The sequence below is a fragment of the Erigeron canadensis genome, chromosome 9 (assembly GCF_010389155.1).
Source record: "Erigeron canadensis isolate Cc75 chromosome 9, C_canadensis_v1, whole genome shotgun sequence".
In the NCBI taxonomy this organism is placed as follows: domain Eukaryota; kingdom Viridiplantae; phylum Streptophyta; class Magnoliopsida; order Asterales; family Asteraceae; genus Erigeron; species Erigeron canadensis.
In genome coordinates, this window is record NC_057769.1 from 3,031,576 (window position 1) to 3,103,664 (window position 72,089).

Consider the following 72,089-nt stretch of genomic DNA (forward strand, 5'->3'; position numbering starts at 1 on the left):
TATAACCAAATTTTAATTTTGCAAAAAAACTTTCGAAACATCTTAATGGACCAAATTGTTATTGTTTAAACCTATTCGTGTTTTAATCTATTTTTTTCATCTACTCTTCCAAACGACCCATGTCACTACACATATATAATTAGCATCTATTAATATTAATACATACATACATACATACATACAAATGTACAAAATTTTCCTCATTTTGGCCACGTCTAAATGTGATGAACATGGGCGTGTCTGAACTGCAACTAAAAAGCAAAATTGGAAGGGACATACTTTGCTAAAAAGCCAGAAATCCCGTGAATATTATTTGATTGCAAACAAACAAGTTAATATTTATACTAATTGTTACGAGTGTAAATTGTAATTAACTAATTAATAATAATTTTGAGTACTTGAAATAATAATATCACGTGATTAGGAAGGTCTGCATATATACGATTGATTGAATGCTTCACCAATTTAATTAATCTCAATTTTATTTTAATCAGTACTCCTGTAAATATTTGCACACATTTTGGCTTTTCTTTTGTCAATTTCACTCATACAGTCATACCATTCAATTTTGGAACTTAATTTTTTTTTTTAAAGATCCAAGCAACAATTTTCAAACATTAATGTACCTAAGATTATGGGTTCGAATCTCACATAAAAATTTTCTCATATTTAATGAGTTTCTTTCTGAATTAGTATTTTTTTTAGGGTTTTGTTAGTGACAGCCCTTAGGGTTGTCAGTAAAAACTAATTGGGTGCATTAAAATTTGTACGTTGCTGTTAGAAAAATCAGGGGACGGTTTTTAATATATAATATACAAGTTTTTAAGCATGTAATATGTTGTTAGTGACAGTCCTTAGGGCTGTCATTATCATTTTCCTTTTTTTTTTAACAATGAGTTAGCAGTTAGCATTCAAGATATCATCCAATTTGACAGTATGCGGAGCTCGAATCACGCATGCCTGAGTTGAAACTCAGGACTATCAAAAACCTCCCCTAATAATTAACACTTACAAATGTAGTATATATATATATATTATTACCTAATAAGGATATGATCTGGTGTAGCACGATGATGTTCTAGTGGCCCATCAGTGATTCTGCTATTTAAAAAAATCTATTACTTCTGAATTGCCAAATTTAGAAGTGAATTTAATCCAACAAACATGTCAAATCATTTTAAATTTGACTCTAAACCCTATAAAGTGCACGTATATTTTGAAGCTTTTTCTTGTTTGTTGATGCAGCTATTTGTTCTTTTGTATTAAACTGATGAACAACAAATTGTTGTTTATGAAACACAACGTGGTTGTCGGTCTTAAATTCTGCTAATTTTTTTGTCTTGTATTTTAAGTTAACAGTTTGGTAATAATAATAATAATAACAGTTTTTTGTCTTGTAAATCTTTTTAAATTTTTTTGTCATTCAAAGTTTACATAAGATGGATACGAGTTGCGAGTTTCACCATACCAAACTAAAAAACCGATAGTACTTATGAAGATGATGAATTAAAAAATATATACGTACGTGTGTGAATTATTGTATATTGTAGTAATAAACCGTAATATGTTATACTAAACGTGGTAGGGTAACATTCCGGTAAGAATACTCTTAATTTAAGACTGATAAGAACACTTAAAAACATAATTTTGATGCATTAAAAGTCCATAAAACTAATATAATGCATAACTAATTATCATTATTTAAGTGTTTAACAACACAATCAAAAAAATCACGTTTTTTGCTGCATGCATCATTTTGATGAATATGCATCCAAGATGGATGCACAAAACAAAAAACAAGATTTTTTCGATTTTGAGAGACCAATGTGTTGTTAAACACTTAAATAATAATAATTAGTTATCTATTATGTTAGTTTTATAGACTTTTAATGCATCAAAATGTAGTTTTTAAGTGTTCTCGCCGTGTTCTTATTTTAAGATTGTTCTTATATTATTGTCCTAATACATGGTATATATATACATCTAGGTATATGCTTTATTTGAACGACATTGTCTTTAATTATGATGTGATGAAAAATGACCCACTTCAAAAGTATCGCATACGGTATATGTCCATTGTATCAAAAAGAAAGTAAAAATTATGTAAAAAAAAATAAGACTCGTGATCGTATCTCTTTCATTGAAGGAATATATATCAGGTAAAAGGTGATTTTGGAAAAAACTGACTGCTCTTTGCCTCTTTGGTATTATTTTGTTACCTGCCAATCTCACTTGCAAGAGATGGATGCCTATAAATTAAATCGCCTAACCACAATATATACCCGAACAAGACCGGTGATCATTTGATCAATCCAATTGGTATATGATCAATTGGTTTTACTACAATACAATTGATGTGTCTATATTTAGCTTGACTCAAATTACTTTCTCCTTTTTTTTATAATATATAATATCAAATATGAGATTAATTATCTTTTTCAATATATTACCGTTCAGAAAAAATATATTATCTTTTTCAATATAGTTAGTCATAAAGCAAGATAAAGAAACGGAAGCACATGCAAGAAAGTTTGTATGAATCTGTAATTACCATAGAAGTTGCCTCATTGATTCACAATTAAAGCTAAGTAAACGTATAGCCTTTTTGTGGTGAAGGGGTAATCAATGATATTGCAATTATGATCACATAAAGCCTTAAGCTTTGGGAGAATGGTCTCAAATGTGGATGGTGGCAACCAAAGCTAATCTTCTCAAAAGACTATAAACCAATAATTTACTACCTTCTAGACCTAGAAAGGCCACTCGATTCTTGCTAAAGTATCGTTACCTTGATTTATCTTTAGACAAATGCTAAATCATGAACAATTTACAAATGACATGTTTACATACATATTTTTAACAAACAAAACATATGTTTAATTTGTAAACATGTATTTGCTAAACTATTTGTTGAACATATGTAAAACCTTTTGTTGGTCGTTAAAAAAATTAAAAACATATGTCTAACCAATGAAATAAAGTCTATGTTTTCTTTTTCTTCCCTTTTCTATGTAATACATTTATTTGTAATTTATTTGTAAGACAAACATTCTTCTTGTATTTAATATTACTTAATAAATATATATCTTCTTTTTTTTTTTTTCTATTTGCCTAGACACTTATAGTAACCTTGATCTAGCTTAGTAACTTAGCATATGGAAGCAACACGTACAAAACTCTGATTATCACGGAGATCAAAACAAGTCAACCATCTTAAGGACCACCGCAAACAACATTCAATAGTAACTTCCAACCATAAGTCCCCCAAAAAATCCTAGTCGTTATGGAAAGCTAGATCTCGATAGCATGCATATGGCCGCGTAATCCATATATGCAAATCAATCCTTATACGAATGGGAAGGAAAAACCCAAATTTAATCAAGAATTGAAATTAGTGATGCTCGTTTTTTTTTACTCATTAAGTGTATTAAGTGACTCAATATATAAATAATTTATTTATGCATTGAGTAAAAGATAGGTAATTAACGATTATTTGTGTTTATTATTAATTCTATTAAGTGAAAAAAGAATGGGGCATTTAAAGCACGTAGGGGATGGTTTATGGGGTATAAGACGGTTAAAACTTAGAAGGATGAGAGTTGAAAATTATGTTACCAACCACTTTTTAGTAATAGTTTGAAGAAATATATATTGGTACAACTTAACCCAATTAAACTAAATTCAATTTGATCCACTTTCACAATCCATTAAAATTCAAACAATTTTGTGTTGAATTGTTGTTGAAATGGATAAACAATCATGAAACACGTAGTCCAAAAATAAACATATTGCCTTTTATTTCCTTTCCTTTTGGCTTTGTTTTTCGGACCATGAAAATATATCATCACATCTAGTCTTGAGGTGTCCATCTATCATCTCCTATTACTATTTACACCACCTTTTTCTACATTCTTTTTAGTTATATAATCCTTTCCATTTTTCAAAATTCCATCTCACACTTTATAACCACATCAACCACACTCTACATTCTCACACAAAAAACCATACTTCCAAAAAAAAAAAAAAAACACCAACAATATGAAAATCAAAACAACAGAATTTTTTTGTGCATCACCAGCTTCAACAGCCATATGCACAACCATGAACCAACACGCCATGGTCCGACGTGGCGGTGGGTCGTCGACCACCCCACGGCCGATAAACCACCGTCACTATAACTATTACAACAACCATTATCAATTTGATTTTGGAGATAAACCAAAGTTTAAAGCACCAACAATCCCTTGTACTTCACAACAACATATTGACCCTAAACCTTACACTGCTTACTTACAAAAAAACCGAAAAAGCACATCGTCCGCCACCACTACAACAACAACGTTAAAAAACATTCATGTTACTAGAAATGTCGATGACGGTGTTATGTTGGCTAGAAGAAAAAGTAGTGCTGATTTGATTGATAGAAATAATATAACAACTCGTGGTTCATCTTCTAGATATCTTTTAAATAACAATCCTATATTTTTCGACGAATTAAAGGATAACAAAGGTGCAATAGTAGTTAGTGAACCGGTTTGGCCAGATTATGATTCACCTTCAGTGACCAAGAAGTCTTGTTTGTCATCGTCTAGGCCGTCAAATGCTAGAGGTGATGAGTCTCCTGCATTGGTTAAGTCTAGATCATCGTCCATTCGATTAGGTGCAACCGTGGAGTCCCCACGCCATTTGATATCTTCGAGGTCGTCGGCTCGTTCTCGTGACCAGGTTTGCACTTTTCTCACATAAGTAGTGTAGTGTAGCTAGTCGTGTTTTGTAATTTTCTGATATGGTAAATGCTATAAGGTTATATGTATATTAGTATATATATTCTTAATTTTATCAAATTATCTCTAATCATCGATCATTGATGATATATTTGTCATCTTTGATCATTAACGTATCGATAATATATTTAGCAACTGCATTAGTCCAACTGGTTGATACATGTTACGTTTTTTCTGATCATATGTTTTGATTAGATTCTTTAAAATGACGAGTCTGTCAATTTTTTTAAAAAATATTTGTTCTATCTCTTGAATACCGTAGAAACAAAGTGAAATTTAAAACGCCTAATCCTTGTATGATAGAATGATATTCATTAAATGGACTTAAAACTATTTCAATGAAAATACGTATTTTAAAGGGAATATTTGACTGTGTTAAACACATCTCAAACATATATATATACATTGAAATCGAATATACTTCATCACCATTTTATGTTTTCTTGTGTCTTGATTTTGTTGTTATATAGCTTAAAGAAAGGATTTAAGTTAAAAATATAAAATTTTACAAAACTATTTTCTAATATTTCAATATGGTAAAAGAAATTAAAGTAAATTTTGAAATGGAAAATAATTTTTTATTAGGGAGATAATGGTTTTAATTTTTACAGGTATTACCTGAATTTGGCTTTTTGTTAAATTAATATAAACTAAAAAAGAGGCCAAAACTTGGCTTTTTATACAGAATTACAGTATTAAAAAATTCAACTTAAAGTAGCACTCTTTGATTGTGGATCTATTTATTTTTATAAAATAATTAAAAAGTTATATATAGTTTTATTGAACTATGTAAACTACAGAATGGATGACAGATTAATATTGTCCGTACTTTCTCAAACTCAAAGATTCGACAATTCGAATCTTATCTTTAAATGTGACTAAAACAAAAACATAAAATATATATATTTTTCAAAGATTATACAATATTAACAAAACCTCATCGTAATATAGTGCGACATTGCACGTACACTAGATAACAAGATGGGTTGATATAAGTATTTGAAGACAAAAATGTGCTCCAAGCCTTGTGACTAACTGATCTGGTCATCATTATATAAAAAAAAACTATACTAAAACAAAATATATTACTCATGCTTATTATAGACAGGAAATTAAACTATTTTATATTATGAAATTGGTTTTTTAATAAATTAAAATTGATGATAATTAAAAGTACATTTAATATATATTTCGTGCAGGTTGTGGAATTGAGGGTGTCGATTCATTGCAAGGGATGCGAAGGGAAAGTAAGAAAACATATTTCAAGAATGGAAGGTATATTTATTTCTGCAGGATATAATTAATATCCAAATTTTGGAGATCAGAAGTAATTTAGGATATGATAAAAGTAAAATAGATACGCATAAAACCAGTTGGGAAATGCTAAATACAACATTTAGATAATTTATGCATCTTAAACACAACCTTAAGGGCTGTATTTAGCAAATTCCAAACCAGTTTTATATATAATCCTCATTGAATGCATTATTTTGAGCAAATTCGATTTGCGTTCTTCAACTTTTTGACAAATTGGTAATCTATAGTTAAACATTATCTTGTTCCAATTTATGCAGGAGTGAAATCATTTCATATAGACTTAGAATCAAAGAAGGTTACAGTCATTGGAGATGTTACTCCGTTGAGTGTTCTTTCAAGCATTTCAAAGGTCAAAAATGCACAATTATGGCCATCTCCTTCCTCCTCTTCTTCTTCACCTTTTATTGCAATTGGATTCTAACATTACATTTCTACATCTTTTTTTTTATTTGTAATGAATATTTTGTATTTTATATTAGCTTCGACATGTATTTCTTTACGTGTATTTGTTGTAAAAGCACCATAAATCTCAAGATAGTCGAGCCTTACGTACACACAAATCACCAGAAATATTAGTGTGTTGAAGGCTCTCAAGTTAACTTACACATGATTTTCTGGTGAGCCCGTCGCCGGAAAGTCTTAGTGTTTTTACAAAAAAAAATTGTATATCGTAGTAGATGATGATGGTGTACAAAAATCAATGGTCCTAGTTGGTCCTAAAATAAGAGGTGGTCTCAAAATATCATATAGACATTTTTATCAATTGATACGCCAATTAATGATTGTATATATATTTTTGAAAGGGTTTGAAAATTTGTTATAAAATATTTTATTTTTTATCATCAAGTTTTGGATATAGATGACTTTTTATATACAAGATACCATCTTTTTATGCATATTATTAACAAAAATTTAAGGTTGTTATTAGCAAAATTGTTTTTGAAACGGTCTGTATTTTAAAATAATCATAAGATCGATTGGATCATATATCTCTTGTTTTTTTCACTCTACCTTACAAAGCCAAAAATCTTCGAAAACAAAAGAACAATATATGTTGTATTGATGTACGTTGGGGCAAATTAGCTAATGATCGATTTCAACTTTTGGGCAGAAAGTAAAATAAATAGAAAGTATTAACCATAATGCATGGCATATAAATATCGGGATGCGTAACCCCACCAGGGGAAAATGTGTAACCCCACCACAGAGGGTATTGGCGGCGACGTCACCGCTAATACTGCGGGCCCTCATGTCTGTAATGGTCCCCTGTTAATGTCAAAGTATTAGCGGCGACGTCGCCGCTAATACCTTAGTCGGGTTGACTTGTCTGGTGGTGTTACCCTCTGCCATAAATATATAATCAACTAACAAAAGGAGTATGTAGTTCGGTCTACTACGAAAATACAAGACCTATCTTTTTCTCATTCAAAGTTATAGTTTGGTCAGGCTTTTCAAAAAGGAATAAATATAATCCAAAGCATTAGTGGGTTTGGTCTACGGTCTATCACATAGGAATTGTAATCTTAATCTAAAGTCTACTTGTGTTCAAATATCATAAGTTTCACTATCAATTTTGTTGGTGAATGGTGACACATAAAAAGGATTTTGATTTCTAAAGATCGGTAAAAAAAAAAAAAAGTTAAGAGAATGTTGTAAAACAACGACCTAATAGCATAACACAATAAGATATAGAGAGAATAAGAAAATGAAAGGATATTTTCCATTGATCTTGAATATTCTTGATTACAATGAGATGATTATATATAGAGCTATAGTTGATTATATGCATCCATAAAATTAACATAGTGAAATTATCATTATTTAAGTGTTTAACAATTGATCTGTCAAAATCGAAAAAATCACGTTTTTTGTTGGATGCATCATTTTGATGAATATGCATCCAAGATGGATGCACAACACAAAAAACATGATTTTCTCGATTTTGACAGACCAATGTATTGTTAAACACTTAAATTAAGATAATTGGATTGAGTTTCCCTAAAGTTAATATCAACTTTATAGGTAAAGTTGATGGATGTGGACCATTGGATTAAAATCAATGGTTAAGATTAAAAAATCATTTTTGAATCTTAACCTTTAATTTGAATTGAATGGCCGAGATGATCCTAACTTTACCTATAAAGTTACAATAACTTTAGGGAATCTCAATCCAAGATAATTTCACTATATTAGTTTTATGGACTATTAATACATCAAAATGTAGTTTTTAAATGTTCTCACCGTGTTCTTATTTTAAGACTGTTCAAGTGTTCAATGAATCAATTACAGAAATAAAAGTTTTGTTAAAATAAGAGGTTTTAATTCATATATATATATATATATATATATATATATATATAGAGAGAGAGAGAGAGAGAGAGAAAGAGAAAAAGCGCGCACTATGTAGTCTCTTGTGCTTAGCTCAAGTGGACATCCTAGTGATGTAAAGCCTCTGTGACGAGAAATTCTTTGGTTCAATCATCGTTTTCCCATGTTTATGGGTTTCTTCCTAATGAGCAATTGGCAAGTGCAATTGGCTCTTTTGACAAGTAGTATCGGTTATATTTGGTCGATTGTAGTTACCCTTGAGTGGTTTAATTGGCATGTAATTTGACACTTTTTTTTTTTAGTTCTATTGGCTCTTTTGACAATAAATGACTCTACACCCTCCATTTTAGTTAGTTTTTTGCAAAAAAATGACAAGGAATTGACTTGCACACATGGCAAGACATTATTGGCTTAAAAAGAGCAAAGAGCTAAAAATTAGCTCTGCACCCTTGTCCCTAATGTGTTTACTTATTGGAATATGATCAAGTGGGTTGCTAGTGACACGATAATACTCAAGCTTATGATCCTCTAGTGTTTCCAAAAAGACCATTCCATAAAAATTCGCGTATCTAAATTATTTAACAACTTAAACAATATTGACAAGTGGTTTCAATTATTACATAAATATGTTGACTTATTAACACACGAACTGAACAACGCCATGACCTTTGTACTTGTATTTGACCTAACTTGGGAGCATGCTAATGTAACATCTTTAGGCCACAATCGTAACAGAATACTTTTTGGATACGCATAGAATATAAAACACATGTTCTACAATTCTCGTAAACAATCGTTTCATGACTAAATCAATTTACCCCTTTTTAAGTCATGTCAAATCGAACTTAAATATCAAATTAATAATAGACATAACAAATGAAAAAAAAACTTATTTAATTTATGTTTGTGTTGTGTATCATATGGAAGTTAACAAGAATCATAATTTAGGCGCATACGGTAGCCGATAATGGAAGTGAATAGAGACATAACATTAACCGTGTTGAGAAAATTGGTGTCATCTTTTTGGTGAGTGGTTATAGTGGGTAGGTTTTGCAGGTACATTTTTACCTTTTAGTCTTTTACAAGATTTTAACTTGGGATGTGTACTCTACAAACCATAAAGCGTCACCAACTTATTCAAAAAATAATCATTGTTTTATTCAAAGTCCAAACATGATATCTCTTATGGAAACTTATTTTGATATAGATCATGTGATTTGATAATTAAGAGTCTTCTAAGAAGATTAATTATCTACCAATGATCTTCACTCTTCAGTCCAAGTAAGTTAGGGAGATATCCTATCACTTCAAGAATGAGAAGGTTTGGGTTTAACAACTAATTATGGTTTTAAATTGAGTTAGAAAGTTTGTTTAATTTCATCAATGATGGGTTTCGTGTCTTAAATCGAAATCAACAAGAAATATATATGTATGTATTTATCTCAAGTAATGACATATGTGTGTTGTGATTAACCAAATCATGATGGCATGCATTTATGTTGGTAGTGTCTAACAAGTTATGCGGGTGCCCTTTCCACGCTCACACAAATAAAACCTAATGATGAAAGCAAGAAATTAAACACTTTTGTGATAATATATTTTCCATATAATGTTGCAGTTTTTCAATGGTGGGTTCTACCTCTTGTCTCCCGAATTCCCCTTGTTTTCTTCTTTATGGAACTTTCTCAAATCTTAACAAACTAATTAAAGGAGCTTAAACGTAAAATTGTACCATTTTCAACCTATCAAACAAACAAGCCAACAAAATATATTGTTTGTGTAAGATCAACAAATGGTTTGTCCTTTTTTTACTTAATAGACTTAATAATTAATAACTTCATGCATTCAGTCAAATTTCATGTTCTTTTTTACTTAATAAACAAAAATAACCGTCAATTACTTATTTCTTACTTAATACATTAAGACATTAATAACTTAATGCATTCAGTTATTTAATACATTCAGCAATTAATGACTAAAAAAATGATGGCCCTAAATTGAAAATAATGAGTAGCTAAATATACTCAAAAAGTCAAAATGAAATTTATAGCTTGTTCGGTTGAACTTATAAATTATGTACATTTTAGATTGTTGAAAATTTAGTGCAATTTTGGAGGGTTCCGTTTGTATTTTGTAACTTTCTGCATAATATATGTAGTTTGAAGCCACGTTTGAAATTGTTACTATATAACAACTTATTTAAGGTATAGCTAGTCATCTTGCTTTACACAAAATGACACTAAGTAGAATATATGTGAAGGTCCTACAAGTCGGTCTATCATTATTAAGACATGGTGCAATGGCCATGCATTTTGGATGGCTATTAACAAGCCCACCAACAACGACTTATGAGAAATTAATGCCACATCTAATTAACGACAAATTTTGGTAGACTCTTGTCACAACTTTGTTGTACTTAAATTTTAAAAGCTCATCTGGCTTTACATGAACCTATATATGTATCCAGGTACATATGGTAAGGTATAAATTAACGAGAACCTCAAAAAATTCAAGAATTACACAATAATGAGTTAATCACATTTGATTAATCGTTTGTGAAAAGTGATGAAAGTTCAAAGGAAACGGAAATCCATTAGAATTATGTATAAGTTATGTTTACATGTGAATGGTTGTCATTGTTCAAACTGATCCAATCACATGAGATTGAAAAGATAGTTTAATCTTTTTTTATTATTTTCAGGGGTGGGGAAAAGTTACCCCGGTAAGCAATTTTATTCCACAAAACAGTCTAGAGTAATATAGTTGATTCTCATATTACTTCATATGTACCATATGACATTATGACCATATAGATATGCATTTATGTTGAGAAGTTTAAAAGAACAAGTTATGTGTGAGTGTGACGAGTGACAACCGACGAGTTCTATGAACATGTGAATATATGTGATACAAAAGGAATAAAACACCGACCATGCTTAATTTATCCTTAAAAAACAAAATGTCATTATTCATTAAACACAGTTGCCTTTTCATATATTGATAATAACGATTTTTGCACCAACAGAAAATTGATTATCATCTAATTGTAACTTTATTATTATTCTTTATTAATGTTGCGTTCTATTTTTGACTTCTATGGTTATTATATGACTTTATGCTATTGACAAATCCGTTGGTCGGCTGAAATATATAAGGCGAGGAAAAGGTTGAATTTTGTGGGGTAATAATGTCATATGGTTGGTTTAGTTAAATTAAAGTACAACTATAATGCAAAATAGTAATATAATTGAATTTTAATAGATGTATGCACATCAAAATTCTATATGTAATTTACCAGTCAATTAGCAATTTGTTTGTAAGATACTTCATACGCTAAAAAAAACTCTACTTAGATTAATAATTTCATTTCTTTTCAATAAACACTATAAATTGGGACGATTCTTGATTTTTAATATAGAAAGCGTTAGTTCTATTCATTTTTTTTTTCTTTTGAAAAGGTCAGTTTTTTTAAACAATAATATACGACCTAACTGGTTATCTCCATAATCATTTCCAAACTTTTTCTTGATCATTCATAAAATGTTATAATGAGATGTTAACTTGACAATTGATATCTATCAAGTCTTATGAGCACTACCTACCTTGATGGTTAATTAATCTTATTCTTCCTAAAGATTTTATGTCTCTTTGAGCAGTCCAAATAGATTAAGATTTAAAGAACAATATAAAGACACACTTATGTCACATAGAGATGTCACACACCAAGACCACCAACCATTAAAGTTTGTCAGTTACTAACCATAGCTTTTTTTAAATCAATACACTAATATAAAAGATAACTAACCGTTACATATATTTTTGTTTCATAATGCCAAAAACTTTCGTCTTGTTTCACTCATTAGCTTTACTAAAGACCAGGTAAATTATGTGTAGGTATTAGATAAAAGCTTGTAAACTTCAAAAAAATTGAACATATGATAATATATACGCCAAAAGTCTTTTATACTCGTCATCATATCTCGATCTTTAGATCATCTTCGGTTACATCACAAATTTTGTTGACTGGCAAGGAAACGATGGATGGGGCAACATTGCAATTTGCAAAAAACCATCACTAAGCAATTACTTATTGCATGAATCATGAATGTACATTTGAATATCACTAGCTTTAACATTGATAAAAATATTCTGTTAAGTCAAATATGTACTGCTGCAAAAGTTAAACCAAATGTCATGGAATCATGAAGGTCACACTTCCTCCGGATGCCTGAGGATGAAGAAATAACAGTTAAAAAAGGAACCAACTCGCTAACACGAAGTAGAATGCATTTATGCAAAGTAAAATGGTTTACACCTGTTCTCTAATATCCCAGTAATTATGGAAACAAACGGAATAAAAAAGTAGGTCAAAAGGACGTGAGCAACGTTTGAACAAGTATACCATGTATGGGTGCTTCAGTATGTACACCCCATAGGTGTTGCTTGCATGGTCCTGGGAAACTTGTAGTCGCACATGTGGAATGTTTTTCCAACTCTCTCCAAGAGCCGGCTTTGGAATACCTCCTTCTCCGCTCACCATATGATTTGTAACCTGAAACACAGAGCAAATGTTCCATACTTGCAAAAATAATTTAATTGACATGACAACAGGCGGGTTGGGTAACAGCTCAAAATAAGTCGTATCTTGTGTGGGTCAGTATGTGGTTGGGTCGGACCCGTCAACACTGTTTATCCATTTTTAACAAATTTATAACTGATCAAATTTGGTTATGAATTCTTTTTACAGATTTACTCACAACAACTGCGATGTTATGTCTGTCTGCTAACTCCTTCAGCAAGTATCCAACAGAAACCATCAAAGCATGTCCTGCATTTTACCCAATTAAGAAACCATAGTCAACATCTATGTGTTTCGCAAGCTTCACTAAAATTTAATAAATTAAAATATCAAGGACCTTCATATAGAAATCTAGTTATATGATTTATATCACATACACAAAGATGTATACCTTGCGCATTGCTTCCCCCAAGAACTGGGGCAATAAGTGATGATATCGAATCAACGATTATCAACCGTAGTCGGTATCTTGTCTGCATTAGGGTACGGTTTTGATCACAAAACAAGAATGACCAATAGTGAAGATATAAAGGAGAGACTAAAAGGGATGTGTATTCTATTCAGCAAACCTGAGATTTTAAATTTAACTTTAACTGATGAAGAATCTTTAACAAGGCATAAATGTCAAAAACAGCATGATGTTCTATGTTTCTCATTGCAGGTTGAAGAAATCCATCGACCTACAAAACAAGACACATGAAAGTATATAACTATACAAAGATTGCCACATTGGCACAACTGATTAATTATGCTCAGTCCAATTACATTTATATCAATTGCCTGAACCTTTCTACGGACTACAAATATAACTTTGAATCTACATATCTAATAATAATCGATAATAAGAAAGTATTCCCTCCAGTTCAAAATATAAGAGCACATTGTCCTGGATTGTTAAATTCAACTAAGCATGTAGCAGGTCATTTATGGGCAGAAAAGTAACCAAGTTTGATTAATCTGTTTAATACTCTAATTTGAGAAATCACGAGGTCTATAACTAATTTCATAGTTCAACTATATGAAAAAAGCTTCTACAGTTGTACAACTGTTTTGATACCACAAGAATATATTCATTGGCCCCAAAAATCAGTAGTGTAGAAACAAAATAATTGGTTTCAGTAAAGAGGCACCAAATATCCGTAACAAGGTCAGACTAGACAGTTTTTTCAGGACGAAGGGGGTATTTAAGATAACAAAGCAAAATAAACATACCTTATTCCCAGCTGAACCAGATATACGAGTAACCATTTGCATAATGCGTGTAGGTGAAAATGAGTTTCCCGAATCAAGAAAAACAACACTACCCAGCTTCATAGCCACATTTGATGCCACTTGAAAGCAAACCTGACCCATATTATGAAATTAGAATACTTCACAACCTTAATAAATCATATGCATGTGATGCCATGTATACATATTCTTACTTGTGTTTTCCCAGAAGAAGACGGGCCCACTAATTCCGTTACATGTCCCTCATGCAATCCACCATGTAGTAACACATCGAAGCTGGTGCACTGTATGCAGTCATTAAAAATTATTTCTAGAATAAAAAAAAAATTAACAAACAGATATACCGTTCACACCCAGTAGACAGATGATGTTTATTTTGTTTCCTATCTTCCAAAATCTCCAGACCATTCATCCACGGTTGATGGCATGTTTCTATTATAGAGAGGAGTTGGTTGATACCCTGATTCGAAGCAGGGCACATGTAACATTAAATATAAAATTAAAGAAACATATGTATATATATTTATAAAAAAAAAAAGAAAAAAAAAGAGATGAGCTAATCAATTAACCTGTTTTAATCTATCGAAATTAGCAAGTTTCTCCGCCGAAGCCACTAACAAGTACACATCATGAACTAAGACATCTTCAACTGTGGACAGGAAAGCAATCAGTACGTCAAACAAGATGTAAGAGACAAATTTGAATAACCAAAAACTAATGCGAGTAGTGTATGAAGAATATTAAGGGAGACGAGACAGCAAAATAAGTATCCACCTATGAACTGGAGGTATTTAATAAAACATGTTTCTTTAAGATCACGAATAAAGCATTATGCATATGCATATGCCTTGCGTATAAAAGAGACAATCAATGAAAAGACAGAAGTGTAAATGATTTTTAAACTAGAAAACCATATCTCATATCTTCAAATGTTTGTCACCTTTACCACATCATGTGTCCAGTCGTACCAAACAGATTTCTATCCAAGTTATAACCAGCACAAGAACTGAAGGTATTTAAGAAAAAATGTTTCTTTAAGATCACGAATAAAGCATTATGCATATATCTTGCATAAAAAAGAGACAATTAACGAAATAAGAGCAGTGTAAATGATTTTTAAACTAGAAAACCATATGTCATATCTTCTAATGTTTGTCGCCTTTACCACATCATGTGTCCAGTCGTACCAACCAAATTTCTATCCAAGTTATAACCAACACAAGAAGTTGCCGAGTAAACAAAGCTAACCCGATACTTTTTAATCAATGTTACCACTATCCCAACTCATCATAACTATTCAAGAACAGGGACTTCCAGAAATATTTTGAAAGAAAACAACTAAATTGCTTTTAGATATCACAGAAGAACCATTAGATATCTTTTCGGTTATCACACTAGTCTCACACACTAGAGGTCCCCTGTTTGAACCCGGACTCAGCTATTTATTTTTATAATTCTTACCAGGTAAAAATATTAAAGAGCTAAAAAGAAAAGATATCACAGCAAACTCATTAAAGAATAATAAAAAATATATGTTTGGCACCTAATGTTGAGTTTGGTAGTTATCAAGCAAGATGTAGAAAAAGAGGGAGACGAAGATCACTTTAGGATAGAGCCACCTTAGAATTTTCATTCGTTCCCTACAGAAATTGTTACAATGACTGTATTTCAGGTTATAGGATAAGTTATGACTTCTTAATCTTATTAGAATTTGCTCAAGTCCGTGACTCCTTAGAACTTAGAAGCATATGATGAATGTAACTCGCGCTGTGCAAGTGCTCATGCCCATGCTTGAGAGGATGTCAAAGGGAAGCTCACACATGAAACAAAAGGTTTACCCTTTACCCTCCCCCATACCTGTAGTTATAGCTTTGGGTCACACGTGCGCTTGGCAAATCATCCAAGACACATGAACGAGTATGTACACAATTTCCCATGAGATCCAATGAAAGCACTTGTAACTGATGCAGATTCAACTGCTTTTAAACAAGAATAAATTAGCCTGTTAGCAACGTTTGGCAGGGAAGACGACTGTTTCCAAAGCAGTGTTTAATACACACCGAATTCTCATGGCTGGCAAGCTAGAGAAAGTTATGCTAACAAGGAATGGCAACAATCACGTACGCAAATTTTAGAATCTGGACAGATTTCGGATTTCAGGTGCAAAACTTAGTAATGCTTGATAGCAACTGATGTTAAATGTAATACCCCCATGTGAGTGATATGAGAGAGCACGGATTACTATGAATTTCAGCTAGAAAAAAGTGTGTCAAAATCACATTCATTTTCAAGCGCAAGTGAACTGGTCCGCTTAGATTTACATGTTTAACATGTCAACTTCAAGTGGCATAACTTGCAACCACCTACCGATTCATCTACAATCCAAGTCCACATATTCATATAAGTAAACCTGAACAATTTTAGGTCACAAACAGAAAAAGGACTACAGGATGATTTAATGGTAATATCACACTACATGCAGCAAAAGATCACTCCAAATACAGATATAAGCATAGATTTTCATACGCCCTGTCAAATGCATAAAATCGCAATCAGGTAAAAAACAACAACCAACTCCTTCAAATGCTATGAAATGCACAGAATTAAGAAAAAATTGGAGTCAACTCAGCCACATTTTTAACCAGCGAATGACCTACAGATAAATCTAAATATACAGTGGCGGAATCAGTATTGAATGTGACCCGTAGCACAATTTTTTTCACTAGCCTCGTATCGCCGTAAATATACAGTGGCAGAATCAGTAAATTGTTACGATTTTTAGCATTTGTTTAAGAATTTTTGTCTATCTCTGGGGGATTTTAAGAGTCTTTGGCATTTTTGGTCGTATTCTTTTCATATTTATCTGCACTAATACATCTTTATAAGCTAATATTGATAAGAAAATCTTTCAAAAGTTTAAAATTAATTACATTGACTGGCATCCTAAAATGCTAAAGCCATATCCTTAAATGACCTGTATCTTGATTTCTAACCCAAACTTAATGAAATTATACCTAACTAAAGATTGGTTAGAGCAAACTCACATCAAAACACCGATACATATTATCAGTAATACTTGATAACAACTGAAGTTATAACCAACAAAAGAACTGGAGGTACTTAAGAAAACATGTCTCTTAAAGATCAAGAATAAAGCATTATGCATATCCCTTGCATAAAAAAGAGACAATTAACGAAAAGAGAGCAGTGTAAATGATTTTTAAGCTAAAAAACCATATGTCATATCTTCTAATGTTTGTCGCCTTTACCACATCATGTGTCCAGTCGTAACAAACAGATATCTATCCAAGTTATAACCAACACAAGTTGCCGAGCAAACAAAGCTAACCCGATACTTTTTAATCAATGTTACCACTATCCCCCACATATCATAACTATTCAAGAACGGGGACTTCCAGAAATATTTTGAAAGAAAACAACTATTTTGCTTTTAGATATCACAGAAGAACCATTAGATATCTTTTTAGTTATCACACTAGTCTCACACACTAGAGGTCCCCTGTTCAAAATCCGACTCAGCCCTTTATTTTTATAATTCTTACCAGGTAAAAATATTAAAGAGCTAAAAAGAAAAGATATCACAGCAAACTCATTAAAGAATAATATAAAATCTATGCTTGGCACCTAATGTTGAGTTTGATAGTTATCAAGCAAGATGTGAAAAAAGAGGGAGACGGAGATCACTTTAGGATAGAGCTACCTTAAACTTTCATTCATTCCCTGCAGAAATTGTTACAATGACTGTATTTCAGGTTATAGGATAAGTTATGACTTCTTAATCTTATTAGAAGTTGCTTAAGTCAGTGACTCCTTAGAACTTAGAAGCATATGATTAATGTACCTTGCTGTGGCTAGTGCAGTAGTGCTCATGCTCATGCTTATGCTTGAGAGAATGTCATAGGGAAGCTCACACATATATGTGGCAAAATGTATGGGTCGGATCGGGTTGGAGTCCGGGTCAAAATGGGTAATTTTGAAAGCGGGTCAAAATGGTTTCGGTCAAAACGGGTCATTTAAAAATGAGCTTATATATATATTTTTTAATACTCATTATTGTTTATAATTGTTAGTTTTCGTAAAATAACAATATATCTCAATTTGAAATGAGGTTATGCATATAACTATAATGTACACTATTATCAGGATAAAAACAATATATGAGTAGAAAAAATATAAACGTGATGTTGTCGTTTTATACATTACTTTACTATCATCAATATAAACATTATTATTATTATTTTTAGTTTTATATATCTATACTACTATATAAAAATTATAACCCCTATGTTGAAAGTTTACATAAATGGGACATGCGAATTGACCAAAATACCCTTAATGAATTAAATCACCATCAACATTTAATATTAAATTACACCATTAGTTCATTATATTATAAAATATCTTTACTAACCCCTTTAAATTAAATACCAATAGATGCCGCCACCACCGTCATCGCCGACTCACAGCCGCATTGCGCGGGTACCATGCTCGTATTGTGAAATATAAAATTGGATGATAAATTAATTGATTACTTGGTGGGGTGGAGGGTCCCACAGGGACAAATGAATAAAATGGAATTCGAACGGGAGAAACTAGAAAGTATTGCCGTTTCATATTGTTGTACAAAAGGCATTTATAGTAGTACAATAGCTTGTCTTCATCATCTAGTTTTCTTCTTTAAGCTGTAAAATATTGCAGACCACTAACACCCAAATCATTCTCTTGTCCGCCCAAATTAACCCGGTTACAAAGTGATTCATTGTTTTTCAGATCCATCAGGACCCGCGTGAAACTTACACGCCGTCCAATCAGACCCATTTTATTTTTGAAACCGCCCAAATTGATCCAAATTTATGTATTTGGGTTGATTTAGCCAGCTCTACTCACACATGAAACAAAAGGTATACCCTTTACCCTCCCCCATTCCTGTAGACATAGCTTCGGGTCACACGTGAGTTTGGCAAATCATCCAAGACACATGAACAAGTATGTACACAATTTCCCATGAGATCAACAATGAAAGCACTGGTAACTGATGCTAATTCATCTGCTTTTATACATGATTACATAAAAATGAACTAGTCCGTTGTCTGACATGCTAGAAATAGTTATGCTAACAAAGAAGGGCAACAGACACATCAGAATCTAGAGTCTAGACAAATTTTGGATTTCAGGTGCAAAACTTAGTAATATTTGATAGCAACTGAAGTTAAATGTAATACCCTGATGGGGGTGATATGAGAGCACGGTTTAGTGTGAATTTCAGCTAACGAAAACAGTGTCAAAATCAGATTCATTTTCACGCGTAAGTGAACTGGTCCTCTTAGATTTACATGTTTAACATGTCAACTTCAAGTGACTTGCAATCACCTACGGATTCATCTACAACCCAAGTCCACATAATCATATAAGTAGAAAGCTGAACAAATTTAGGTCACACACAGAAAAAGGACTACAGGATGATTTAATGGTAATATCATGCAGCAAAAGATGACTCCAAATACCGATATAATAAGCATAGATTTTCATACTATGTCAAATGCATAAAATCGCAATAACGTAAATGAAACCACAACTCCTTCAAAGGCTCCGAGATGCACAGAAGTAAAGAAATTTGGTGTCAACTCGGCCACATTTTTAACCAAAGAAACACCTATAGATAATAAGCCTGCCTAACTATAAGTTTTCACCTTGTCAAATGCTAAAGCCATATACTAAAAAATAAGATGTATTTTCATTTATAACCCTAACTTAGGGTATGTTTGGCACAAAAGCTTGGAGCTAGGGCTATAGTTAAGGGCTTGGGGCTAGAGCTTGAGGTTGGGGCTAGGGGCTGGGGCTTTTTTTTCAACTCTCTTCCTACAAGCTTTTATTTTAAAGACCTTTCGGGGCTTTTGGTAGCTTTTTGGGGCTGGGGCTTTTAAATTCGAATGCGTTTCCAAACAGGGCTAATGAGCTTATATTTAAAAGCTCGGGGCTTTTAAGCTCCTAAAAGCCCTAAAAGCCCCTTGCCAATCAGACACTTAATGAAATTATACCTAACTATTATCGCTAAAAATGTCTTTTATGAATCAAGCCCCTCTAATAGTCTACCTCTAAACAATCATTAATAATGTTTCCATCATAAATCACTACAAATATATATATATATATACATTTTTATATGTATTATTATAGCAAAATTTTACCGGAAAAAATGCCGTGAGAGGCGCAGAAATGAAGAAAATTGGCGTCGATTATATCATAATCTTCCTTTAAAGATTTCAGTGCTCCCATCCGCATTTCTAACTATCGCCGTCGCCTTCAGCCGCCACTGCTCAGATCATTTATGAAAGTGGCCGCTATTTCATCTTACATGAGGGGGTGTTTGGGTTATGTTTTTAATTGACTCCTCTTTTCTTCTTTTTTTTTTCCTAAAAGTTTCATCAGGGCCAAACAAAAACCGAACCGAAAACCGAAAAAACCATGAAAATCAAATCGAAAAAATTGAAAACCAAAAACCTTTGGTTTTTTAAAAACCGAAAGTTGTGATTCGATTTTGGTTTCTAATAAAAAAACGAACCATAAAAACCAAACCGAACCAAATATATATATATCTTTACTTTATTTTATATTTATATCATTTTATTATTAATTTTTGATAAATATGTTATTATATTTGCATTTTTAGCCGTATATAATAATATCCTTTATATGTTTTAAGTAAAGTACACAACGAAATTAATTTGTTTTAATAATTGTATAATTAAACAACGCGTAAATGATATAAATAGTTATATATAAAATTTGTTTAAAGTTTGTACAACTTACTTTTATGGATTTGTTGTTATTGTTGTAGTGTTATTGTTACTAATATTGTTTTGAAAACTTGTTGAAATTAATTAAGGTGTAATTATAGGGTATAAACTTATAAACTTTTGAAGCTCAATTTGACTCAAACCACAAGTGGTTACGAACCGACTAAAACCGAAAAACCGAACCGAAATAGACCGAAACCGAAAAAATTAAAACCCAATGGTTTTAGTTTTCAAAAACCGAATTATAACGGTTCGGTTTCGGTTTTAGTCAAAAACCGAACCAAACCGAACCGTACTTACCCCTATCATCGACTATGATTTAAATCATTTTGTAACTTTTTTTTTTTAGTTAGTGATAATATGGTTAAATAAGTACGAGGATCCTATAAACTTATAAACACATTGGATATATATTTTAACATTTGAATTGAAATTAAAGATAAAGAATTAAAATTCATCTTTGAATTTTAACATTTAATTTTAATTCAAAAGTTAAAATTTTAAATCTAATATATAGATTAGGGGTGTTCGTGGTCCGGTTTTGACTAAATCTTAAACCAAACCGGCATTCCCGGTTTCAATATATATTAACCAAACCAGACCAAGTATGTTGTTTAACCAAACCAAACCAAACCATGTAAACCGGTCTGGTTTGTCCGGTTTGACAGTTTCAAGGTTTTTTTTATTTTCAAATAAGTTATGCATTTTTCTGTATCAATAATTTTTTAAATTTTTTTATCACACGTATAGAAGCCAGGAACTCTATAATCTTAATATTAATAAAAATATTGATAAAGTTACAAATACTTTGTGTTTTATACTTACAAAATATGAAATATTAAAGGTGTTGGAGGACTCGAGGCTCAATATTTTGATCTTTGAGTGAAAATATAATGAAAGAATGAAACTCAAAAGATAAAAGGATAAAGTAAAAATAAGAAAATATGAATGTAAAAGTTGGTTTATATAGATAAATTAGTGTAAATATATACATATATACTTTTGATCCGGTCCGGTTTTTGACGGTTAACTCATTACTCAAACCGTAACCAAACCAAGGAACCCAGTTTTACAAAATTTAAACCGTCGGACCATACTTTAGCAATTCAATCCGACAAAACCAATCCAAATAACCCGGTTTGGTCCGGTTTTTACGGTTTAACGGTTTGATGAACTCCCCTAATATAAATGTTTGAAGGAAAAACTACTATGTTTCAAATTGACTAAGTTTTTAAAATATAAATGGTTGAAATTCAAAGATATAAATCATATTAGGTGGGAGGGAATCTTTATCAAAGTATATTGATATATTAGTATTAAATTTTTTAAAAATATAATAAGTTAAATATAATGTTCTATATATATATATATGTTGTAATCATTCATCATTGGATTAATAGCAAGTGGTAAAAAAAAAGTCCCTCTAAAAGGGTTTGGTTTGATTCGGAGAGACTTAGGTTCGAGTTTTAATATGTTGTTGTGCCTTTAGACGAACTATTTGAGGGTTTTTCTTCCTAGTAAGTATTTTATGATGGAGCTATCTAGCATTAACCCGGTTAAAATAACATAATTTAGATTGTGATATTTGATCCACACTTGGAAAAAAAATATGTTGTATTCACACATAGGTTGTGTGGAAAAGAGGTTGCTTCTAGTTACTACTTATAACGATAACAAATGAATTTCTCATACAACAAATACAAATTTTAATGCTCAGTGTAAACTAAGCTCATTACATAAAAATCTAGAAAAAAGTACGCATCTTATAGTTTTTAAAGATTAATCATATTACTACATGTATAAAAAAAAGTTCAGTATAGGTCGTTACTCGTTGGGAAATCACAAAGTTAGTTGACCATTCTCACATTTCTTTAGATACTTCGGAACTTCATATTTGAAATTGACTATAACAAAGTCAAAGCATGAAAATGTAATTGTGTAAATCACTTTCTGAGCTAAATTTCGACATGAGTTTCAATCACGTAGAGCACGCACCACTTCAAATGGCTATCGCAGTAATTCCTAATTGCTGGTAACATGCATGACAGATCAAGAAACACTACTCTGGGATCTTTATCAAAACTAAATTTGATCGTAATTGATCATCAAGTCACTGATCAAAATTACAAATTTGATAGCAACTAAAATACCTATTCACAATCAAACAAATCATTCATTAGCAAACAGGACTTCGGAAGAATAGTACTGCATTCATCGCACAGAGTCAGAGGCAACAATGATCCAAAATCAAGTCACTCATCAAAAGGTTCGAAAAACAGTAAAATGAAACCATGCAACCAAAATCCAAAGAAATTATAAACTACAACCTAATACTAACTTATTATTTCCAAAATCCCTATCCGACACTCACTTTGTTGGAGCAAAGAAGATCTCACTGTTCATCCTCTTGGAGCGGAAGGTCTTCTCAATCTCAGGGGTCACATTGAAAGAAGCCTGCAGCACCTCAGGAGACAACGCCTTCCACACAGATGTCCTTCCAGCCATGTGAGTGAAGATCGGGCTGCCAAATACAAACAATTACTCATTGTCAAAATTAGATTCAGCAATTATATGTAAATGGGTCGATATCAAGTTCATAATTTTATATCTAAAGTGTCCAAAGTATTAGATTATTGTTAAAGTACTAATTATACTAAAGTCGCCCAATTTACTAAATAAACAGAAACGGAGGACTTACTTAGGAGTAGTGATGATGGAGAACCATTCCAGCCCTTCATCATCGGAGATCTTGGAAACAACAAAGAACCTTGGAACAATGAACAAGTTCCCAGCCTTAACAGTGGTTTCAAGAACACGTTTCCCATCAACACCGACAACTTGAGCACGTCCACTGCCCCTAACAATGTAGGTGACTTGAAGAGCAGAGTCACACGAGAATCCAGGAGAGCACATAGCATTACCATCCAGCCTTACAAGATCAGCACCTAAACCAACTTCACCAACCAAAGGCAAGTTCTTTGTGTTCAAAACAACCACTCTACCTCCACCCTTAATGTCAACATCCAATGGAGCTTCCAAACAGTTCAAAGCCATCCCGTTCCTATGGTCTTTGTTGGGCTCGGGCATCTTAGCACTAGCGTCAACTTTGATGATTCCATTGTCTTTTTGGTTACCGACAAGTGATGTAGCAGTCGCCTCATCTACATCCCAAGCACGGCACACAAACTCCGTGGAGAAACCAGTGAAGATTCCATTGGAACCAGTCAAGAAAAAGTCAGTGAATGACCCTGGCTTGTGGGCAGTTTTGGTGTCGCCCAAGAAAAGGATTTGAAGCTCGGTATCCTCTTTGTTGTACCACCAAGTTACGACACCGAATGGGAGAGCAATGGCATCACCTGTCTTGATTTCCAAGACCTTTTCTTCTTTCTCAGGTAGAACAATACCAGCAACTCCAGTACCTTCAAAAATTACACGTATTTATGAATTAAAAGACATAATTATCATATTCTAACGAAAAGAGGACAGAAACAGATAAGTTGGTAAAGGATCAAAATTAGGCACACATAAAAACAAATGAAATGTGAACAATGTGGTCCATAAACTATGATAAATATATGCATACATATATGATTAAACAGATAATACAGTGAATCATATAGGGCCCATAACACCATACGTTAATGTTAATGATTATAAATCTTTGTTAACATTACTTTGCATACACTAAACAATAGAGAACTAGAAGTCAATAGCTAGCTAGGTAGTGCAATTAAGTAATTAACTAATACAATTTTCGATATGGTTTTGGAATCATTCATCTTAAAATCGAATAAATAACTCATCCAAACTCAATTATTATCGATCCAGCAAAACTATTATTATTATTATTAATATCAATTAATATTAATTAATATCAAAGATTAGTTAAAATAAAAATATGTTGTCACGTTATACATGTGTGTACTGCTTGTCGAATCAGTATAATAAATAAAACAAAACTCATATCAAACTAATGACACTAATAAGTCCGCAAACGTGTTTGATTACGTAATTAGATCAAACACTAGCCAGTTAGTACTCTTCATTAATCAGATTACTTATCAAAAATCACAATCCATCAAAGGATATCACGAAATTCGAATAATCCGAATCCTAAACACATTCATAATATCCATCTAATAAATTACTATAAAATATAGTAACAAATCGAATCACAAAAACAGTTAATGATTAAATTACTGATCAAATCATAATCACACATTAAAAACTACATTATGATCAATAGATATATAAATACCTACAAAAAGATATATATATATATATATATATATGCAGAGATATATAGATATACCTTGAAGAACATAAGCAACTTTAGCAGAATCGGAATAGCGCGGGAGAGCTAAGCCGTTTTTCGACAAAAAGAGTTTGCCGGCGCCGATATTGCCTTGTTTAAGCATTGGAAGTTCATTAGGACACCATGCATGATATGATCCACCTGCACCTCCATATGATTTCTGAGCCAACTTTGGTGACAAATCTAGTTCCATTTTTTTTTTTTTTTACTGACTGTAAAAATGATAGTTAATAGTAAAAATTAATTCGATTGAAAAGAAAGGAGAAAATTTTGGGAGAGAATAAATTTTGAGATGAAGAAGGAGGTGAAAGAGGTGAGGGTGTATTTATAGTAGTTTGGCAAGTGATTGAGTTTTTGGGTAGTTACGGAAAATTTGGAGACTTGAGATCCGGTTAATTAATTCAATTCATATTTTGAATTCTTCTCTAATTCTTATTCCTATCCTATCTTTTATATTTTGTTAAATTCAATTTTTATTCAAGAATAATATAATACTCCGTAATATTTAGTTGTATTGGTATTTGAATTTGAAGATGGATAGGATAGAATTTTAGTTATTTTATTTTTAACTTTCTAAAAAAAATATAATTTCGATAATATTTACATTTATAGGAAAGGATATATGTAATCTAATCTAATTCTATTCTATATCTGTAACTAGATAAAGTTATACGTGTAATATTATTTATTATTATATTATTCTTTAACATAAATAGTTCCGATAATAATATCTATATTTATAGGATAGGATATATGTGATGTAATTCTGGATATAATTATAATTATTATTCATATTATATTATTCTTAACATAAATAGTTTACAGCTTTTAAAATTTGTATCATTAAATTATTAGAATTAGAAAGATACATATATATGGATTTCTTTCTTATGTTTATCTAGGATATGTACTTATTAAACTTTTAGTCCTATAATTTATATGGTTTTTCTTTTAACATATATAATTTCTAAATTAAAAAACTTTACAATCAATTATGGATAAGATTTTTCGTGATATTACATACAATTTAAAACTTAACTTTATCTTCAAACTAAGTTTCGTAATGTAACCACCTAAAAAAATGGATATGTAACCACTTAAAAAAAATTATGGCACGTGAATGTAACCACCTATGCCCGAATGGTTATGTAATGTAACCACCTAAAAAAATGGATATGTAATTGAAGAACCTTCATTATTCTGGTTATGCCATGTAACGCGTTACCTGTAGTGAAGGTAACCGGTTACCTTTACCGTTGACCCTCGTTGACTTGGACACGTGGCGAAAGACTGATGAGTTTTGATATAAAAAACCTAAAAGCGTTATTATCTATCATTTTCTCAATTAAAAACAAAAAACCCGTAACCACCACCCAACAACCCTTCTTCTTCCTTCTTCATCTTCCCGCCATAACCACCACCAAAAACCCAAATTACTCCGATCGTCTTTGGATTCAAAGATTATCTCAGCCGTATGAAGGTATTTCGTTTTCCTAATCGTTACATCTCAATTTCCCCCAAAATTCTAGGTTTTTTTTTTTTAATTTTTTTTCCTCCATTTTTTTTGTTTATTTAATTCATCCTAATCTTTATGTAATTCTTTTGACCTAAAGTGTTATTTTTTAGTTTTTGATCTAAAGTGCTATTTTTGAATTTTTTTTTTATTTTTTTTTTTTGCAGAAATGACAGAATTACAGTTATATAAATTTCAAGTCCATTATGATGGGTCTTTCATGGAGGATCCATTACGTTATGTCGATGAGAAAGTGATGACCCTCATGACCCCGACCATAGATTTGGAAGAGTTGGTACATCACATACACCAAGAAACAGGTACTGAATCTTCTGTTATGTATTATAGTGCTGGGTCAATTGATGAACATTTGGAGAATTTGAAATGTGAAAAGGATTGTCGTGTGTTTTTTGACCTTCTGCAATCTGAGTATGAATTATAAGTGTTTCTTGACTACTATTCTATAGATTTAAGTAGATATGTTGTAAAGGAAAAGCATAGTGATGATGAGATTGATGAGAGGGAGGGTGATGATAATATTAAGTCTAAAACAGAGTATGGTGAGAGTAGTAGAGGTCCAGTTAATGATGAGAGTGATGATGATGGTTATGTTGAATCTAGCGAGTCTGATGCTAAATCTGTTGCATCTTTAGACCATTTAACTGAGGGTGAAGATGAAATTAGGGAGGTTAGGAAAGGGAACCCCATTGCCAAGATACCAAACCCAAGGCAACTTCCACATCTTGGTGGCAATAAGCCTATTAAAACAGTTGAGGCAGATGTGAAGAAAGGAGTTCATGAAGAACATGAAAGCTTTTTGAAAGAGTTAATTGAAGCATTGAAAGCCAAGGATGATTCTGATGACATATTTAAACCACCACAACCAGAACCTCCTAAATTCCCCATTCATGATTCTTCTACACATTGGAAAATGAGGAGACCAAAGGTGGGAGAATTGTATGCAAACCATAACCAACTGAGGGAATGCCTGTCATACTATGCTCTTGCCAATGGGTATTCTATTTGGTTTGAGAGATCTTGTAAGACAAGCATAATTGCTAGGTGTAGGACTAGGCCACCTAATATCTCAGACCCAGAGAAAGGTAAGCAGAAAAAGAACAAGAGATTCCCTGCAATTCCAAGAAAGTGTACCTTTAGATGCTATGCTAGGTGGATGGATAATGAAAAGTCTTTTCAAATACTGACTTTGGTTGATGAGCACACATGTGCTAGAAACTTTAAGTATGGGTCATTGGTGGACTACAAATGGATTGGAAAACACTTTGCAGACAGGATTAGAGCTCAACCAGAAATCAAGTTGTGTGCCATTCAAGACTTAGTTATGAAAAAGTACAAATGTACCATTTCACATCATCAGTCCAGGAGAGCTAGAACTTATGCTTTGTTAGAGTATGAAAAAACTTTGGAAGAGAATTATGGGTTGTTAAGGTCTTATGGTGAAGCAATATTGAGAACAAATCCAGGCTCTACAGTGCAGTTGGGTACTACAACCAATCCAGATGACAAGTGTTATTTTGACAGATTCTACATTTGTCTATCTGGTGTGAAAGAAGGATGGAGGTTTGGGTGTAGAAAGATTGTAGCTTTGGATGGGTGTTTTTTGAAGAAGCCATGTACTGGTGAGTTGTTAAATGCAGTTGGAAGGGATGGAAACAACCAAGTGTACCCAATTGCTTGGGCAATTGTGAATGTAGAAAATAAAGAGAATTGGACATGGTTTCTCGAATTGTTAAGTAATGATCTCCACTGCCCAGAAAGTCAAGAACTTACCTTGATGTCTGATCAACACAAGGTAAATCCTGTTAATATATTATTTACTTGTTAAATCCTGTTAATATACTAACTATATTAAATATACTAAATATACTTGTTAATAATGCATACACTGTGGACATTATATTATTTACTTGTTAATATGTTATTTACTTGTTATTACAAAATATACTAAATATGTAGGGCTTAATTGAGGCTGTCAAGGATGTCATGCCAAGAGCAGAACATAGACAATGTGCTAGGCACATCTATGAAAACTTCAGGAAGGTGTATAGTGGTGTTGAGTTCATGAACCTATTTTGGAAAGCTGCCAAGTCATCATACAAAGCACAATATGAGTCTGTCATGAAAGAAATCCAGGTAGTAAATGCTAATGCATATAAATATTTGATAGACAAAAATTCTAGTTCTTGGTGTATGGCTCTTTTTGAAATTCATAGAGGATGTGAGGCAGTTGAAAATGGTTTTAGTGAGTGTTGGAACTCTGTCTTGTTGAAAGTTAGGAACAAACCAATAATCACTCTGCTAGAAGCATTGAGAGTAATTGTTATGCTTAGATTAAAGTCTATGAGGGAGTTAAGTCAGGGTTGGGAGCATGATGTGTGTCCATCTATTAGGAAAAAACTAGAAGGCATAAAGAATGAGAGGACTTGTTGGTTGACTATACATGCTGGTGGTAGTTTATTTGAGGTTAGAAATTACAATAATGCATACACTGTGGACATGGATGAACAATCTTGTACTTGTAGGATGTGGGAATTAAGTGGCATTCCATGTGTGCATGCTATTGAAGCAATCTATAAGTGTAACAGAGAACCAGAGGATTACATCTCTTGTTGGTTTAGGAAATCTGTTTATGAAGATGCTTATAACAAGGTTGTGGTTCCAGTTGGTGGTATGGATACCTGGCCAGTAGTTGACTCACCCAAACAATTGCCCCCAAAACCTAGAACTATGCCTGGCAGGCCTAGAAAGAAAAGGATAAGAGCTGCACATGAACCAAGGGTTGGGTCTAATAGAGTCACAAAACATGGTATGAAGATGACATGTAGGAACTGCTGGGTAGTGGGTCACAACACAAGAACATGTACTTCAGAACCCAAGGAAAGACCCTCTCACATACCAAAGCCAAGACAAAAAAACTACCCAAGAACAAAACCACAGCCTGCAACTCAATCAACTCAAGAACCAGACCCTGCAAGTCAAGAACCACACCCTGCAAGTTAAGAACCACACTCTGCAACTCATGAAACCCACTCTGCAAGTCATCAAACACACCCTGCAAGTCAACCAACTCCATCTTCCCACCATGCCACCCAACCAAATGTTGAAATTCAGTCTGCAAGTCAACCAGTAGAGAGGCCACTCAGTCCAGGAAGGAAATACAGGTTTACCAAAGGAGGACATAAGTTTGTGACTTCAGGAACACAAGTTGGTGCAAGTACAGGTATGGATTCTCATATATAGGTATTTTTGTTGCAAATGTGTTTATAGTTTTAGCTATTTTAATTCATGTATTTTTGTAGGAACTTCAAGTGTTGGGACATCAAATACTGTCAAGGGCAAGGCCAAGGTTGTTACAAGGATTGGTCAAGGTACATTCAGCACTCAACCAAGGGTTGCCAACAAGGAACCAGTGAAACAAGTCAAAAAACAACTAGGTTTGAGGCAAAGGGCACCAAGCTACAGGGCTTTAAGAGCCAAACTTGCCAAAACAAAACCTGGTCCTGGTCTAACAGAGGATGATGCATTGGTAGTTGAGTAGGATAATGGGAAATTAGGATCTTTTGTATTAGCTTTTGAAACAAACTTGTTAGCTATGTACTGCTATATTGTTAGCTATGCACTTCTATATGCAGACATGATCATGTTTAGGAAAGACTTACTGCTATATTCACATGATCCTCTTTTGGTATGTAATATGTGAAAAAGCTACTCACATAATTTGCACTGCTATATGCAGACTTTTGGTATGTAATTTGCACTGCTACATTGTCTTTTGGTATGTAATTTGCACTGCTATATGCAGACTTTTTTTACTTTCTTAATATGCATTTTCTGGTCTTATTAACACCAACACTTCATTTTATTTGATTTCATTTCTTCACAATATATTGAAAACCACAATACTTCATTTCATTTTTTCATTACTTAATAAAGATTACAAACACATTATACGACCAACACAACAATTACAAATGATAATAATGCAACAATAAAAATCAAAACAAAAACCAGAAGGTCAAACATGGGCAATTTTGACTTTGTAAAAGTCAATTAAGCCATTTTTTTCTTCATCTGCTTATCATCTGCTTCATTTTCCTTATCATCTTCTTCTTTAGCTTCTTGAATCTTTCTTTGTGAATGAAGATCGTAAAGCAAATCTTTGTAATAATCACTTGGCAATGGTTCATCAAGAAATCTGAAACTGGTACAATGTGAACTAATAACCTGTTTTGAACCCAAATTTTGTTACTTTCCAGTCAATTAAACAAAAACCCTAACCCAATTTCACATTATATCAAAGAAATTTAGAGAATCACAAATTAGGGCAAACTTACTTTAGGGCACTTGATGAATCGACGGCCTGGATTCTTGTTTGTCCAAGAAGTGAGAATACGCATCTTGGCCTCGCAAGCACAAAAGATATATCTACCTCCCTGATTTGTTGATGTTGTGGAGGATGATGATGAAGCCATCGGGGGAAAAAAATCGAGGGAAAAAAAAAGAAGGAAAAAGAAGAGGGAAGAAAGAGAGAGAATGAAGAGTATGAAATTCTGTTTTTTTTATCCGTTTTATATATTTTTAATACACACGTGACATGCACGTGGTCTAACCGGTAACAAAAACGGGTGTTATCCGGTGCGTTACATGGCATAACCAGAATAATGAAGGTTCTTCCATTACATATCCATTTTTTTAGGTGGTTACATTACATAATTATTCGGGCATAGGTGGTTACATTCACGTGCCATAATCCCTATAAAAAATTGCTTATATATTATATTCTGAAAGTCAAAATAGGCAAAACATCTCAATAGTAATCATAATGATTTATATTATAGGGGGCGATGTAAGCCTGTGTTCTCGAGTTATTTTTATAAAGGAAAGGAAAGAAAAAAAAAGAGAGGTGAATGGAAGAGAAGGAATGGATTTTCCTTCCTTCCAAATTATCTAAAAAATGGTAGGAAAAAAATCTTAACAAAATCTATTGAATTCTCCTTTCATTTCATTTCATTTGTTTTCTTTTATCTTCTTCTCTTAATTAAAACTCAAGAATACAAAGGTTTTTAAAATCCGTCACAATATTTTCCTTTCCCTTAAAAAAAATCAATAACATAACCTATTAAAGCAAGAAAAAAAGATTATCTATGAAAAATCTTAATAAAAAACCCACAATCTTTTCCTTTCCCTTCACAATCTTCTAATAAAAAATCTAATTTGATTTTGTTTATGTTTATGGGTTATCCATGAAAATCAGTTATCAATCCAACCACATGCATATAAATAAAAAAGTTGCAAAGGCACACAACTAACTTTTAGATCCTATTAAAGCAAGAAAAAAGGGCTCAAATTAAGTAGAAGATAGCAACATAAAGTTTCAAGTACCATCCCATACTGAAGTCACTCATAGTGAATCCTATTATAGGTGCGATATAAAGTTATTTCAAAAATCAATCACAGTGACAACTAAGCTTGAACAGCTTCTCTTACAAAGCTGCAACAAATTTAGGTATGTTAATAATTTAAGCCAGCCCAAAACTTAGACCCAAACCCATAGACAAACAAATAATTTACATGTTTTGCAACATGGGCGTCAGAGTGGTGGCTATTTCTACCATATTAAATTCTGTTAAAAAAACAGGTATAAATTAGTTTTGAAAGGTAAATATATCATCAATTCATTATTGTAATTATAAATTCTAAATATTAAATGCAATCACCTATGAAAAAGTACTGAGATGATGAACGAATTCTTCGACTACAAAATTGATACTTGAGTTCACATCGACTATCCTTGTATGACACTATTAAACAGTGTACATGTTAAAAAAACATATATTTTGCCAAAAAAGTCAATATAATTATATCAATAAAGGCGTAAAACGCACCACATCACAAAGAGCCTGAATAACACATCGTTTCCCCACTGTCATGGTATAGACATTCGGCTCACGTAAACATCAAAAGGCTGAATCTGGTCATACCGGAAAGGATTATATCAAGCACGCTTTGACTTGATTTGAAAAAATAAAGGAAAAACTATTATCATGGACATTTTTAACAAGGTCATAAGAAGCTTTAACCCCCACGCTTTTACAAACATCATCTTTCTTAAAAAGTAACCATGTTTGAATTTGAGATTGTGAAAAGAATCCCCAAAAAGCTCTAAAAAGCCATTCAAGGTTTGTAAAACAAAATTGCATCCTGGCTCTAAGTTTTTTTGCAAACATATGCCATTTTTCTAACTGGAAGATGGTTAGACTGTGTAAAGAAACCGAGTGTTCTTAGAGCACAACTGCCATCGCCCAAACTCTATCAAACCCGAACCATCCCGGATAAAAGTAAAAAACGAAATGAACACAAATTTAGAAAGAAAATGATAAGTATGGAGATTTTAAAAAATTAGATCTCTTTTCAACTCTCCAACCCCTATGTACCTTTTATAATGTCTTTTGTATTCGTCCATAGGAAAACCATCAACAAGTAGCACATGGGCCAAAAGGCGCTCACATATCTAAAAAGCATACACACCATATATCATACTATAAGCAAAACAAATGTAACATAAACATTAATATCAGAAGCGAAAGAAACAAAAAATATGATGTACATCTACAACTCCATTAATGTTGATAAACTGTGAAGAAAGTATGACCGTTATCAAATCTAGTAGCTTCTATGTGAGTAGAACCGAATAATCAACAAGACCGCATGTATAATGAAATAGAGCGTGGATGCTAGCTGGTCTAGAGCTCATGCGGAAAGATAAGAGAAAAACAGTTTATTTAAAATACTATGTGTTCCTAAAAAAGATGCATAGAACTTTCTAAAAGATTAATACTCATTCCGGAAGGAACATTAACCAGATATGGCAAAAACTCTCTTAAGACGACAATCTCGTCATCTGTTTGCAACGCACGATACGTAATTTGAAATTGGAAAAGTTCAAAAGCTACAAAATTTTTAAAGTTGCATATAATAATGAAAATTTCATTAGAAATACCAGATGGCATGGTGCGAGAAGACAGTTTGAGTTAGAATCACAACGACCGTTCAACAAATCGTTACAAAACTTATCAAGATCAAGACCTAAACCCTGAACATTGGTGCATAATAAGATTTTTATTTCAATCTTGTTTTAGATCCTTAAACATAAGTGGTTGTATGCTCCAATGTTTAGCTGTTCAAGTCTTGATCTTGACTAGTATTATAACGTTATGCTGAACAATCATTGCGATTCTAATTCGATATGTCTTCGCAGTGTGCCATCTAGTATTTCTTTTGAAATTTTCTTTATTATATGCAACTTCAAATTTTTTGTGAGATTTTGAACTTTTTTAGTTTCAAATTATGTATCGTGTGCTACAAAAGGGTGACGAGATTGTGGTCTTAAGAGAGTTTTCGCCACATTCAGTTAACGTTCCTTCCAAAATGAGTAATCAACATTTAGAAAAGTTCTATGTATTTTTTTAAGGAATACATAGTTTTTTAAATAAACTGTTTTTCTCTTGTACTTATACGCGAGCTCTGGACCAACTGGCATCCACACTCTATTTCATTATGGAGGCGGTCTTGTTGATTAATCTGCTTTACTCACACAACAGCTACTGGATTTGATAACGGTCATACTTTCTCCATATTTTATCAACATTAATGGAGTTATGGATGTACATCATATTTTTTGTTTCTTTCGCTTCTAATATTAATGTTTATGTTACATTTGTTGGTTTATACTATAATAAATGGTGTGTATGCTTTTTAGATACGTGAGCGCCTTTTGGCCCATGTGCGTCTTGTTCATGGTTTCCTATGGGCGAATACAAAAGACATGATAAAAGGTACGTAGGATTGGAGAGTTGAAAAAAGATCCAATTTTTTTAAATTTCCATACTTATTTTTTTCTTTCTAAATCTGTGTTCACTTTGTTTTTTACCTTTCGTATAGGATGGAAGAATTCGGGTTTGATAGAGTTTGGGAGATGGCAATTGTGCTCTAAGAACACTCGGTTTCTCTACGCAGTCTGACCATTTTTCAGTTACAAAATTGGTAAACAGAATATGTTTGGCAAAAAAAAGCTTGGAAGTGGGGATGCGTCTTTTGTTTCACTGAACTTGGAGTGACGGCTATTTCTATCATACTAAATACTGTTAAAAATACAGGTATAAATTTTTTTTAAAAAGTAAAGATATCATCAATTCATTATTATAATTACAAATTCTAAATATTGCATGCAATCACCTCGGAGAAAGTACCAAGAGGAACGAATTTTGCAATTACAAAATTAAAACTTGAGTTCAAATTAACTATCCTTACACGACACTGTTAAGAAGTGTACATGTTAGAAAACATATATTTCGCTAAAAGTTTAATAAAAATGTATCAATAAGGGGGTAAAACGCACCACATTACAAAGAGTCTGAATCACAGCATCGTCTCTCCATTGTCCTGGTCTGGACATCCGGCTCACGTAAACATCAAAAGGCTCATTTTGGTCATACCGGAAAGGATTATATCGGGCACGATTTGACTTGATCAGAAAAATTAAAGGAAAAAACTATTATCATGGGCATGCTTAACAAGAATATAACATGAATACCAAGAATCCAATTAGGAAAAAATTGTAAAAAACACAAGAATATAATAAATATATTAAAAGTATTAAAGCAAAACGGAGCGCAATAAATCAAAAAGGAAAAAAAAAGATTTAACAAACCAAGATCACAAGAAAAAAAAAACTAAAACGAAGGGTAACAAAATCGAAAAGGAAAAAAAAAAGATTTAACAAACCAAGAAGACAAATATCGATTCAAGATAAATATTAAGAAACCAAAAGGAAAAAAAGTGTTTAAGAAACACAAACATAAGGAGGAAAAAAAGACAAAATGTGACGCAATATGACAAAACACCATGCGAGTAAAATGCCACATGGCTGCTTCCAATAGTGCTACCTATCACAAATTGTGTGGCATGAGAACTATTCATTGTTTATTGCATATAAATATTATTGTAGGTCTTAAACATTTATGAAGAAATTATACTCGGTCGTTTTCGACCCAATGATTATCTATGTCTAGCGAAGAGTAGTGACAAGTGGCAAAAAAAAGTTAAAGGACACGACACTATTCATAATCATCCTCTTAATATAGCATATATAGTAATTATGTTTTATTAGCAAAAGTTCACTCTATCCATATTGCATAGAAGGAAAGCCTGAAAAACACAAAATAACAATAGTCCTACGTTTCGAAAACTCTTCCCACCACGGAATAACATTTGGTGGGAATAAAGGTCTTGCAATTGCATCCCTTAGGGAAGTTGGTTTTTTGCCTTATAATTTATATAGGGAACAGTATTTCAGGTTATTTTATCATTTGATGGATAGAGCTCGTGCATGAGGAATTTCATTGTTGCCATAGTAGCAAAAATAGCCGGTTCTTTCACCATTATACTAATATGAGCAAAAGATCGTATTTAGAGATATGTTTGTTTAGACTAAATCCACGTCAAACTCCTAACGGATGATATCAACTCTAGATCATAGTGATCAGTGCTTTCAATTGTTTTACTTATAAATTGTTTCACTAAAAGAGGAAGTTAATCAAAGATGGACAATCCAATATCATGGACGTACTTTCTGGACGCCATATTTTTGATTTAAGACGATCACTAACATACTCAGCTCTTAGCATATTGTTCTAACAAAAAAAAACAATATTTAATTATTTATGCATGAAATAATATTGGAGTATTGGACTATTGGTTAGAGCAACAGATGACACATTCAATATAAGTGAATGAAAGCCAAAAAAAAGGGGGGGGGGGGGGGGGGGGGGGGGGTAATAGCGGATTACATACGAAAAAAGTTGACGGTAACAATCATGCCGCATAATCATTCTTATAACCTCCAAATTGGTGGGGAATGCTTCATTACCTCATACTCTATAATGATTGATCACATTATACTAAACGAATCACTTTTAAAGATTATTATTATCATTCCTTACCTCTTAAAACATCTTTTCAAGCAGCCCCTTATTGTATCAGCTTCTATCATAAAGGTGTTGGAATTTAGCTATTTTATAATGGACAAAGGAGTAAAATGAAAATAGAAATAACATAATTCTTTTTTTAAAGTATACATATGATTTGTGTGGTATTGAAGTTCTACAAACGCAATGATTAGACAATAAATTCTAGCATTGGGTCCCTTTACATGCCTATATTCATGGGAACAGCTAGTATGCTTGGTAAGACCCCTGTTTTGGTCTCGGTGTCATGATTTCACTCACCGCGGGTTTAATATTGATAACAAAGCCCAACACATACCATGGAGGAGCGACCGAATCATTATGGCATATGTACGTGGAAGTTTGGTGGCTTTAGGGAGCTCTTCAAGTACTAATGACCTAATGTACTCCGAGCCATTGTTGCTGGCAGAGTGCTTATCAGGTATGACAAGCAACAGAAAGAGGATTTGATTTTAGCATTTCAACTTTACGTTTTAGCAAAAAAAATACATTTTTGAGACCTCAATGGTCCAGTCCGTACAGCCTAGTCAATATCCTACAAAGAACCTCGATGCAGACGGTTTTAAGATACAACTTATATTTTCTTCAACTTTGTCAATATCAATATAACTAATTTCGCACTAAGGTTTTGACCATTCAATAAATACAGTTAAAGATAATCACCGACATATTCATTTATCTACCTTGGAACATTAAGTTAAAACGTATATAAATAATGAAGAACTCAAACAGAACAAAAAAACCAAAAGTTGTAGATGATCAGAGGCTGCTCCTACATATGTAGTCTTTGGTTTGCAAGTATTTGCAACAACAGAAAAGGGTGGTTGATTCTATAAGTGTATCCAAAATCGTTTACTAAATCCTAAGAGGAAACCACTTTGTATCATGCAATTGCCTTCAACGGCACAGCTGCTTCTTCATCTGACTTGTGTATTGAAGGTAAAGATTTCTCGGGTCTTCTTTTCAAGAAACCCCTTGCATAAAGGGATCCGAAGACAATGATCTGCATAATGGTATTTGGGGTGGTTTATGAGTTTATTAAACATACATAAAGCCATAAAGGATGTAAACTTGAGGCAGCAAAAATTGCCAAATTCATGTTAATTTTTAAAATCAAGTAAATGGATTGGCGATTGGCAGATAGAGTGTAAATAGATACTTACGGCTCCAACGCATTGTTCCACACTAAGTGGATGACCAAACCAAACGCACGACAGTAGAATACTCACTAACTACAAAATTAAAATTGAAGATTTTAGGAAGACATAAAAAAGATTTCAATGATATAAGAGGATTTTATCAAAAGTTTCTTTTACCTGTCTAGTTGTCATTATGGTGGCAAATGTAAGAGCCCCGAATGTGCGGATTGTGTAAGATATGAAGAATTGACTGGCTGTTGCCACCTGCACTCATACAGATAAGATAGATTAGAAAATGTACGCATCAACATTTGACATTGAAACCTAGTTCTGTTGAAGTTCAAATTTGGTACACATTTGCTGTTTAAAGCATCGGATATCGTCGCCGGACGCCACATCAGAAATCCCCACATCTCAATAGTCAATTCTACCCAGGTTATCGTTGCTGGACAACGGACACCTATAAATATAATTTTTGAATGCCCAAGCCACATGTTTTTTCAAAATCAATTTGGAAGTTTTCACACATAACTTTTAGATAAAAAGAATTTTTTGTAATTATTTCACTTATAAGTTATAATTATATTCATTTATAAATTGTAATGATTCATTTACAAATTGTATTCATTCACTTATAAATTACAAGTTTCAAATTATCGGAGATAATCACAAAATATAGTAGGATAATGATAAATCACAATCACAAAAAAAAGTATGTGGCGATTATTATGTTATACAATGTGATTATAATAAAGGAAAATACTTTCTTTCAAACTTTTTTTATACACAGTTTTTATAAGTTAATCTATTAAAATAATTACAAAATACTGCCTGGTAAATGGTAATCACATGACAAGTAAGTGATAAGTCTCTGAAAGTTGCTACGAATTATAAAAAAAAAAAAAAATTAAAAAAATAAGTGACGCTGATTGGCAAGAAAATGCCGAAGCCGACCGACACTGGTCAGCGTAATGTGGCTTTTTAAGTTTCTAAATAATTTAATAATCATTTCAGATTTCACTAGTGTTTTGGTTATAAGTATGTAATTTTACAAAAAAGCCTAGCCTGCTTCTCATTCATAAAACATTAAATCATAATCTTGGGCCCTCTCAAATCCAAATACTCAACACTAAAACGACAATGATTGGTTGTAAAATGAAGACTAAAAATAAGATGCAATGAGTAAATGAACACCATAGGGCAATACCAAAGACTATATATATATATATATATGACTTACCGTTGAAAGCAATGCAATATCAAAGAAACAGTCCTTGTGGCGAGTAACAAAATCTATTGCCATGAGAAGATTACCCTGCATCATTAGGCCTACCAAAAACAAAAAGAATTGAATATATTTATTGAATTTGCATGATGGAATACTAAAATTCAAACTAGAGACACTTTACCAGTCAAGCTGAGTAGGCATGAACAAAGAGTAGTGTAGAAAATCTGATTGTAAATTTCCATATCATATCCTTTAAACAACTTATCTTGAAACGTGCTAGTAAAGCCATCAAACCTGAGAGAGCAATCATGAGCAATTAACTATAGCTGGCACAGTCCATCCTAAAGGCTAACATTATCACAAAATGTAAGGCTAATATGTTATACATATGATAAACCAAATCCTCACAACGATTAATTATCTACAATGACAACTTCTATATATGTTATATATTATCCATTCAACATTTCATCTAGTTAACACTTGCCATATTAAAGCAATAAAAACTCACAAATTACATTTTCCCTTTCACCTTCATGTACTTAGAAGGTGTTTGCGGCGTTTGGACGTCGTTAAAAGTAAATAGTCATATATGAAGTCAAAACAACCAGTTTTACGTGTTCAGGTAAACATAATACGTTTATAACTGTCTGATATTCAAGGGTCAAAAGTCAGAACTCAAAATAAGTAAATTTGGATAACTACATAGTAGCAATCACAGAACTTATTATTGTCGATTTGACATAATGATGAAGATACTTAAATAATAATTCATAAAACTGAATATCTAATCATGAATCTAAAGCTTAAAGTTGCAATAAGCACTTGGAAATCTAACTATAGAACTATATCTGGAATTACCTAGCTTGCTATCTCTAGCTAAGAAACTGATTCATTTATTACAATCCTAATTCTTAAAGTTACAACAATTCCTTTAGAATGTTATATTCAAACACCTAAGCATTGTTTTCAAACATTAAATAAAATACTTGGTTTCATCTTATGTTTTGTGACATGAATATATAAGTCAAGATTGTGTCAAATACCCCAGATAGCCAGCCATCAAGGAGACACCCCACACTGTATTTTCCCTTCCGTTGCGGTAGGGACTTATCTCACTTGCACCCTACAGTCAGAAAGCAAAGAAATTTGTTACTCGTTTTCTTGACTTCTCAAAATGGAAAAAGTGTATATTCATTGGTTGCAGATCGGCAAAGTGTAGTATTTACCGGAAACAGAATAAATAATGAGCAACCAAGGGTAACTAGTACAGCCAAAAAATAGTCTGGCCCTTTGTACTTCTTTTGCATGATTAGGGTTCCCCAAATCTGCACAACATTATCATAATTCATTTCGGTAATAGAAATTATCTAAAATAACAATGCCATGTAAACGCATTAACCTGAATGTATACTGCATTGCTTTAAAACGTTAGACGCTACACAACTAAAGGGTGTTTGATGTGCATTTTGTAGCTAACCATTTTGACTTGGGGATTCAAAATCAGGGAATCAGCTGATTATAGCTCAGATAGATAGACACCCTCTTACCATTTTGATCATAGATAATCAGCAAGTGAAATCATAGTCATATCTACATAAACACTCGAAACTGACTAATATGACTTCAAATTACAATAATCAGATAAACTTCACATCCCGACAACCTATAAAATAATTAAAGACTACTTTCAGTGAAGCAGTTTTCACCACTTAGTAATTCATATTTAGTACTTTCAAACTTACCATTACTGGTATCATTTTGGCACACTTGGCTAAGGTCTGAACAGGAAAGCTAACGTATTTAAGAGCCTGAAAGCATAAATACGACAAGAATGTCAATATGCATCTCAATTGAAGATTATACAAGCAACGTAAGATTTTTATCATAAAATCATCAAATTAGAAATTACAGTGCAATGAAAATTGAACCTCGTATTGACATGTTGTAGTTAGTATGTTAGATATTGATACAACAGCATACTTGTAAATTGGAGCAACAGGGTCCAACGTCTTTTTACTCGTCTGCAATACAATAAAAAATTAAAGTATAATCAAACCTAAAACGAGCTATACCGTTTTTTCATAAGATGCTATGCTAATTGGTATTTATTGTTAACACAAACACTTTATGTTATTTGCCGCAAAGCTCATCATTGCACACCTACTTTTAACCAACTTTAAACTAAACATTTTCTCTCCACTCAATATCTTGTAATTCTTTCACTATAATATCCTTTCCAATCAATTATTTGCATTAGCCTCTTAAATGATCATACTTTGCCAAACGCTAAAAGACATTGTTATCGCTCTACTATAACTTTAAACATCAAACTAAATCCCAAAGAAACAATCATTACTCACCAACAAAAAAACTGCAGATACTGCCGATGTGGTAATTCGGTTACAAAAAACAAGAAACAACGAATGTTTGAAGAATTCATGATCTGAACCGTACGGAACTTTCATAATCTTCTCCTGCAAATTAAAATACAATCAAACATTTTCATCATTTAATATTACATCTTTACACAACTAAAACTATATCCCAATATATTCGATAATGCGCTTCATTTCGACAAAAGCATCAAACTTTATAACAGATAATCAAAACCCACAAAAACCTTGTACACCCCATATAATTAAACTAGAAAAAAGATAGAAATATATACATATACATATATAGATATACCTGTAAAACACCATAAATGACAAGGGTAGACATAATTCCAACAACAGCAAAAGTACCCTTTATAAATTTATTTTTATTTTCCTTGACATCTGCTACTAGCGGCGGTTCTGTCATGATTCCGACCACCGCCACCACTGTCGCCGACAATATCAAAGTACACTATGTGTGTGTGTTGTGGAATGAAATGAAAATTGTGTGTGTGTGTTGATAAACCCTAGATTGGAATGTGAAAGGAAACGTGCCGTAAAGGGGCTTCAGAGTGTGTGTGTATATACAATATATATATATATATATAGAGAGAGAGAGAGAGAGAGAGAGATAAGTGTGTGTATATGGATGATCGAAGGGCGGTATCACCGGCGGGTTTCTCTCCTTGTTTTCACCGGCGAATCGCCGATACAATAAATCTTTTGGGTTTTGTGGGAAAGTATGACTGCTTTTTTTATATTTTATTTCATTTTATAATTATGTATAGAATATGTATAAAATGAAATGAAATGATGGGAGTCACGCCTTTCCGTTGGTTTTACGTTATTTTAATCGATTGGATCGTATTTTTGTTTTTATTTCTATTTTAACAATAATGATTAAATTGAAATATATCTATACTTATTTATATAAAGTAAACTATCTCTTTCCTTTTAAGTAATTTAAACTTTAAAATAACTATTTATATATCATCTTCCTTCTTTATTTATTAATTTTAACATTTTCACTTATCTACTTATAATACAAATACAACATAAATTTTTTAACCCTTAAATAACCATATTAACTTTCTTACATCAATTAATTTACATTCACCATCAGGCCACCACCATCACCACCACTGCCGTCGTCACCACACCTTCATTACTACCATCATCGCCGGCGCATCGTATGGACATCTATTTAGTGTATAATAATGATAACGAGAATTATTTTTGTTTGCTCTTCGCGTCAACAAACTGATCGAAGTTTGTGTGTCTCGTGTTACTCATGTTATGAACATTAATATGCAATGAATCGAAAAACAGACGGGCAAATTGTTTAGTCATCTGCCAGCTAAGTGAAGGACGTTAATCATTGGGATAAAAAAGTGCTAACAAGACAACAATAGAGAGCCAAATAATGAGAAAGTAATTCTTAATAAATAAGACCTTAGAAAAAAAAAAAAAAAAAAAAAAAACAAACGACAATGAAATCCAACTTAAACAAGAGTAGAATTAAACAAATTATAATAGAAAAAAAATGTTATATGGTGTTAAGAGCATATATGTTGTTCTCACCATTATTTTTTTTAATTTTGCCACATGATAAGCAGGAGGGAGTTATATGATGTTGACATCATATGAGCTATAACCCCATAATAATGTACTTTTTAAAATATATTTCTTTTTTTGATTTTTTTTTAAAAGAAAAGAAAATAAAACATACGGTAATTAATAATGCCAAAAAGGGAGAAAGGCCTTTTAAATTGTCGTGCTTGGACCAAAGCAGACTAATATAGTAAACTAGAAATAGAGCTGGACCTTGTTCATCATCAAGCCCATTAGTCCATAATGAAACATATTGCTTTTATTATAAGTGTCTTGTCTTCGTCTTTGTTTGTTCATTTGAATCATCTCTATCCCAATGCTAATTTTCCCAATAAAAACAAAACATATATGGGCTAAATGCGTCGGAATGCAGTTGACTAATTCTAAATAGTTATTGTGTGCACGAACTCTAGGTTTGTTTTATTGTATTCATGAAACTTGTTCAAGAGTCCTATAGTAAACAAAAGTTACCAGGTAAGAAGTTAGCCGGTCACCACTTTCACGTTAACCCGTTGACTGCTTACGTGACATGCACACAATAACTTTTTGGGATTAGTTTATGCACGCAATAAAAATAGGAAATTGGTGCTCATAAGTAGGAAACCAGTTCCATGTTTACTATAACCATCTTGTCAAGTTTTCTGAATACAACAAAACAAACCTAAAGTTTGTGCACACAATAGCTTTTTGGGATTAGTTAACTGCATTCCGGCGTACTTACCCCAACATATATAACTTACCCATTTTTATGTCTCATATTTCTTTTTTTGGTTTCCATTTGAAGCATGATTGCATGAAGGAGAATATAGAAATAACTAAATGGTCATTATCAAAAACTTTTTACTAACAAATAATTCAAATTCCCTTAATCTATATAAAGAACGAATTGCATTTTTGGTCCTTGTGTTATCACACATTTTGCAAGTTTGATACAAACATGTGCAAAGTCGCGAAACGCATCCTTGTTATATCACACCCGTTGCAATCTTGGTCCAAAGTTAACTTTCCGTCCAAATTCCACCGTTAGTGCCCCCATGTGCCTTTCACGTGTGGGGTAATTTCGTCGATTTAATATCCATAGGACCATTTTTGCAAACGAAACCAATCTTCTTTTTTTTCCTTCCTCACATCTACAAAATAAAAATATATACACATACTAAAAAAGAAAATAACAAAAAACCTTTTGTTCTTCCTCTTTCTTTCCTTTATCAATATCTTTGGTAAACCCAGATCGCTGGCTATAAGACCTCTCCCATCAGTTAACGATTCCATGCCTTCCATAATCATCAATTCATCAATTTCTTGGATATCTTCAATTGAGGGTGACAAATCAGTGGTTAAAAAAGGCTGAACGGCGGCGGTTGGTTTTTCCATTAGGCTTTCGGCAGCCATAATCCTAGAATCGATCACACGAGAATCAATCGTTGAACCTGAATCAATCTGGATTCTAGTCGCTTCCTCCCCAGCCATTATTTGATTGGAATTTGAGATTTTATTGGGCGGAGATGGTAGCTGTACGGCGGCTGAGAACAGAGTAGGGTTTTTTTTATTAAGGTTTTGATTGGAGCAACCATTGAATCGATCGAATGAGAGGTGGAATACAAACCAGAAATATCCTCATCCCCAATCTCCCCACCCTTTTCATTATTCTGATCGTAATTCACCACATAAGTGGCCGGTCATGGTGAAGATTGAACAGTGGCGGCGGCTGGTTGATTAATCGGCAAAGAAATCGATTTAGAAGAATCCCCATTAATTGAAATTGTTTTAGATGATGATCTAAGGTTGTATATCGATTGTACATGACGTTTATTTGCTTCAAAATCTTGAATAAAGGCTTGATCGTGTTTTATCAATTCTTCATCTGTTCGATCCTTCTTTCCTTTCTTTTTTCGTGATTTAGACATGATATGTTACATGGATTTGAAGGTAATTGAACAAGGAACAAGATGGAAGCAAAATCAGAATCGAATTCCGGCCAAAAATGGCCGGATTTTGCCAAAAAAGTGGCTGGCCAAAAAAGTTGTTTATGCTTTTAGAAAATTTAGGAGTATTTTGTCGTTCAAAAAAAAAAAAACCTTAGGAGTAATATTTTAATAGATATGTATTTTGGTTAGTTGCAGAAATAGTCCTCGTTTATATGAAAAGACAGTATTACCCCACACGTGACAGGCACATGGGGGCACTAACGGTGGAATTTGGACGGAAAGTTAACTTTGGACCAAGATTGCAACGAGTGTGATATAACAGGGATGCATTTCGCGACTTTGCACATGTTTATATCAAGCTTGCAAAATGTGTGATAACACAGGGACCAAAAATGCAATTCGTTCTTATATAAATGACCAAATGCCTCATCTAAGCTTTTCAATATAAGAACACTCTAATAGATTGATAAAGACTGATACACTATATCCATATGAAAATATGAAATGGATAATAAAAAAACATACAAAAAGTACATATATAGACAAAAGGTCAAAGCCAGGATTTGATTTTTAAAGGGATAATTGTTTGATGAAGAAAAATCGATATAAATAAAAAAGAAATTAATTTAGCCTTTGAATGAAAATTTACGTAAGAATTTATATAAGAATTTATTTATACTACTCAACATTTTATTGTAGAAAAACACAACATTTTATTTTTAAATATGTGGAAAAATATTGAGTTTTACCCTTTAAATTTTTTCACATACACACCTTTTAGCATTAATTGTTAAATTACATTATTAATTATTTATTTTTAAAATATTTATATTAATCATTTACATACTTTTACATCAATTATTCACGTCACTCGACACTACATTCACCATCAACGGTCGCCTCACCACCACACTATTACCGCTATGACTACTGCTGTATTATGCGGTTACCGGTATATAAAAATACAAAAAAAATTCTAATAAATTTTCAGATAAAGAAAAGATAAAAACAAGCCACGTTACGTATCACATCCACAAGAGGTTGTTCCTTTGGCCACAACCACCTCCGACAACCATCAACCACCGTCAACCACAACCACAATATGGACACTCTAATCTTCCACAACCCACTTTTCCCTCCACTTTCCACCACCACCACAAGACACTCAACAACCTACACACCACCTAAGCCACCTCCATATTCTACCCACAAGCCACCAGCTAGTCCAACTTTCACTTGCCGGGCTCTTGGCAATACCAAAAACAATGAGAACGGTTCGGTTTTTGGTGTTTTCGGTTCAAAAATGGGCAAAATGAACTCTTCATTAGAAAATTCAGAAAGTTTTAAAACAGTTGATGCTGAGATAACCCCAGAAACAGTTGCTTTTTTTACAAGTGATGCTGAAGGTGACCCTGATTGCCCCTCCGACGGCTACTCGGCCGTCGCAGAGGCTATTTCGGTTATTCGACAAGGAAAGGTCAGTATAGTTCAGTTTTAGATTCCATGTTATATGATCATTTTTCTAGATTGCAAAAATAGTTATGAACTTTTTATAGAGATAAGTGTGTCATAATGTAACTAACTATGTACAAAATGTTATAATGTGCACAAACTAACCAGAATCTCTATTGTATGCATGACCTTGGTAAATATGTTCAAATCATGTATTCGTGGTTTACGTGGCACCCCATATGAGCTGCTACCTGCAACTTTGATTAGTCGGCCATTGTTAGGTACATGATTTAAACATATTTACTAAGTTCATGCATACAATAGAGAATCTGGTTAGTTTGTGCCCACATCAACATTTCGTGCTTAGGGCACTTAACCCTTTTCTATAATTCTACTCCATTATTTAAGTTTTTGTTATGCCATTTTTAAGGTGTTGCAGGAATTATTCTGAAATTTTGCACTGAAACATGTTTTATGCTCTTTTTTTTTGTTTATGTTCGTTGTTGTAAATTGTTGATAGTTTGTGATCGTTGTGGACGATGAAAATGGGGATATCGAAGGGAACATTGTGTTTGCAGCATCTTTTGCAACACCAGAAACCGTTGGGTTCGTGATGAAACATGGCTCCGGGATTGTATCCGTTGGCATGACATCAGAGGATCTCGCGAGGTTAAATCTCCCTCTAATGTCTCCGGAGAATGAGCACAATTCCGTTGCTCCGTCGTTCACAATCACTGTGGTATTGTTCTATACGTCGAGTTTCATGAACATTTTTATAGTTACATATCAATATGTGTCAAACATTCCTCATATATCTATCTAGTTAATTATACTCGATCATCATTTGGTTATCAGTTTATGATTTTTTAGTATCCTGTAATCACTTTCAAAAGGTATATCCAAACAACATGTTTATCTCATTAAAAGAAAGACAAACAATTGTGAAACAATCTATGCTCACGTTGGCTTATTTGATAAGGATGCAATCGATACATCAACTGGAGTATCAGCTTCAGATAGAGTGAAAACAATTCTGGCTTTAGCTTCTCGTAACTCAGGACCCAAAAGTTTTAGGAGGCCAGGCCATGTGTTTCCTTTAAAGTACCGGAATGGTGGAGTTCTAAGACGGGCTGGTCACACAGAGGCGTCAGTTGATCTCGTCAAACTTGCAGGCCTTGATCCGGTTTCAGTTCTTTCTACTATTGTTAACCCAGAGGACGGTTCAATAGCACCATTGAACCATTTAAGAAAGTTAGCACTTGACCACAATATCCCGCTTGTTTTAATCACTGATTTAATCAGGTAAGCCTTGTCGCTAGCCACAATATCATGATTTGTTAATCATGAATTATTTTTGGCAGACCATGAACTAGATCTGTATATCAGTTTCTTTAAAGACCAGTTTCCTCAAATTGTAGATATAAAAGGAAGCGTGAAAGATTAGTGGAACGCATTGCTGTTTCTAGGCTACCAACACGGTGGGGTTTGTTTGAAGCTCATTGTTACCGATCGAAACTAGATGGAACTGAGCATATAGCAGTTGTCAAGGTACAAATCATTTTCCTTTTTTTTTTTTAATTTTTAAAAAGACGTATATCAGCACCATTTAGTATTTCACACTTTTGTTCTTACAATACTTGAACCCATAACCTCAAGGTGAGTACAAATCTATTAGAACTTAAAGGTGATGAGTTATGGATTATTAGATATGCGTTGTTTAGCTAAAATGAGTCAAATGTTAAGCTTACCCACTAGAGAAACGGTTAAAATGAGTCGAACAGGTCAATCTAGTTGCAGTCACCAAAGGTCTTATATTAGTCTAAACAGCATCATTCAAAGATTTAGATGTTTTTAGTATTAGCTTTGGAATACTATGCCATTAAACAATGGCCAATATCAACCCATAATAAAAGTTCACCAGTCTCAACCTCACATGTTATCTACCTAGCCTTACCCACCCATCTTGTCAGTTCTAAATATTAAGAGTATGATTTTCAGGCATATCCATTCTAAGAACTCCCAGTTCGACTTATTTTCTTGAACAGGGAGACATTGGGAAAGGATATGATGTGTTAGTGAGGGTTCACTCAGAATGTTTGACTGGAGACATATTCGGGTCGGGTCGTTGCGATTGTGGCGACCAATTGGCAATGGCGATGAAGATTATCGAGGAATCTGGCAGAGGTGCCCTTATATATCTTCGGGGACATGAAGGGAGAGGTATAGGATTAGGACACAAGTTACGTGCATATAACTTGCAAGACCTTGGTCACGACACAGTAGAAGCAAATCTAGAGCTTGGTTTTGCTCCTGATTCCCGTGAATATGGAATAGGTGCCCAGGTTAGTCTAATGATCATTAAACCTAGAGGTTGAAACGTGGGCAGGTTGGGTAACGGGTCAAAAAATGGGTTACGCCCGCTTGACTTGAAACCCTTTATTTCCAATTTAACCCATTTGCTTATTAGCACATTTAACCCCTGAATATTTATAGTCGGATTAACACGAATATGAATGAGTGAAATGTGTCGCCTCTATAGACAAAGATTAAACTTTTTACTGTATGGTTATGTTGTATGTCTTAATGACTCAAAGATTGATTTAATTTTGGCAGATGCTACGAGACATTGGAGTTCAGACAATGCGCCTAATGACTAACAATCCAGCAAAGTTTACTGGACTCAAGGGGTACGGTTTAGCAGTTGTTGAACGTGTTCCTGTAATGACTCCAATTACTGATGAAAATAAGAGGTACTTAGAAACTAAGCGTACAAAGATGGGTCATATATACGGTTCTGATCTACCGAATATTGGTAAAAGTGACTGGAAAGATGAGATAAATATAGATCTATAAAACTTGCATCTTGATCATTGATAAATGGTTGGACTAAAATAATTATAGTCCAAATTTCATATACTTGTATCTATAGTACTATTCACTTTGAATTATTCAAGCCTCATAGCCACATACATGATGTAATAATGGTTAATCTACACCGAGAACGATGCTAGATTAGTTGTTAACACGAAAATGATACGAAACATGTATCAGTGAACTCTTAAATTGCCATTATAAAGAAACTAGCTTAAAACCACTTCATGAAATCAAATTCCCAGAAACAGGTTACCACTTACCACCAATTCACCACATACACCTATCATATATCAAAACCCTTAACAAAGAACAAAAATAAATTCTTGGATCTTAAAGTAACCTTTGTCTCTTTTCAATTCTGCCAAAATTACTAGCACTGCCATCTTACTTCCTTGATAACTACTGCCAAAACTAAAATCACCAAAACTTAAAACGCTTCGGCTGCTGCCACCAGCCCACCACTGGCCATCATCATCTGAGAAGAACTCCCACATGCTATTTCGGCGGATGGTTGTCATTGTTTTAACATCATAGTTGGTGATTTCAATATCTGATTTTGGGTTGCAGCAATTTGATAAGATGCAGCCGCCATTGGCGGCATGTGGAATATCTGAGAGGTGGCGGATTTCACCGCCTGGGAATCGGGCCTGCTAATAGCAGTGGTTTATAGAAGTCAGCCCGCTTCCACTATTGTTTGCAGTAAGTTACCCTGGGAATCGGGCGGATTTCACCACCTGCTGCTTGATAACGGGTGATTTTGACGATAATCTTGAACAGATGGAGGTTCAACATTAACATTTGAAAACTCAAGATACCGTATGCCGTCTAAAAATGAGTCAACAGTAGACGAGCTATAATTATAAGCTTCGGAAAGGCTATTTAATTTGGTGATACTAGAATTTTGCTTTAGTCGGTATCATCAATGGGCTCTGATGCTGTTGTTGAACTCAATCAGGCAAACTTTATTTGACAAACTTTATACATCAAAGAATTAATCATTTGGAAAACATGGTTTGAAGTCAACCTCACTGTTATAATACTATTCGGGCTGAATGGAACCTGCTTCAACATGTAACCCACCCCATCAGCATCTATTGAATACTTATAGTGCATCAACGAGCCAGTGTACCCTTTACAGAATCATCGACATATAAGCATTCGGATCTTCTCCAAAAGCAAAAGCAGTTCAATGATATTCAACAGCCTGCAAATGGTCGAGTGGCTTCAAGCCTTTGAATGCCATGAACAATCTAGCAACTCATGATACGTACATATGATGGAATTGGCACAGGATGATAGCTTCAAACAACCTGTCACTCATTTTTTTTTTCTTGTCATAGACAGTCAACCAACAAGATCAGTCATCTATAACATGCTAAATACTAGAGTTATAAAAATAGGCGGGTTGGGTAACGGGTCAAAAAGAACTGATAAGTTTGGATTAAGAAAAACAAGTACAGATCAACTCAACCAGGCAAAATTTGACCAATAACACAACCCTTCCATTTCTGACACCTTTAGCAGAGATGATAAATACACAGTGGGTGATTTAAAACTTTACGTTGCCTCCTCAAGTGAATATATTCAAAGTTTATGCACGAATAACGGTTGTTTATGTTGGTATTAAAGCCCTGAATGCACAAGTGATGATATGAGAATCAGAAGTCGCAAAATCAATGCATCATCTTGTTATGAATGGGTCAATTTGGGTTGTGTTGGATCACAATAGTGTTACATAGATAATATAAGCTAAAAACGAAATCAAAGGGTCGAACGGGTCAACCAGTTCAAAGTCTTACCCAAACCATGTTCCCACGACCCTCATCATCATTCTTCCTGTTATAATACAGGGCCTTCCGCCTCCCATCATCTTGGTTATTAGGGTTTCCGAAGATTTTTAATTCTTTGGTTTTCTTGATGATTTTTTTTTTGATGCGATTATAAAAAAGTAAAGTAAAGTAACTCGGGTTTTGGGTCCCAATACCGTCTTCGACGGTGTATGGGGAGGTTGATATGTAGACAACTTTACCCCTACCAAAGGTAGAGAGGCTGCTTACCTCTATTTCTAGAGGCATGACCTCTGTTTTTTTTTATGCGATTATACTATCACCAATTTCCGCTTAACGTTATGGGTTTTTTTTGATGGGTTTAAATAGAAGATCGATCTTTATGGACTCTCTCGCACCGCCCCAATTAACATTAATATATTTTTGGAATAATGAATTATGATTATGAACCGAGTATATAATTAGAGCATTAATAATTGTCGATACCATCACGTTAGGTGATGTGACAAATCAGCCCATATTAACAGTTCAACACCATAATATATCGGTAAACATTACCAAATCACACTATTTTTATATCCAAATATTACATGTTTAATTTATGAATAAAACATAACAAATTTAACTAACCAAACATGAACTAACAAGTGCCAACAGCTTGTATTTTCACACAAATTCCTGTACTTAAAGCTAAAGTTCAACCAATCACCCACATAATTTCCACAAAAAGTAGACGATCACGGTATTAAGCGTAGACCAGAGTATAAGTAGGAATTAGCGAAAATAGAAGTAAGAGTTCAATCTTCAAATTACAGCAGCTAATCAATTCTGAAATCACAAGTGTATCTTTTATGGATGTATATCTCAAATTCCATAGCAACCTTCAAAAACCATAAAGTGGCAAAACAAAAAAGCCATTAAACTTGTTTTTCATTTCAAACCCATAAAACTGTTTCATGATTTCAAGCCAATCGATTGTTTATTAAACGATTCAACCCATTTGTAATCTTTTCTAGGTAGTAGATCGGATACCTTTACAAACACCAGGGTTGCAGGGTGGCACAAGCAAGCGCATTTTCAGCAATATCCATTACTAGGACCATTAACACATCATTAACGGTTGAAAAGATACTGAACCCGGTCTTCTGGCTTGCCAGGGGACTTCAAAATAAGAACTTATAGCTCAACAAAAACCTCTTCACATGAGTGACTAAGAATCGGTGTGTGCACCTGGAGCTGGAGCATACGTTTGAATCCGAATCTCAACCTAGTGCTATAAACCTCTTCACATGTTTAGGTCAGCATACTTTACATGGTGAATGATACACGAGGGCTATAAACCAACACGAATAATGGTTTTTTTTGTTGGTATTAAAGCCCTGAATGCACAAGTGATGCTATAAGAAACAAAAGTCGAAAAACTAATGCATAATCTTCTTATAAATGGGTCAATTTGGGTTGTGTTGGATCACATAGTAAGGTCACATATGTAGTCATCGACATATAAACATTCGGATCTTCTCCAAAAGCGAAAGCAGTTCAATAATATTCAATAGCCTGCAAATGGTCGAGTGGCTTCAAATGTCATAAACAGTTTTAAGCAACTCAAGGTACCTCCATATGATGGAATCGGCATAGCATGATAGCTTCAAACAATCTGTCGCAACTCATCTTTATTTTCCTGTCATAAACTAGACAACTAACGAGATCAGTCATCTATAACATGGTATATTCTAGACGTAGAAAAATGGGCGGGTTGGGTAATGGGTCAAAAAAAACTGATAAGTTCGGATTATAAAAAAAAAAAGTACAGATCAACTCAACCAGGCAAAACCCTCCCATTTCTGCCACCTTTAGAAGAGATCATGTATACATAGTAGGTGATATAAAACTTTACGTTGTCTCCTCAAGTGAATATATTCAAAGTTTATACATCAATTGGTGAGCAGAAATAGGATGTCTGGTTGAAGATGTCCTGGCCCTTTCATGATGAAATCGATTTGGTACACCGGGTCAACTTCAAACTGAGGAGCTATATTTATACGTCCAAAAAGATGCTAGATATATAACTCCTATCTCTAAACATAAATTGCAGGATTTGAATTATCAGGACCAGGAGCTATAAACTTCTCAACTAGCGAGTCTAGATGATCAATTTGTTTCAGAAGTGATTGAATTGATTCCATATGAATCAAAGCCTGCATCATCAGAGCACAAATAGAACCAGGTTAGACACAAGCAGCAAAAAAGGACAAACAAAAAGCAGATTCAAGTATAAGCCAGCAGTAATATAGACCTCAATGGTAAAACCTCCCTTGCCTTTCAACTCTTCCTAAAACCTGCCAACAAAATGACAATTTAAAATGACACTTAAAGCAAAAAAACAACAAACTCACAAATAGGGGACCTAGTTAAGTAATTATAATACAGTGGTTTCACACACACAAAAAAGAGCAAAAAAAGGTGCATGGTAAAAAAACACAAACATGTACAGAAATTGAGAATACTGCGAAACAAAAGCGGCAAGGTCTGTGTTTGTTCTTTGATCGAGCAGAATAGGTAGATCTCTGGTTTCCTCTTATCAACCAATTGGGTGAACAACAATAAAAACAAGAGCAAAGGAAATGCATACACAGGCTAATTAAGGGTTGATACTTTGAAAAAGCAGGTCATAACCTGTGTCCTAGGAAAAGTCATACCATTTTCTTTGAACCTTCTACATCAAGATATGGAGTGAGTTCCTGAGCTATTACAACACCACCATGTGACCCAATGTACTGACAAATCTGCAAATATAGAAATTATATTATGAGTATAGATTACGGAAGTGTCGTTAAAAAGAAAAACACCCGGTGAACATCATTGACGGCTTTGCAGTATGAATAATCTGCAAATATGTGTCTCTTTTGGATATATATATATATCACAATTTCCATAGCAACCTTCAAAAACAATTTAAAAAAGCCAATAAAACTGGTTTTTGATTTCAAGCCTATAACACTGTTCTATGATTTCAAGCCAATAGAATGTTTTAATGATCACAGTTTACCTGGTGAACACTGTGCTATATGAAAAGATACTGAACCCGGTCTTCTGGCTTGCTAGTGGACTTGATAAGAACTTGACGAAATACCAAGAGTACCATTTAGCACAACAAAAACCTCCTCACGTGAGTGCCTAAGAATCGTTGTGCGTGCCCCTGGAGCATACTTTTGAAGCCAAATCTCAACCTGGTGGGAGCATGTTTGAGTCAGCATATTTTACATGGCAAAACGATACAAGAGAGCTATAAAACAATATGAATAATGGATGTTTATGTTGATATTTAAGCCCTGAATGCACAATATGAAAATCAGAGTCGCAAAATCAATGCATCATATTCTTATAAATCAACAGATACACTATTTGTTACAAACAAATGAAAAAAAGAGTGTGTTTAATTGACAGTCAATCATTGACACAACCCATACCACTAGCTACAATTACAAAAAAACATAAGTTTTCTACCTGTATCTAACAAAAGGCCTTTCAAATTGCAGCCCGTCCACCCATTACAGAAAGAAGCAAATCAAGTACTTGTGGTTTAATTAGGTCGAGGACAAAAATAAAATATCCCAGGCTCTTTCCATTGACATTACAATAAAAGTATAATGCATTGAAGGTTAAGGCTTAGGTGGTCAATAATCACCAATGTACCATCTGCGCAGACTCTGGATGGGACGATTTACCTGTTCAAAGTATAACAGTCTATCTTCTCTGTATCTAAACAAATATATCTATATAAAAAAAGAGCTATAGTTTGTGCATCAATAATAAGTTGAATTATGAAATGTATGGGTCACAAAACCCATAATTTATCCATTTGGTTGCATGCTGTCATATATGTGATCTGAAAAACTTAGCAAACTACATACATATAAAAAATCTTCAAGCTAGCTTGGTGTTAAGTGGCCTTTGTGTTCAGCTAGCCGCATCTTCATTTTCTGTCCTAACTTGAGCATCTTCTTCTTTTCAATCTTGGCGGCCTTCTTCATCCTCTTGGTCATCAAATGATCATCACGATGCATCTCCATATCCTTCAACGCCTCCCACTGAGGATGATACGTTTACCACCAGCAACATACTCGTACATCGTCTCCATGGAATCATCATCATAATTCTTGATCTCCACCATGCTTTGATGATCACCATCACAATTATATGCGTGCTTCTTCAACTCCCATATGGCTTTTACGTGCTTTTCAATATCCTACTTGGAGAGATTTCCTTTGTTTTCAAGGGCTTGATAAATGGTTCCCTTTTTCAGATGTTGGACTGAAATCCCCTCCCTCCTCATAACCCGCCGAGCCAGGGATTTAGCTGGACTCTCGAAAAACTCATCATTTGGCGACGCTTTCTCCTCCAATTCGTAGAACGATATCCCTTCACTCAACAGCATTGCCCTAACCCTCACTATCGCCCCCATTCTCTCTTTCGCTCCCTCCTCCTCCATTTTATTAATATTAGGGTTAATTAGTTTCTTCCTGTTAAAAGGATTCAACTTAATTGTCTTACTTAAGTTGTTGTTTTGCAGGTTTATATTGTTGAAGGACCAAAGTTGGACAAATGGATTTCTATAGAAGACAAGGACTGAAGTGCCAATAAGAAGAAGATAAGGACTGAAGGTGATTCTTTTGTTTCTATAGATACGCAGCCATATCTCTCTTGGATCTTGAACAATTCTGCTGCTTCTCTTCTTTTAGCCGTTTGAATGTTTACCGTTAAGATGTAGTACGAGATGAGCGTTTGTTCCATTCCATTTTTTGTATTTTAAATTTCAAAACATTATTGGTTTTCATTTAAGAATCCTAGGTTGATAATTTTGTATCAAAACTCTTTTATTGTTCATCAATCAAGATGTCAGTTTACATCCATCTTTCATGTCTTGCCAATGATTTTGGATTAATTGTTGAATTCTACATAAGTTCTAATTAATTTTTACACTTCCGAATTACTCTCTGTACTATTTAGGTCTTTTGATTTCGTTTCCCTCCCTTTCCTTGTTTTTTTTTTTTTGGTTGGAATATATAATACGAGTAATGATAATGATTATGATGTTATGTGTTGGGCTCGATTACACAACCGACTTACCAACATGAATGTGCAAACCAGCCCAATAGAGTCATCCATATTAATAATAATAATATCTCAATATATTTTTAAGTATTCTACATAATTGTTAAATCTAGAGATTGAAATATTGCAGGTTGGGTAACTGGTTAAAGCAGATAATTCTTTGATGCATCTTGAAATGGGTTACGCCCGCTTGACTTGAATACACATTTTGTCCAATTCAACCCATTTAAGTAATTCATAGCACATTTGACCCCTGTAAATATCTTTTTTGGGATCAACACATTCATACATCAATGTTGAAAATGGGTTATTCCCGCTTAACTTAAACTTTTTGTCCAATTTTAACCCATTTACTTCCTAGAATGACTCCAATTACTGATGAAAATAAGAGGTACTTAGAAACTACGCGAACAAAGACGCGTCATATATACCGTTCTGAGCCACCAAATATTGGTAAAAGTGATTGGAACGATGAGATAAATATTAAACTTACATCTTGATCATTGATAACTGGTTGGACCATAATAATTATAGTCCAAACTCATATACTTGTATATAGAGTACGGTTCAATTTGATTTTTTCAAGTCTTATAGCCAGATACATGATGTCATAATGGTCTATATTAACACTATATGATACGAAACATATACAGTATCAATGAACTCTAAAATCATGTTTTAATATTCGTTCTCCGAAAAAATGTAAACATTAACAAAAAGGTATAAAATTAACAATAAATATAAACTAGCTTAATACCACTGTCATGAAATCATAATCCCAGAAACAGGGTACCACCAATTGACCATATACACCCATCATATATCAAAACCCTTTACAAAGAACAAAAATAAAATTCTTGGATCTTAATGTAACTTTTGCCTCTTTCCAATTGTGCCAAAATTACTAGCACCAGAACAAGCTCCCATCATACTTCCTTGATAATTACTACCAAAACTAACATCACCAAAACTTAAAATGCTTCCGCTGCTGCCACCACTGGCCATCATCATCTGAGAAGAACTCCCACATGCCATTTCGGCGAATGGTTGTGATTGTTTCAACATCATGGTTGGTGATTTCAATATCTGATTTTTGGTTGCACCAATTTGATCGGCTGCAACCACCATTGTCGGAATGTGGAATGTCTGAAGCGGTGGCGGATTTCGCCACCTGGGAAGCGGGCCTGCTAATAACAGTGTTTGCAGAAGTGGGCCCGCTTCCACTACTGTTTTCAGTAAGTTTCCTTTTTGTGGCAAGGGCTTGCCTTTAATCATACTTTCCATCACCAAAGTAGCTTGATCCACTTTTAGCCCATTGACTGACCCATTTAGCCCGTTTGACAACGGGCCATTTTGATGAAAATCTTGAACATATGGACTTTCAACATTAACATTTGAAAACTCCGGAGACTGTATGGGGTCAAAAAACGAGTCAACAGGAGACGAGCTACGATTATAAGCCTCGGAAAGGCTATTTGATTCGGTGATACTAGAATTTGCTTTAGTGGGTATCATCAACGGGCTCTGATGTTGTTGTTGAACTTGTTCGCCCGTAAAACAATTAGGGACAGAATGGGTCGTGGCATTAAAGATTTGTTGGTCATTTGTGGGGATAATCTTGTTTAGTAGCTTTTGAAGCTGATCTTTTGCTTCATCCCTTTCTTGGCAAGCAATTTTTAAAAGTTGTAGCAATTGTTTCATTGACTCTGAATTTCTTTTCTTTTCTTCTCCTGTTTCGGCTTTTACTGCCTCTAATTCAATTGTTGTGTAGAAAAGCTTCTGTTTTAGTTCATCAATATTCTGCAAATCACAATATTTAGATAATCAGTCAATGGACATAAACAACAAACTTGCTTACATCAAGCAAATTCAATTAAAAAAAATAAATTTACAAATACTTGAACAGTCAATGGGACCGAAAATCGGATCCCCAGACCCCATATACCACCTAGAGGCAGACAATATATAGATCAAACAGCAACCTTGATGTGGTAAAAATGACATTTTTTATTAAATTAGGAAATACTTTTCAATTATGAAAAAAGGTTCAGAAAAATGAACATCAACAAAGACTGCAATTTGCAAAAACCACTGTTTCTTGATGGAAAATATATATATAAAATTAATAAATTTAAAGCCAACAAAAGTAGACAAAAAAGAGAGTAACATGATGGTTGGATTCTTATGCTAAAAATATTTACTGCATGAATAATATGTATGGTAACTTCATGCAGAATATAACACAAGCATACATACAATGAGTAAAATTAACTTTTAAATAATTCACTAAAATGAAAGCTTTTTACACGAAAAAGACAATCAAACAACATTAATGAGACCAAAAAGTCCACATGGATCTCACCATTATTGAAAAAATTAAGAATACTTAAAAAGAACAAAACTTTATTCACTTTGGTTTTACACAGGAATTGAAGAACAGACAGTTTGTAACCAAGATTCAAAATCTTGAAATTAAGGGCAAAATCTAAAGTTAACTAGAATTAATTTCACACTGCAAAAGGTTTTGTCGGGTCATTGTAGATAAAATTCCTTCTGAATTCAATCCAGCTTAAGAAAATGCAATAATAAATTTAAGACTTTACAATACCCATATAGTATAAAGCTTGAACTTATAATCAAATTCTTGAAAACTAACTTCAAAACTCAACTAGATTTTGCAAGAAATGCTAGTAATTGGTATATTAGCATAACCCATATGAAAATTGCTAGATTTCAATACCATTTTCAAGTAAAATATTACATATAATGTATATAGACTATGTAAACCACTTTACAATGGCTGAGAAAACCAATTTTCAATTCCAAAAAAAAGTGTCAAAGATTCAAGTATTCAATAGTAAAAACATAGAGTGAAGCATAACCAACCTCTTGATAAGTCCATAAAGATGAAAATTCTTCCATTTATTCTATCTATCTATCTATCTCACTTTGTTCTATGTTGATTCTTATGTGAAATGATGCAAAATCTAGTTGGGGGGAATTTAGAGAGAGGGGGATGTTGAGTCTTTTATAGAAAAAAACTATCTATATAAGACAAAATAAAACAAGAAAAAAATGTTTGTGTTATAATAAATTAATAAATGTAAAATGAAATACATTTATTTAGTATGGAAAGAAATTAAATTTCGGTGGGCCTTTCTTTTATTTTTTGGAGCTTTTTTTAAAAAAAATGCTTCCATTTTTTAAGGGAAATTGTCTCTTACTAAAAATTATACACGTCCAACCGTTGTTAATGAAAATTAAATACACGTTTAGTTAAGGTAAGTTGCTTTATATAACTAAACTAACAAAAATAGAGTTTGACTAATTTCTATTTTAAGTAATGCACTTATTTACAGTGTTTTTTACAATAAATTTTGTGTTTACAAGTTGGCAAATGGGTAAGCTTGTAATTAGTTGTGTTGATCATAAAATGCATTGTCGTGTTTGTATATTTATGTGAATACTATTAAGTTGACCAAGTTACTATATGGATTACAGTTAAAGAGATTATTAGAAAACTAGCATGGTACCCGCACAATGAGGCAGTGTTTCTGTCAGCGACGGAATAGTGGTGGGGGACGACTATTGGTGGTAAAGATGCCGTTGAGTTGTGTAAACAACTGATGTAAAGGTAATTAATGTAAATGAATAATGAAGATATTTTAAAAGATAAAGGACGTATAATGATTAAAAGTATTTTAGATATTTCCTTATGTAAATTTCAACATAAGGTTATTCTTTTTATAAGACTAGCATGGATGGCGGTGACGACAATGTAGTGGTGACGGTTGATAGTGAATGGATGGCGGTGACGACAAATAGTGTGATTATTAGGTTAGTGTAGTTATTTTAAGACTTGGGGGACTGGTGGTGTAATTTATTACATTTTCGTGTTCTTATTTTTGGATTAATTGTCGTAGTAAAAAAGATAGTTTAGTTTGGCCACTTTGGCTAATTTGTCCTAACTATATGATGTAATTTTCGTGTCTTTTCGGTTTTTCGCCGAAAGTCATTGCTTTTAATAATATAATTACTGTTAAAAAAAAAATTATTTCATTAAGGGTATCTTAGGTATATTAGTTGAGATAATTAAATTAGTGAATAAAAATAAAGAAGATGTGTAGGAAAAGAGTAAGGATATTATAGTCTTATTCCATAGAGTAACATTTTCATAAATAAAGGGGTTATAATTTTTAATATATAGTATAGATACTTATAGTATAGATTATCAAATTTAACATAGAATTTCAAGATTATTTCATTTTGACTTACTTCAATATGCAATTCCTTAATTACTTTTTTTTTTAAAGCCAATACTCCAAACAAATATACACTTTATCTATTATGAGACTAGATCCACATAATTTTTTTGTTAATGATCGCCTTACATTTTTCTTGAACGACAAGGTTCATTAAGCCAGCCCAATAACTATAAAACAATACTTTAAATTAATGACTAAACATCGATCCAAATTGTTTATATACTCTGTACTCTGTAGGTTCCACTTTTCATGTATTAATCTCAGGTTCCATCTATCTAAATATATCTTTATAATTTGAAGAATAAAATAACGTTAAAATACAATAACAATTTTATTAAATTAATTAAATAGCAATATGGTACTGTAGATCTTCTGTAATAAATAGGTTTTGTTTACAAAAGAATTGCTCGAACGGCGATTCGGCGTAGTTGACCCTATTGGGAGGTAAAAGAAAATTTTAATGCAAGTACATAGCTAGATATAAAAAGAATAATTTAAAACTAATGGCGAATAAGTCAAACAAATAATTACCATATATATGGTTTAGTTCGGTTTTCTTGGGCAGTTCGCTACTTCGCTTGGACACCACCCCTATTCCCCTAATAATTACAGTAATATGTACGGTATGTTTTCTCCTTGTATACAAGATAAGAATTGAGCCGAGCTGTTCTGAACGTTTAAACCGAGTTCGAAAAACTGTTTTAAGTTTGAGTTAAGCTCGATCAAAGTAATTAAACTTGAATAGTTTAACGAGTGAGCTTAAAAGCATTATTTTTAATTCCGTCCGTGGTTTAACACACGTCCTCAACATTTAGATTGATATTCCTTAACAACTAGCACCTTACTAGTTGTTTTTTATCAATAAAATTTCTGTCTTTTTAAAGAAAACGTCCTTAATTGAAGTCGAATTTGACACAAAAACTTTCATCATGCATTATCTATTAGATTAAGAACATGAAAAGAGTTCAAAGTGAGAGTCGTATGAGCTACTTCTAGCCACATCCAAACTTCCGAAGGTTAACATGCTTCAAGAAGACAAAGAAATTGATATTTTTTCCTTTTAAAACAACAAAAATATTATATTAATAACGAATCTAACAAGGTGCTAGAAAAAGAATACAAACTATATATATTCTAGTAATACAACAAAATTATCGCAAACTTTAAATGTTAGAACGTACACAAAAGGGAGAAAAAACTCATGTCAACTACAAGAAACAAGACATAAGAAAAATCCCCCCAACAGATGTCATGTCACTGATTTTCACTCCGTGGTGGTTTTAATAATTTCCAAACGAAGCAAGATACAATCGACAATAATACATTAATATTCCATTGATTTTAATATAACATTTCATTTTAGTTCCTTTATTAGGTATCACTACAGAAAAAATGGCGTTTGGCCACTACAAAAGTCATCCCTAAATGCCAAAATTAACATTTTTTTTAGTGTCGTCGTCTTAAATATTTTATAAATGTAATGTTTTATTTTTTATAAATGTAATTTCTTTTATTACAAATGCATTATTAACTTTTAAATTAGTTAAAATTTGTGTAAATTTTAGAGGTAAATTAATTTTAAAAAATGATGTCATATCTATCTATACTATATTATAAAGCAGATTCCTTTCAGATTTTCAACAAATTTTCAATATTGATTTTAAGTATATCCACAAAATACCTCTTTCATCTATTCTATATTTATCTAAAATAACCATAATATCATTTCTCTCTCCTCAAATCTCAACCAATCATCTTTTCTCTCTCTCTCCTCCATAAATCATGTATCCCTCTAATTCATTCAAAATCTTTTATCTCAAAAATCATACGTCGATAAATTATAAAAATTGTATGGGTGTTCTTAAAATTTCATGTTTTTTTATTAGAGATGTCATTCGATATACTTTCGATGAATTTTTAAATCCGAGGGCGGAGGGCGGAGGCTGTAGGCATTTGACTATCACACTCTCTGACCTAGCTATCACCCCACCATCTCACCGCCGCAACGCGCGAGTACTTACTCTCGTACTATATTAAAAAGCAAATTAACTTTTTAACTTTCAACATTCAATTCAACAACATACACATATTAATGCATAATGTACCATACATCAATGCATATCACTTTCTCTCTCCTCCATAAATTATTTTATTCCCCTAATTCTTTCAAAATCTTTTATCTCAAAAACTGTACATCGATAAATTATAAAAATTATATGAGTGTTCTTAAAATTCCATGCTCTTTCATTAGAGATGTCATTCGATATACTTTCGACGAATTTTTAAATCCGAGTGTGGAACTCGTACGGCTAAGGCATTTGACTATGACATTTTATGACAAATAACCTCCTATGACCTATCACACTTTATGACCTATCACCCTCATCATTTTACCGCTGCAACGCACGGGTACTTGCTCTCGTATCTTATAACATCTTACTATAATTAAAAATTGATGCAACGTTATGTTATCTGGATTCTGCACCCATACCAAAATACCAAACGCTCTACGATTGAAAAATTACATATGCTCAAGAAAAAAAAACCGTTCACATTCTACTTTTGCGCGACACAACACAACACAAGGACTTCTGAGATATAAACAAACCATTAATTCGATTCCCATTTTAAAACAATTATTTTATACCTGACACGCCGTTCATGATTAAAATAATGCTAGTTTTCATTTGGACGGGGTATAATGTCTCGTTCTTATGTTCATTTTATTGTTAAATTTAGGGATTATTACTTATGTGGTTTCCTTCACAACTTAATATATTTTTTTTTAATTACCTTTTAAATTGTTTTATGGATTTCGATTTTTCATTTTTTGCCTTTTTTTTTTTTTTAAATCATGAATTGTTATAAATTTTTTAGTTTCTTGCTTTTGTGTAAGAACAACACCTATGACCTAAAGTAGATGCAGATGCGGTATAAATCATTTATCCTCTTTTTGTTATAAATTAAACTAGATGAATTAGAATATCATTGTAGTAAAAAACTACATCGTTAGCTTGAAATAAATATTTTTGATATCTATTAAAACTTCTATAAATTAATAATCTTGAGATCAATATATGAAATATTACAATATTGATAAATTAATAGTTTATTAATCTTAAAAGTTTTTATTTATGATTTTTAAATTTTGAAAAAGTAAATTACAAAACAAATTTCACATTGTTTTTCTCCCATATCAAAGTGCATGGCATGTAATCCCTTATCAAAGACTTAAGAAGTTCTCGTCATTCCATCCGAACCACTGTGAAGCATCAAGCATTTTGGGTACAATTTTATACTTGTTTCAAATTAAAATTTCAATAAATTATTAATTTTTTCTATACTATTTATTTATCATGTACTATTAATTTCAGAGATTAATTGTACTAAGAAATTAGAGTAACAAACTAAAAAAGTAATTCGTATATGAGGAAAGGTTAAGTAAAGCATGCAGTACCTATCTTAGTTAAAGCAGATTGAGAGGGGGGATTATGTAAAATTCAGGGGAGTTATATATGTTTATCGAATTCAAAAGTTTAATTTGTAACTTATTTTAAAGTGGCAGTACCTAAGCTTAGGTAAAGTCTGCGATACGGATCATTTTCCCTTCATATATGAGTGAAGTGTTGTATTTAATTCATCGATTATCCACATCAACTTATTCAACAAGTTTCGCCATTATGAAAAAATACTCATTCAACAACTTTAAGTATCACTCAACAGGGGAAAAATAATTTGAGACCAATTAAAAAAAATCCAAAAAAGGATCATTGATTTTCGTAAGTTACACACCACCATCATGATCTACTACGATATACAAGACTTTTTTGTAAAAACACTAAGACTTTCCGGCGACGGGCCCACCAGAAAATCATGTGTAAGTTAAATTACACATGTGTAATTTCAATTACACATGTGTAATTTAACGTAAGTAACTTACACATGTGTAATTTAACTTACACATGATTATTACAAATGTGTAATTTAACTTACACATGATTTTCTGGTGGGCCCATCGCCGGAAAGTCTTAGTGTTTTTACAAAAAAATCTTGTATATCGTAGTAGATCATGATGGTGTGCAAAAATCAATGGTCCTAAAATAAAAGGTGGTCTCAAAATATCTCACCCCTCATTCAACAAGTATATTTTCACCTCGACATTATATGTTTATAATTGGTCTAAACATTAATTTTCACTTGACGAATTCGTATAACATGTGCTTAAATATATATATCGGTGATATATTATACTATTAGAAAAGTAAATATAATATTATCTAACACCTAAATTTATGTGTAACCACTCACATATTAATTTTATTTTTTGTTTTATGAATAAATGTGAGTAAAATTTCGAAGAAAGACTGTGAGTGTTGGCGTATACTGTTATATATTTTACAAACTCCGTTCATTATTTTATTCCTTTTATTATTAATGGATAACAACAATTAGTAGTTTAAGTGTGGGCTTCATTTCTGTTTCATAAGAAGACAAAGTTTAAAATATTCAAATTCATCCCTTTAGAAAAGACAAAGCCGCTGGATTTGTTTATAAAGTTGGGTTTCCTAGCTAATACATTGTATTTAACAGCGTTATTCATTTTATTCACAATATTCTTGAACTCATTATTTTATTGCTCCATATTATCTTAATCTAAGTTAGCAAAATAAAATACAAAAGAGGAAGTATCATATTCCACATCCTAGGTTGTCTTTAAAAGTTGACCTTAACAAATATGTTCATCCATAGTTCCATTGATAGGTGTTTCCGGCCTGACGATTTATGTGCTCTTATGGGTTATAGATTGCAAGTTCAAAAAAAAGCTAAGGCTGCAATACATGTAAAACCAATCTTGTCTTTCGGATAAATCAACTATACCTTCTAAGAGGCTACCCAATATAACTCGTCCAAGACTAATCTTTTACTCGTTCACCATTCAGGAGGAATGAACACCATTGGGTTTGACATTCGTCATTGTGTCACTCGTTCCCATGAGGACGAGTTGTATCATGTTTTTTAAAAGAAAAAAATTTATAAGTGTATAATTAGTCTCTGGAGAGTGATTTGCTTATGAGGATTAGTCTATGGAAAATGTTTTGCTAATATATAAGTATATAACGCTAACTAAGACTAATCCTTTTAGAGAACGGACATGTAGTATTGGGCTACCCCTATTATAGAGGAAAACATTAACAAAATCCCAAATCACTGTAATAGTTTTCCGCATTGCATTGGCCATTGTGTAACAAACTAAGACTCAACGGTGTGAGGCGTTCAAACCCCCCCTCCCGGCCCAAACGCGGTGTGAAACGCGGTCCACAACTGCCCGTCTGGGCGTTTTGCATGCCATCCAAGCCCAAACCGAACGGGCAAAACTGTTGACCAAAAATTCACTTTTTCCCTTCCCCAAAAAATTTGACCCGTTACACATCAATTTTCCAAAAAAAATTTTTTTTTTTAAAAAAAAAATGACTTTTAACTCTATTTAAACTCCAACTTTTCTCCACAACTCTTTACACTTTCTTCTATTCTCATTTTTTATTCTATACTTTCTTATCATATTTGTTTTAAAAAAACATGTATCCCAACAATTTCAACTATGAATTTCCAAGATCAAATACCCAAACTCCATCCGATGTTAACGACCCAAACGTCTTGAATAGTCCCGGGGTTATAAGGTACATGGCTCAAATGCAACAAATGCCGATGCAACCGATGCCCGATATGTTCGGTTTGGGGCAAAGTCAACCCGTTTCACAATTTTATAATAGTCCACAACAAATGTTTGGTACACTTTTATTTACTTATATTTTTTTGGTACACTTTTATGTACTTATATAATTTTTTGTACACTTTTATATACTTATATAATTTTTTACACTTTCTTTTAGAACGATAAAGGATGGTCGAGACTCCATCACCCACACCACACTCGCCGGATATTGAAATAATACAAGAGACCCAAGTACAAGAAGAGCAAATCGGTTCATCACAAACAAAAAAAAACGAAATCACAAAAAGAAAGGACCCGACGAACCGAGGGCGAAAGCGGTGCTCATCACTTGGACACTAGATGAAGAATTTAGCTTAGCCAAAGCTTGGCTCGACGTGACGGAGGACCCGAAGTTTGGTACTTTTCTATATACTATTTTGGTTTCTTTAATTATTTTTTTGTTATTATTTGTTTTCAGTTTTTTTTTTTTTTTTAAAATCTGTTTTCGGTTTTAAAAATAAAAATAAAAAAGTTTTTGGTTTTTTTTTTTAAAAATGTTTCTGTCTTTTTTTTAAAAAAATAGCTTTCCGTGTTTTTTTTTGTTAAATGTTTATGTTTTTCTTTTTTCTTTTTTAACTTATTTTCATTTTTTTTTAAAAAAAATTGTTTCTGTTTCTATTTTTTTTAAAAAAAACTTTATGTTTTTTATTTTTTTTGTTAAATGTTTCTGTTTTTTTTTCTTTTTTAACTTGTATTCAGTTTTTATTTTAAAAAAAGGCTTCTGTTTCTTTTTTTTAAAATGTTTTGTTTTATTTTTCTAAATCTTTCTGTTTTTTTTTTTTTTTTTTTAACATAATTTTTTTTTTTAAATTGTAGCAAACTATCAAAAAGAGAAGATATATTGGCGCAAAATTACCAAGAAGTTTCGCACTCTTGAAAATAAAGGAAATGACTACCGTGACCAAGACTCACTCGGTTCGAAATGGCGAAAGATAAAGTCTCAAGTTGTCGTCTTCAACCAAATCTACACTCGTCACAAAGATAAAAACAACCATCAAAGTGGTAGTAACGATGCTCAAATTTTGGAAAAAGTTTTGGCCGAGTACCAAGGAGCAATGCTCAAACCGTTCCCATACATGGCTATTTGGGAACTTGTTAAGAAAAGTTCAAGGTTCCATATTATTGCCGAGTTTGATGGAAAGGCTACACGCGGTGAACCAACCGCCAAAAGGTCAAAAACTTCCTCATCCGTTGATCCACAAAGCAAAGGGTCCAACATTAGGATGAACATTGATTTAAACGAGGATGAGGAAGTTGAAGGTCGGTATATTCGACCCATAGGCCGAGACGCGGCCAAAAGGGCGTCCGCATCGGGGTCGGCTTCGGGTTTGGTTCGGCGTATTGACTACACAAAAGTTTTTGAGAAAGTTACACAAGAATTGCATGGCTTAATGGAATCAAGCAATAAACGTGCGGAGTTAAGTGAAAGAAAATTGTTACTTAAAGAAAAAAAGGAGAAAAAGGAGGAGTTGAAGATGATGGCGAAAGATTATAGCTACCTTGAGGACGAAGAACGTAGTATCATGGAGGACATGAAAAAGGAAATTCGGGAAAAGTATTACGGCGGCAACTAGTACTTTATTAAAATTGTCTAAGTTTATGTCTTTTTAAAATTATGTTCTTTAGTTTAATTTTGTGTTCTAAGTTTATGTTATTTAGTTGTTTATGTAATGGATTTTAAAAGTGTAGTAACAACCATATAATTTAAAGTATAGTAACAAGTATATAATGTTAGTATATAAATAAAAATATGTAAATAAAAATGTAAATAAAAGATTATAAAAAAAAAACAAAAAAAAAAAAAATCATTTGGTCAAAGACACATGGCAAGAGATGCCCCTTTGTGTTGAAATGCCTCATACCACCATTTTCGTTGGAATGCTCATTTGCTTAGTTGGAGCCACATGGCCAAAGACCTCCCTCTTCTAGAACCCCTCATACCACTTAGTCTAACACCTCTAAAGCCCCAAACACATATAATATAAATGACAAAAATACCTATAACTTATTAATACTTCATCTATTTCTTTAAGTGATTTCCTAAATGTACTGTTACCTCTTTTATATCAATTACATACATCAAAAATTTGTATTACTCCCGCCGTTGTTGTCTCCGCCGCTATTTGTCGCCACCATCACCGCTTCGCGCGAGTTTCCCATTAGTATACTAGAAAGCAACTTATTCTTACAACATGTAAAGGTACATGTACAACTTCTAAATGTGTATTATACTACTCACAATTTCTCATAATTGCGAGGTTCACATTTTATAAAGAATTTAGTGGTTGCAGCCAAGAAACATCTATAGTCGTATATAACAATTCTATCAAATTCTTCTTCGTCCCACTCTCTTATGCCAGTCTCAAAGACATATCACTTAATCAGTTTAAAGATAAATTACTCATATCATTATTAAAGTTAATTTTCTTTAATTTCTGGTTTGAAAGATACATGATGATGTTTGTTTTATAGTATGATAAATGTAGAGGTGCGATATATATATGCGTCTTTCAAATAATATGTGTATAACTAATGATCATTTTTTTTCTTTTTTGGTTTAATGTTTCTTACAATGTGTGTGATTACTCACTTTCGTTATTATATCTATGATCACATACAAAAATATGTCAATGATTATTATTATAAACTATAAAGTATACACCTCATCGAAAGTGAATAAACTAATAATATATACATCACCTATTGTAGAATGCATGACACTTGAAATACAGTTTTGGGTCCTATGTGATCTTCTCTATGATCTTTTGATTGTGCTCGATGTTGTACACTTGCACACAATGTGTTTGATGAAATGCGTTATAATCAAATGTACATATTTTTGGTATGCGCTTGAAGATGATACGGTAAAAGGTTCAATGCGTATATAATGTTTTAGGTACTATGTGGTCTTGTAACTAACAACTATACAAATAGATAAATCGATCTGAATCATAATAATTTGATAAATCGATCAACATCACAAAACAACCAAATGATTTTAAAGGCAATATATCTATGCATTAAGTCAAAAAGTCATCATATAAAGTGAATAAATAATCATGGAAATAGAGAAATAAGCTTAAAGAAAAGGTTTGTAGGGGTAATTCCCTTATTATAGCTTGAATGAGGAAGATCACTTTGACCCACCAAAACCGGTCGTTAATAATGCAGACCAGTTTACCGTTTTTCGGTGGTTGAGTTTCCTAAAAATAAGTAACGACTTTACCGGTCACACATAATCATGTTATTATGTTAACCAACCCTTTTTAATTTAACCAAAAGCAGGTCACCGTACCACTAAGTTAATGTGATTTTCTTTCATCAACTTGTTGCAATATATATTTCCACATTTTGGTGAACTTTTTTGCAATATGTGGTTAATTACTTAATTTATATAACGACATATTGTAAAATAAAAATTGAGTAACTTCTCAAGTCTCGATTGTGTCCTAGTATCAGAAAAGTAGTATCAAATTTCTAAGTGTAAATGGCACCAATATTTATTTTTAGTGGTTTTTAGTATTAATACCAGAAAAAATATCAAAAATATAGGTCTTGTAATAGTGCCGGTTCATATTTGACTAGGATTGGTACCATATTTTGATGCTTTCCTCGCCAATACCATTAATGTCGAGACCGATACAAAATTTTAAAGTCCCATGTCTATCCATATAATAAAAAAACAAAATCAAAAATTTTTATCTATTCGTCTTATAAATCTCAAGATTCATCTTAGAAACTAGATAGTACAGTAATTAAAATATTCTAGATTTGCTTAGTACTTTTTTTGATAATGTAACACACAGGCTTAATAGATATGCATTTGCTACAGTTTAAGTTTTATAAATAATAATAATAATTCTTAGTGTGTTTAAAGATGAGTAGATGACTTAATTACGTTTAGTGAATAAATTAAACTAAAACAATTAAATATAACGAAAACGATAGAATAAAGCAAAAAGGTGTTGAGGAAAAGGCATTTACAAGCTTGCTCCATTATTAGCCGGTGGCCACATGTCAACTAATCGTTTGAGCATTTATCTTCCTCAAACAATATTTTGGTGTGAAGGCTTTAGTCAAGGGGAAGTAATAAATCTACTAAAAATTTTTTCATTTATAATGATCCATGTTTTATACGATATATGTTTTATACAAATATACATTGTACATTATAATATATATACATATATTATATGTGACAAAAGTTTGATGTAAATTTATCATTTCCTTTAGTCAACTGCAAGAAACAAAAAGAAAATTGTTCATAATTAAAAGCGTATTTATAATGTCTAATAAAAAAAACAAAACTATTTTTAGAAATGTTGAAAAGTTATATATATATATATATATATATATATATATATAATATTTTCACATACTCTTTAAATTATTTTTACACACTATCTCTTTAACATTAATTGTCTTTATCTTCAAAAATATCCCCATTAAACTATTTACATCAACTAATTACTTACTTCATATCAATTATCAATACCACTTTAATTACATCAGTTACCTTAACGTTAATTACCTTTATCTTATAAAATATCCTCATTAAACCCTTTACATCGATTACTTTACATAATATATATATATATAATATATTAAATGTTAATAAATAAAATTTATAGAAAATAGTAGAGGTGTAACCGTATAACATATTAAAGTTTGGAATTTGAAAAAAGAAAGGGAGATGGGTGAATGGTTTATAAGGTTGTTCCTATCCATTCATCGTGAGCTCTTCCATAGCTCTTCGTGAGCTCATCGTGGTTGGCAGAAAACTCGTCGAAGTCTTCATTGTCGCGCGCCATCGACCAGACAATGAGTATGGACAAGAAAGGAGAAGAGAGATGTGGGGTAAGGTAAGGTTTTTGGGTGTTTTTTGGAGAGAGAAAAATCGAGGAAGATGTGTGATTGGTAGTGAATGAGGATGGAGTGTTTTATGATAGAGAAAAGCTGATATGGTAGTAAGGAAGAGATGAAGATGCAAAAGAGTAGGGTTGGGAATGACCCGAGAGCAAATAATGTGAATTCAATGCATCCTTAAATTTTTACTTAAAGGTTTTGTATTCGACTCTTTAAAGCGAAAAATTTGTGGGGTTTTTCACTTAAGTGTCTGCTTATGGTTATATGTTATTTTATATTTCTATCTTATATTGACGGATTGGCAGGTGAATAGTGTCGATCTTGTCATTTCACGTACAATCTCAATTAAAATATTGACATATATCTTATTAAAGAAACTGAATTACAGTATTTATATAAAAGTTTGGTAAAAATGAAACAAAAATCTTCTTGCTTCAAGCATAGCATATGTTACGCTTTTAGTTTTGGAGTTGCGGGTTCGAAACCTGGGTCTAACATTCTTTAAATTTTTTACAAAGCAAAACATATCTCAGATAGCTGGATTATGAAATTTGTTGGTTGAGGGTTTAAAACCTTAAGTATTTTTTGGACATGAATTTTGATTTTTAACGGGATGTCTTAATAAGATGAAAAATAAAAAATCCTCCAGGTCTTTTCTTAACGGTAGAACATCATATTTACTCTTACTAAACCTTAAAATAACATATTTACCCACTTAAATTTCTTAATATCATATGTATCTA

The 72,089-nt window shown here is 32.7% G+C and overlaps 6 protein-coding genes across 7 annotated transcripts; 2 read left to right on the forward strand and 4 right to left on the reverse strand.

The window, feature by feature from the left end:
- Positions 1 to 3,971: 3,971 nt before the first annotated feature.
- On the forward strand, positions 3,972 to 6,634 carry LOC122582818 (protein SODIUM POTASSIUM ROOT DEFECTIVE 1). The gene is made up of 3 exons (XM_043755252.1): positions 3,972 to 4,725; positions 5,984 to 6,059; positions 6,359 to 6,634. Exons 1-3 carry the CDS (start codon positions 4,039 to 4,041, stop codon positions 6,520 to 6,522), a joined length of 927 nt encoding a protein of 308 aa, XP_043611187.1. The 5' UTR covers positions 3,972 to 4,038; the 3' UTR covers positions 6,523 to 6,634.
- A 5,853-nt stretch (positions 6,635 to 12,487) lies between these two features.
- On the reverse strand, positions 12,488 to 20,634 carry LOC122581743 (DNA repair protein RAD51 homolog 4). Of its 2 annotated transcripts, none has more exons than XM_043754015.1 (10): positions 20,448 to 20,634; positions 14,808 to 14,887; positions 14,592 to 14,698; positions 14,433 to 14,514; positions 14,221 to 14,352; positions 13,578 to 13,688; positions 13,400 to 13,481; positions 13,187 to 13,257; positions 12,832 to 12,981; positions 12,488 to 12,657 (listed from the first exon to the last, which is right to left on the reverse strand). In XM_043754015.1, the coding sequence occupies exons 1-10, from the start codon at positions 20,539 to 20,541 to the stop codon at positions 12,622 to 12,624; spliced, it is 945 nt and encodes a 314-aa protein (XP_043609950.1). In that variant the 5' UTR covers positions 20,542 to 20,634; the 3' UTR covers positions 12,488 to 12,621. The 2 variants fall into 2 exon arrangements, with proteins under 2 accessions (XP_043609950.1, XP_043609949.1); XM_043754014.1 differs by having other exon boundaries at positions 14,583 to 14,698.
- A 2,612-nt stretch (positions 20,635 to 23,246) lies between these two features.
- On the reverse strand, positions 23,247 to 25,663 carry LOC122582209 (11S globulin seed storage protein Ana o 2.0101-like). The gene is made up of 3 exons (XM_043754568.1): positions 25,369 to 25,663; positions 23,755 to 24,475; positions 23,247 to 23,577 (listed from the first exon to the last, which is right to left on the reverse strand). The coding sequence occupies exons 1-3, from the start codon at positions 25,562 to 25,564 to the stop codon at positions 23,424 to 23,426; spliced, it is 1,071 nt and encodes a 356-aa protein (XP_043610503.1). The 5' UTR covers positions 25,565 to 25,663; the 3' UTR covers positions 23,247 to 23,423.
- Positions 25,664 to 37,574: 11,911 nt separating this feature from the next.
- Positions 37,575 to 42,455, reverse strand: LOC122582020 (UDP-galactose/UDP-glucose transporter 5-like). Its single transcript, XM_043754365.1, has 11 exons — positions 41,989 to 42,455; positions 41,661 to 41,774; positions 41,229 to 41,321; positions 41,043 to 41,108; positions 40,527 to 40,625; positions 40,344 to 40,423; positions 39,479 to 39,591; positions 39,310 to 39,398; positions 38,247 to 38,333; positions 38,094 to 38,162; positions 37,575 to 37,933 (listed from the first exon to the last, which is right to left on the reverse strand). Exons 1-11 carry the CDS (start codon positions 42,100 to 42,102, stop codon positions 37,814 to 37,816), a joined length of 1,044 nt encoding a protein of 347 aa, XP_043610300.1. The 5' UTR covers positions 42,103 to 42,455; the 3' UTR covers positions 37,575 to 37,813.
- A 3,763-nt stretch (positions 42,456 to 46,218) lies between these two features.
- Positions 46,219 to 49,633, forward strand: LOC122582337 (monofunctional riboflavin biosynthesis protein RIBA 3, chloroplastic). The gene is made up of 6 exons (XM_043754706.1): positions 46,219 to 46,691; positions 47,187 to 47,405; positions 47,646 to 47,968; positions 48,085 to 48,214; positions 48,712 to 49,008; positions 49,280 to 49,633. Exons 1-6 carry the CDS (start codon positions 46,317 to 46,319, stop codon positions 49,517 to 49,519), a joined length of 1,584 nt encoding a protein of 527 aa, XP_043610641.1. The 5' UTR covers positions 46,219 to 46,316; the 3' UTR covers positions 49,520 to 49,633.
- A 7,592-nt stretch (positions 49,634 to 57,225) lies between these two features.
- On the reverse strand, positions 57,226 to 59,425 carry LOC122583064. Its single transcript, XM_043755506.1, has 2 exons — positions 59,329 to 59,425; positions 57,226 to 58,242 (listed from the first exon to the last, which is right to left on the reverse strand). The coding sequence occupies exons 1-2, from the start codon at positions 59,362 to 59,364 to the stop codon at positions 57,307 to 57,309; spliced, it is 972 nt and encodes a 323-aa protein (XP_043611441.1). The 5' UTR covers positions 59,365 to 59,425; the 3' UTR covers positions 57,226 to 57,306.
- Positions 59,426 to 72,089: the final 12,664 nt, after the last annotated feature.

What these genes read in the sequence shown, in the direction of transcription:
- LOC122582818 (XM_043755252.1), top strand. Translation starts at nt 4,039, where the DNA reads ATGAAAATCAAAACAACAGAATTTTTTTGTGCATCACCAGCTTCAACA. An exon ending in CGGCTCGTTCTCGTGACCAG is followed by an intron (nt 4,726 to 5,983) that starts GTTTGCACTTTT and finishes TATTTCGTGCAG; the next exon opens with GTTGTGGAATTGAGGGTGTC. An exon ending in ACATATTTCAAGAATGGAAG is followed by an intron (nt 6,060 to 6,358) that starts GTATATTTATTT and finishes CAATTTATGCAG; the next exon opens with GAGTGAAATCATTTCATATA.
- LOC122581743 (XM_043754014.1), bottom strand. Translation starts at nt 20,541, where the DNA reads ATGCGGATGGGAGCACTGAAATCTTTAAAGGAAGATTATGATATAATC. An exon ending in TGGGGGAAGCAATGCGCAAG is followed by an intron (nt 13,258 to 13,399) that starts GTATACATCTTT and finishes GGTAAAATGCAG; the next exon opens with GACATGCTTTGATGGTTTCT. An exon ending in TACTGAAGCACCCATACATG is followed by an intron (nt 12,658 to 12,831) that starts GTATACTTGTTC and finishes CTTCATCCTCAG; the next exon opens with GCATCCGGAGGAAGTGTGAC.
- LOC122582209 (XM_043754568.1), bottom strand. Translation starts at nt 25,564, where the DNA reads ATGGAACTAGATTTGTCACCAAAGTTGGCTCAGAAATCATATGGAGGT. An exon ending in AGTTGCTTATGTTCTTCAAG is followed by an intron (nt 24,476 to 25,368) that starts GTATATCTATAT and finishes TAATTTTTGAAG; the next exon opens with GTACTGGAGTTGCTGGTATT. An exon ending in TCCATCATCACTACTCCTAA is followed by an intron (nt 23,578 to 23,754) that starts GTAAGTCCTCCG and finishes TGTATTTGGCAG; the next exon opens with CCCGATCTTCACTCACATGG.
- LOC122582020 (XM_043754365.1), bottom strand. Translation starts at nt 42,102, where the DNA reads ATGACAGAACCGCCGCTAGTAGCAGATGTCAAGGAAAATAAAAATAAA. An exon ending in CCAAAATGATACCAGTAATG is followed by an intron (nt 40,626 to 41,042) that starts GTAAGTTTGAAA and finishes AATGTTGTGCAG; the next exon opens with ATTTGGGGAACCCTAATCAT. An exon ending in TTGATGGCTGGCTATCTGGG is followed by an intron (nt 39,592 to 40,343) that starts GTATTTGACACA and finishes TTGCTCTCTCAG; the next exon opens with GTTTGATGGCTTTACTAGCA.
- LOC122582337 (XM_043754706.1), top strand. Translation starts at nt 46,317, where the DNA reads ATGGACACTCTAATCTTCCACAACCCACTTTTCCCTCCACTTTCCACC. An exon ending in CGTCGTTCACAATCACTGTG is followed by an intron (nt 47,406 to 47,645) that starts GTATTGTTCTAT and finishes TTATTTGATAAG; the next exon opens with GATGCAATCGATACATCAAC. An exon ending in AATATGGAATAGGTGCCCAG is followed by an intron (nt 49,009 to 49,279) that starts GTTAGTCTAATG and finishes TAATTTTGGCAG; the next exon opens with ATGCTACGAGACATTGGAGT.
- LOC122583064 (XM_043755506.1), bottom strand. Translation starts at nt 59,364, where the DNA reads ATGGAAGAATTTTCATCTTTATGGACTTATCAAGAG. An exon ending in CTTTATGGACTTATCAAGAG is followed by an intron (nt 58,243 to 59,328) that starts GTTGGTTATGCT and finishes TGTGATTTGCAG; the next exon opens with AATATTGATGAACTAAAACA.